Genomic DNA, 72,089 nt, shown 5'->3' on the forward strand with positions numbered 1-72,089 from the left:
CCTCAATCTCAGAGCCAGACTGCTTGGATGCAAAGCTTAGTTCTCAACTTAGTAGATGTGTGACCTTGCGAAAAATCACTGAGCATTTCTGTGCCTCTAATTTTTCATCTTTCAAAGTATATACTAATGGGATCAACTTCATAGTATTCATTCATATTCATATAATATTCATTCATAAAAGAATGAATGAGATGTGTGTCAACCACTCAGATATGTCTGGCTCATAATATGTAGCATTTTCATATTTCTTAAATAAATGGTGAGGGAATGGTGTAGCTGCTTAAAGCAGTTCTACAGGGCTGGGCAGTGAAGGTCGCTAGCCTATAATAAAGTAGAAAAAAATGCTTGTTTGGAGCCATAAGGCCTTACTTTCTAGCTCTGTAATTTTTGAGCAAATCACCTATTCTTTTAAAATACAGCTTTATTGAGGTATAATTTACATTTCATAATTTAATTGCACACTTACTATCTTCAAGTTCACTGATTTATTTCTTTTGCCAACATAAATCTATCATGAATTTTTTTCATTTCAGTTATTATACTTTTTAACCGCAAAGTTTCCATTTGATTCTTTTATATCATCTCTGCCTCCTTATTAAGACTCTCTATTTGCTAATTAATTTTTGTCATCCTTTCCTTTAATTTTTAAACATGGTTTCTTTCAGCTCATTGAACATATTTACAATAGCTTCTTTGAAAAATTTGTGAGATTCAACTTAGGAGACATTGGTTTCTACTGATGGTTTTTCCTGTTGTGAGTATGGGTCATACTTTCCTATTTCTTTCCATGTCTCATAACTTTTCCTTGAAAACTGGATATTTTAGATAATATATGGTAACAACTCTGGATTCTGATTAATCCCTCCTGAAGAATGTTGGTGTTGCTAATAGTTTGTTTCTTTGTTTTGTAACTTGTCTAAATAAATCTGTGAAATCTGATTACCCTTCAGCATGCAGCATCTGAATCTCTGTTTAAGAACAATAATCTTGATTTTATTTTTGAGCCTGGCTTCTAGAATATGCTTCTAGGATTTGTCTGTGTCACTTATTCATCATCCAGTGATTGGATAGAGGTTATGTTCAAACATCTCAAGCTGATGTTCTCTGCCGATAAATGTCTGTGTCCATTCAAAGTTCAAGCTACTTTCAAGTCTGCTCCAGCTTTTACTTTCTGGCAGGCTCTTTTGCATCTCCTCTGTGTATGTGTGTAGCCTTAGGGTCAGCTAAAAGTGTGTCACTACCTTGGGTCATCTCTGGACCCCATTTCCCATGCATGTAGTCTCATCCAGGGAGATGTTACTTCCAACCACGACCACAAGTTCAGGTTAGTAGAGCTATTGGCCTCCTGTTCACCTGCCTCTTAAATAGTTTTTACCACCAACAAAGCTACTGGGACGAACATCAGTCACCACTATAAGTCTAGTGAGCTCACTTCTACAGCAGCAGGTAACAGAGAGCCTTCATTGCCTTCCCTTCTCTGGAAGGACATCCACACAGACTGAGCTGGCAAAGAGTATGACAGCAGACTCAGGTGAGAATGCCACGGGCCCTCGCTGTTCTTACCTAAAGTTCAGCAACTTTTCAAGAATAAATGCTTCACAGATTTCTGTATGCTTGATTGATATCTAGAGCAGTAAAATAGTTGTTTTTATCGATTTTATCTGACTTCATATTTGCTTTTGGGGAAGAGGAGTTACCAATCTCCTTAGTTAGTCATTGTTGGAAGTCCGTCCCTGCAAGTAACTTCTTTTTTAACCTATTTATACAGCTATACATTGCAAGATAAAACCAACCAAACCCCTTGCCGTTGAGTCGATTCTACCCATAGCAACCCTCTAGGACAGAGTAGAACTGCCCATAGGGTTTCCAAGGAGCAGCTGGTGGATTTGAACTTCTGACCTTTTGGTTACCAGCTAAGCTCTTAACTGCTGAGCCACACAGGGCTCCCCACTGCACACTCCACATACCTCTTAAATCAATATCCATAAAATTGTTGTATATATTAAAAAAAGTATATGCAACTTGGTAAATTTATTATTATTCTATGATAATATTTCCTAATTTTTAATCGATCAGTCAGATGTTAGTGAAGAGTACATTGCATGTGATGGTGCATTTTATGGAATATTTAGCTTGAAAAATACCGGAGTTCAGGGAAAAAAAAGCTGGCAAATCTAGATTACTAAATTAATAGTGATAAGTGGTTTTTGTTTTTATATCTATATTTTTCGAATAAATAATTCTCAGCTATAGCTAATAAAATCAAATACATATTCTCTTTTATTATGGTTATGTATACCATAATTAGTATACTCTTATTCTATTTTATTATGGTTATGTATAAGGGATGAGAGGCTTAGCAAAACCACTTCATTCCTAATGGGGACTCTCTGAGAACTCTGCCAGTTATGATTTGGGTCCCACTTGAAGGACATAGGTTAGGGCTGAGAGTGTTCTCCATGAGTGCTATTGGAGGCAGATGAAGAAAAAAGAATGAACTGAACTCTTCTTTTTCCAAATATTTGCAAATGAAGCAATACTCAGGGGGCATTCACCAAAAGTTTCTACTGATTTATTTTTGTATTTTTTCATCTTTTTCTTGAACTCTGATTAGGTGTATTTTGGAATTTTACTCTATCTCCCATATCTGTTTAAAAATCTCATACATTTTCTATGATTTCACCTTTGCACAGGACTAACGATTATTCTTCAAAGCTATTTTACTTCACATATTTTTCTCTTCAACTATATTCCTGTTCTTTATTACATCCATTAAGTATTTACATTCAATGTTTACTTTTTCATTTCTAGAATTTCTACTTAGTTCTGTTTCATATTTGCATACACATTTTCTTAACCTGAAATAGGCTAAAGAAAAAAAAAAAAAACACAAGAAAAATCAGGAATTTTTAAAAACTAAATACTGAATAACAAAAGTATACCTGCAACTCACTTATCAACACAGTTAAGTTCCAAAGATAGGGTTGTTTTGTGAAAATCGGCATTATGAGAAAATGGAGGATGACCTCATCAGATCACAAAGTGGGGGATGACTACATCACCACAAAACTGCCAAACCACTGAGAATAATGGCCCAGCCACACTGACACATAACCCTAACCGTCACAGCCAGCGTTATTCTCACCTTGCGCTTTGGCATTCTTTACTGCCAAATGTACATTGTTAATGTGCAAAATAGTTGGATAGTAGAATGTTTACTCTTGTCATAAACGCAAAATGTTGAATAATAAGACAGCGGATAAGTGAGGAGCAGGTGTACACCACATCAAATTCTGTGAGATATACATAAAGCAGTGTTTTAAAAGAAATATATAATTTTATATGTTATGTTAGAAAAGTGTAAGGATTTGAAAGCAATGATGTAAGTTTCCACTTTAAGAACCTAGAAATAAAAGAGTAAATTAAAAGCCAAAGTTAGCAAAAGAAGGGAAATAATAAAGGGCAGAAATCAATGAAATAGAAAACAAGCAATAGAGAAAATCAACAAAGTTTCAAACTTTTTTTTTTGAAAACTGAATAAAATTAATAAATTCCTGGCAAGGCAAAAAGAAATAAAACACAAATTACCTATACCAGGAACGAAAGAGCAGACATCGCTATAGATCCTAGAAAAATTAAAAGAATAATAAGACTTACTTTTAGGAAGATGGAGTAGGCATATTTTTCCTATTCCTCCTGCAAAGTAGAACTAAAAGCCCTGAAAATTGTATGTAAAACGAATATAAGGAGACTTCAAAAGGAGATAAAAAATAGAGATTGGTTAGAGACCTAGAAGCCAGAAGAATAACACCACCGTGAGTTCTCTTGTTTCCCTTTTTCCTCATATATATCCCAGGGCTGATGATGGAGAAGCTGGAAATGCCAGTAAGCACAAAAAAAAAGCTCCAGAATAGCCTTCTTTCTCTAGCTAAAGGACCAGAAAAGAGCAGCCTAGAAACACCTGTATATATTTTTACAAGATAATTCCTCTACTGTGTCAATACAGCACACAGAAAAACAAAATACAAAAAAAAAAAAAAAAAAACTGGCTCCACCTACCACCCATGGCAACATGTGAGCCTACACTTTGGCACTGATGAAGAATATTGAATATCATGGACTGCCAGAAGAACGAACAAATCTGTCTGGGAAGAAGTACAGCCAGAATGTTCTTTAGAAGCGAGAATGGCAAGACTTCATCCTACATACTTTGGACATGCTCTCAGGAGGAACCAGTCATCCATGCTTGGTAAAGAAGAGGGTCTGTGAAAAAGAGGAAGACCTTCAACGAGATGAATTGACACAATGGCCGCAATGATGGGCTCAAGCACAGCAATGATTGTGAGGATGGTGCAGAACTAGGCAGTGTTTCATTCTGTGGTACCTAGGGTCTATATGAGTCAGAACTAACTCCACGGCCCCTAACAATATTGTAGAGTAAGGGCTTTCACCAAATGATGCCAAACACATCCCACTTTGCCATATCAGTGAAGGCCATGTGGTGAGCGGTAATTAAGTACTCCCCCCTCCCTGTTGGAGTAGTGCCAAAAAAATCAAACCAAGCCTGTTGCCTTCAAGTTGATTCTGACTCATAGCAACCATATAGGACAGAGAAGAACTGCTGCATAGGGTTTTCAAGGCTGTAATCCTTATGGGAGCATACTACCACATCTTTCTCCCACAGAGCAGCTGTTGGGTTTGGACTGTTGACCTTTCAGTTAGCAGCCAAACACTTAACCATGTACCATGAGGGCTCCTAGGAGTGGTCCCATAGGAAGCTAAATAAATGATCAGAAGGCTTAAATAAGATTCAAGGCCTCATAATAACCAAAATGTCCAAATTGCAATAGAAAATAACTTGCCTAATAAAAATCAGGAAGATTTCAGACTTCATGAAAAAAGACAATCAATATATGCTAGAGTGGCGGGTGGGGAGGGAAGTGAGTGTGTCTATAAAATGGCAATATAAAGGATCCTTTCAATGGTGGAAGTGTTCTGTATCTCGACTGCATCAATGTCAATATCATGGTTGTGGTGTTGTACTATAGCTTTTCAAGATGCTGCCTTTAGAGGAAAGTGAATAAAGTATGCATGGGATCTCTCTGTATTATTTCTTACAAGTGTAAAAGGCTCCAAGACGGTGGCTAGGAGAGAGCCTCCATAGGGTTTTCAATAGCTGATTTTTTTGGAAGCAGATTGGCAAGCCTTTTTTTCAAGGCACCTCTGGGCAGATTCAAACCTCCGATCTTTAGGTTAGCTGCCAAGCGCATGAAACATTTGCACCAGCCATGAGCTCCATGGAACATATAGAAAAATAGTAATAAGAATACTTCAGATCTACTCATTTATTAAAACTTCTCTTATTTTTTTATCATCAATAAATGAGGTTACAAACATAGAGAATGTCCCTTCTACAGAAGCTCATCTAGTGAAGATCCTCCTCAATAACCAACTCCTAGAGTAGGGCCTATGTCTTATGTAATTTTTTTCTCTCTGGTTATTCTACCTAGTACTGAGATTAGGGGTTTTATAATTGTCACGTATGTTAGTGGGATTGTCTCAGGATTCTTTTAATTCTGTCATTTTGCTTCATACGTTTGGAAGCTGTTATTAGGCACATATGCCTGATGAATTACCCTTTTACCATTATGAAATGTTCTTCTTTATCTCTGATAAAAGCCATTGTTCAAAGTCTATTTTTTTCAAATATTAATATAGCCAGTTTAGCCTCTTATGCCTGTCCTTTGCATTTACTTTCAACCTATCCATATCTTATCATTTAAATCTTTCTTTTATAGCCATCACATAGATAGATTTTCTTTTTAAATCTTACCTGACAATCTCTATTGTTTTTTTAAAACTTGGGGTGTTTAGGCCATTTACACTTAGTTTTTATAATTATTGCTACAGTTAGATTTAAATCTACTGTCTTACTATTTCACCAGCCCTGGTGGCTCAGTGGTTGAGAGCTCAGCTGCTAACCAAAAGGTTGACAGTTTGAATCCATCAGCTGCTCCTTAGAAACCCTATGGGGGAGCTCTGTCTTAGAATCTGCCTTGGAAGAAGTACAGCCAGAATGCGCCATAGAAGGGAGGATGGTAAGACTTTGTCTCACAGACTTTGGGCATGTTATCAGGTGAGATCAGTACCTGGAGAAGGATATCATGCTTGGTAAAGTCGAGGGTTAGCAAAAAAGGAAAGACTCTCAATGAGATGTATTGACACAGTGGCTGCAACAATGAGATCAAGCACAACCACCATTGTGAGGATGGCACTGGACCAGGCAGTGTTTCGTCCTATTGTACATGGGGTTGCTATGAGTCACAAACAACTCGATGGCACCTAACAACAACAACAACATTGACTTTTTAGTTAAATCTCCTTGCATTCTGTTTTTAATTGTGGTTTCATGGGTTATAATAAATTTAAATTTTCATAAACCATTGTAGAAACCTTGAGACTCTAGGGGTGAATTTATCTTATATCTCCCATTCTTTACATTATGGTTGTCATATGTATTACATATGTAATAAATTCTACTGTACAGAATACAACAGGAGTGTTATGGATTGAATTGTGTACCCCCAAAATGTGTGCCAACTTAACTAGCCCGTGTTTACCAGTAATGTGTGATTGTCCACCATTTTGTCATCTGATGTGGTTTTCCTGTGTGTTGTAAATCCTACCGCCATGATGTTAATGAGGCAGGATTAGCTGCAGTTATGTTGATGAGGCAGGACTCAATCTACAAGATTAGGTTGTGTTTTAAGTCAATCTCTTTTATTTTTTTTTAATAATTTTTATTGAGCTTTAAGTGAACGTTTACAAATCAAGTCAGTCTGTCACATATAAGCTTATATACACCTTACTCCATACTCCCACTTATTCTCCCCCTAATGAGCCAGCCCTTCCAGCCTCTCCTTTCGTGACAATTTTGCCAGTTTCTAACCCTCTCTACCCTCCTATCTTCCCTCCACACAGGAGATGCCAACACAGTCTCAAGTGTCCACCTGATACAAGTAGCTCACTCTTCATCAACATCTCTCTCTTACCCATTGTCCAGTCCTTTCCATGTCTGATGAGTTGTCTTCGGGAATGGTTCCTGTCCTGGGCCAACAGAAGTTTTGGGGACCATGACCGCCGGGATTCCTCTAGTCTCAGTCAGACCATTAAGTCTGGTCTTTTTGTGAGAATTTGGGGTCTGCATCCCACTGATCTCCTGCTCCCTCAGGGGTTCTCTGTTGTGCTCTCTGTCAGGACAGTCATCGGTTGTGGCCAGGCACCATCTAGTTCGTCTGGTCTCATGATGATGTAAGTCTCTGGTTCATGGGGCCCTTTCTGTCTCTTAGGCTCATAGTTGTCATGTGACCTTGGTGTTCTTCATTCTCCTTTGATCCAGGTCGGTTGAGACCAATTGATGCATCTTAGATGGCCGCTTGTTAGCATTTAAGACCCCAGATGTCACATTTCAAAGTGGGACGCAGAATGTTTTCATAATAGAATTATTTTGCCAATTGACTTAGAAGTCCCCTTAAGCCATAGTCCTCAAACCCCCGCCCTTGCTCCACTGACCTTTGAAGCATTCATTTTATCCCGGAAACTTCTTTGCTTTTGGTCCAGTCCAGCTGAGCTGACCTTCCCTGTATTGAGTATTGCCCTTCCCTTCACCTAAAGTAGTTCTTATCTACTACCTAATCAGTAAATAACCCTCTCCCACCCTCCCTCCCTCCCTACCTCGTAACCACAAAAGTATGTGTTCTTCTCAGTTTATACTATTTCTCAAGATCTTATAATAGTGGTCTTATACAATATTTATCCTTTTGCCTCTGATTAATTTCACTCAGCATAATGCCTTCCAGGTTCCTCCATGTTATGAAATGTTTCACTGTTCTTTATCGATGCGTAGTATTCCATTGTGTGAATATACCACAATTTATTTAACCATTCATCTGTTGATGGACACCTTGGTTGCTTCCAGCTTTTTGCTATTGTAAACAGACCTGCAATAAACATGGGTGTGCATATATCTGTTCGTGTGAAGGCTCTTATTTCTCTAGGGTATATTCCGAGGAGTGGGATTTCTGGGTTGTATGGTAGTTCTATTTCTAACTTTTTAAGAAAACGCCAGATAGATTTCCAAAGTGGTTGTACCATTTTACATTCCCACCAGCAGTGTATAAGAGTTCCAATCTCTCCGCAGCCTCTCCAACATTTATTATTTTGTGTTTTTTGGATTAATGCCAGCCTTGTTGGAGTGAGTTGGAATCTCATCGTAGTTTTAATTTGCATTTTTCTAATGGCTAATGATCGAGAGCATTTTCTCATGTATCTGTTAGCTGCCTGAATATCTTCTTTAGTGAAGTGCGTGTTCATATGCTTTGCCCACTTCTTGATTGGGTTGTTTGTCTTTTTGTGGTTGAGTTTTAACAGAATCATATAGATTTTAGAGATCAGGCGCTGGTCGGAGATGTCATAGCTGAAAATTCTTTCCCAGTCTGTAGGTGGTCTTTTTACTCTTTTGGTGAAGTCTTTAGATGAGCATAGGTGTTTGCTTTTTAGGAGCTCTCAGTTATCTGGTTTCTCTTCGTCATTTTTAGTAATGTTTTCTATTCTGTTTATGACTTGTATTAGGACTCCTAATATTGTCCCTATTTTTTCTTCCATGATCTTTATCGTTTTAGTCTTTATGTTTAGGTCTTTGATCCACTTGGAGTTAGTTTTTGTGCATGGTGTGAGGTATGGGTCCTGTTTCATTTTTTTGCAAATAGATATCCAGTTATGCCAGCACCATTTGTTAAAAAGACTATCTTTTCCCCAATTAACTGACACTGGGCCTTTGTCAAATATCAGCTGCTCATATGTAAAAAAAAAAAAAAAATGTAGATGGATTTATATCTGGGTTCTCAATTCTGTTCCACTGGTCTATGTGCCTGTTGTTGTACCAGTACCAGGCTGTTTTGACTACTGTGGCTGTATAATAGGTTCTAAAATCAGGTAGAGTGAGGCCTCCCACTTTCTTCTTCTTTTTCAGAAATGCTTTACTTATCCGAGGCTTCTTTCCCTTCCATATGAACTTGGTGATTTGTTTCTCCATCACATTAAAAAATGTCATTGGAATTTGGATCGGAAGTGCATTGTATTTATAGCTGGCTTTTGGTAAAAAAAAAAAAAAAAAAAAAAATTTTTTTTTTTTTTTGTAGAATAGACATTTTTACTATGTTAAGTCTTCCTATCCGTGAGCAAGGTATGTTTTTCCACTTATGTAGGTCCCTTTTAGTTTCTTGCACTAGTACTTTGTAGTTTTCTTTGTATAGGTCTTTTACATCTTTGGTAAGATTTATTCCTAAGTATTTTATCTTCTTGGGGGCTACTGTGAATGGTATTGATTTGGTTATTTTCTCTTCAATGTTCTTTTTGTTGATGTAGAGGAATCCAAGTGATTTTTGTATGTTTATCTTGTAACCTGAGACTCTGCCAAACTCTTCTATTAGTTTCAGTAGTTTTCTGGAGGATTCCTTAGGGTTTTCTGTGTATAAGATCATGTCATCTGCAAATAGAGATAATTTTACTTCCTGCTTGCCAATCCAGATGCCCTTTATTTCTTTGTCTAGCCTAATTGGTCTGGCTAGGACCTCTAGCAGTGTTGAATAAGAGCGGTGATAAAAGGCATCCTTGTCTGATTCCCGTTCTCAAGGGAAATGCTTTCAGACTCTCTCCATTTAGAGTGATGTTGGCTGTTGGCTTTGCATAGATGCCCTTTATTATGTTGAGGAATTTTCCTTCAATTCCTATTTTGGTGAGAGTTTTTATCATAAATGGGTGTTGGACTTTGTCAAATGCCTTTTCTGCATCAATTGATAAGATCATGTGGTTTTTGTCTTTTATTTATATGGTGGATTACATTAATGGTTTTTCTAATATTAAACCAGCCTTGCATACCTGGTATAAATCCCACGTGGTCGTGGTGGATTATTTTTTTGATATGTTGTTAAATTCTATTGGCTAGAATTTTGTTTGAGGATTTTTTCATCTATGTTCATGAGGGATATAGGTCTGTAATTTTCTTTTTTTGTGATGTCTTCACCTGGTTTTGGTATCAGGGAAATGGTGGCTTCATAGAATGAGTTAGGCAGTATTCTGTCATTTTCTATGCTTTGAAATACCTTTAGTAGTAGTGGTGTTAACTCTTCTCTGAAAGTTTGGTAGAACTCTGCAGTAAAGCTGTCTAGGCCCGGGCTTTTTTTTGTTGGGAGTTTTTTGATTACCGTTTCAATCTCTTTTTTTGTATGGGTCTATTTAATTGTTCTACTTCTGATTGTGTTAGTTTAGGTAGTTAGTGTTTTTCTAGGAATTCATCCATTTCTTCTAGGTTTGCAAATTTGATAGAATACAACTTTTTGTAATAATCTGATATGATTCTTTTAATTTCAGTTGGGTCTGTTGTGATGTGGCCCATCTCGTTTCTTATTTGGGTTATTTGTTTCTTTTCCTCTATTTCTTTAGTCAGTCTAGCCAATGGTTTATCAATTTTGTTAATTTTTTCAAAGAACCAGCTTTTGGCTTTGTTAATTCTTTCAATTGTTTTTCTGTTCTCCAATTCATTTAGTTCAGCTGTAATTTTTATTATTTGTTTTCTTCTGGTGCCTGATGGATTCTTTTGTTGCTCACTTTCTATTTGTTCAAGTTGTAGGGACAGTTCTCTGATTTTGGCTCTTTCTTCTTTTTGTATGTGTGCATTTATCGATATAAATTGGCCTCTGAGCACTGCTTTTGCTGTGTCCCAGAGGTTTTGACAGGAAGTATTTTCATTCTCGTTGCATTCTATGAATTTCCTTATTCCCTCCTTGATGTCTTCTATAACCCAGTCTTTTTTCAGGAGGGTATTGTTCAGTTTCCAAGTATTTGATTTCTTTTCCCTAATTTTTCTGTTATTGATTCCTACTTTTATGGCCTTGTGGTCTGAGAAGATGCTTTGTAATATTTCGATGTTTTGGATTCTGCGAAGGTTTGTTTTATGACCTAATATGTGGTCTATTCTAGAGAATGTTCCATGTGCACTAGAAAAAAAAATATACTTTGCAGCAGTTGGGTGGAGTGTTCTGTATAAGTCAATGAGGTCAAGTTGGTTGATTGCTGTAATTAGGTCTTCCGTGTCTCTATTGAGCTTCTTACTGGAAGTCCTGTCCTTCTCCGAAAGTGGTGTGTTGAAGTCTCCTGCTATAATTGTGGAGTGTCTATCTCACTTTTCAGTTCTGTTAAAGTTTGTTTTATGTAGCTTGCAGCCCTGTCATTGGGTGCATAAATATTAAATATGGTTATATCTTCCTGGTCAATTGTCCCTTTAATCATTATGTAGTGTCCTTCTTTATCCTTTGTGGTGGATTTAACTTTGAAGTCTATTTTGTCAGAAATTAATATTGCTACTCCTGCTTTTTTTTTGCTTATTGTTTGCTTGATATATTTTTTTCCATCCTTTGAGTTTTAGTTTGTTTGTGTCTCTAAGTCTAAGGTGTGTCTCTTGTAGGCAGCATATAGACACATCGTGTTCCTTTATCCAGTCTGAGACTCTCTGTCTCTTTATTGGTGCATTTAGTCCATTTACATTCAGCGTAATTATAGATAAGTATGTGTTTAGTGTTGTCATTTTGATGCCTTTTTATGAGTGTTGTTGACAATTTCATTTTTCCACTTACTTTTTTGTGCTGAGACATTTTTCTTTGTAAATTGTGTGTTCTTCATTTTCATAGTATTTGAATTTATGTTTGCTGAGTCGTTACATTTTTCTTGGTTTTTATTTTGAGTTATGGAGTTGTTATACCTCTTTGTGGTTACCTTAATATTTACCCCTATTTTTCTAAGTAAAAACCTAACTTGTATTGTCCTATATCGCCTTGTATCCTTCTCCATATGGCAGTTCTATGTCACCTGTATTTAGTCCCTCTTTTCGATTTTTGTGATCTTTTACATATTGACTTCAATGATTCCCTGTTTTGAGCATTTTTTTCTTTTTAAAATTAATCTTAATTTGTTTTTGTGATTTCCCTATTTGAGTTGATATCAGGATACTCTGTTCTGTGACCTTTTGTTGTGCTGGTATCTGATATTATTGGTTTTCTGACCAATTTCCTTTAGTATTTCTTGTATCTTTGGTTTGGTTTTTGCAAATTCTCTAAGCTTGTGTTTATCTGTAAATGCCTTAATTTCTCCTTCATACTTCAGAAAGAGTTTTGCTGGGTATATGATCCTTGGCTGGCAGTTTTTCTCCTTCAGTGCTCTGTATATGCCATCCCATTGCCTTCTTGACTGCATGGTTTCTGCTGAGTAGTCTGAACTTATTCTTATTGGTTCTCCTTTGTAGGAGACCTTTCTTTTATCCCTGGCTGCTTTTAAAATTTTCTGTTTATCTTTGGTTTTGGCAAGTTTGATGATAATATGTCTTGGTGATTTTCTTTTTGGATCAGTCTTAAATGGGGTTCGATGAGCATCTTGGATAGATATCCTTTCGTCTTTCATGACGTCAGGGAAGTTTTTTGCCAACAGATCTTCAGCTATTCTCTCTGTGTTTTCTGTTATCCCTCCCTGTTCTGGGACTCCACATGCAAGTTATTCTTCTTGATAGGGTCCCACATGATTCTTAGGGTTTCTTCTTTTTTTTTTAATTCTTTTATCTGATTTTTTTTTCAGCTATATTGTGTCAATTCCCTGGTCCTCCAGATCTCCCACTCTGCATTCCAACTGCTCGAGTCTGCTCCTCTGACTTGCTATTGCGTTATCTAATTCTGTAATTTTATTGTTAATCTTTTGGATTTCTGAATGCTGTCTCTCTATGGATTCTTGCAACTTATTAATTTTTCCACTATGTTCTTGAATAATCTTTTTGAGTTCTTCAACTGTTTTATCAGTGTGTTCCTTGGCTTTTTCTGTAGATTGCCTTATTTCATTTCTGAGGTCATCCCTGATGTCTTGAAGCATTCTGTAAATTAGTTTTTTTATATTCTGTACCTGGCAATTCCAGGATTGTATCTTCATTTGGGAAAGATTTTGATTCTTTAGTTTGGGGAGTTGTAGAAGCAATCATGGTCTGCTTCTTTATGTGGTTTGATATCAACTGCTGTCTCCGAGCCATCTGTAAGATATTGTAGTGATTTATTCTATATTTGCTCACTGAGTCTTATGTTGTTTTGTTTTCTTTCAATATACGTAGATGGGCTACCAGATTGCGCTGTCTTGATTGTTGTAGCCCTTGACTCACTTATGTCCTATTACCAGCTGGTTTGGGCTGTTACCAGCTATATAAGCCTGAATCCATTCTCTATTCTTGAGTAGAATCTGATTTTGGGTCATCAAGTGTGTGGTGCGGACTGTCACCTATCCACCTAGAGAAGTAGTGGTGATAGTTGTGTGCACCAGATTCTAGTAGCAGCAGGGGTTCACACTCCAGGGGGGGCAAGATGCTGACAGGCTTCCCCCAAGTGCCAGTGAGGTAGGTGTGTCTCTATTCCTAAAGCATCTTGGTGGGTGGGCTCTGCAGCTGTACCTTAGGCCCCCAATGCAAGTACCTCTACAAATTGGTAGGTGTCACCCTCCTTAGACCCCTAAGGCAGGAGGCTAGGTGGTCTGGGGGGAGCTTCAACCCTCAGTTCCCTGTTGTGGGTCAGTGAGGGCTCTGTTGAATATGCAGAGATATCAGACCTGGGAAACTTGTCTTTCCAGTAATCCGCTAAAACAATTACAGGCAGATCCCTATCAGAAATGCCTTTGCATTGTAATAGCCACCTTGTTCCCTGTAGGATTGAAAGTCCAAGACTGTGGATCACATATGCTTGGCTGGAGCTGGTTCTGTGTTTTTATTCCAATTAGGGAAGGATTTTCGGCCCCTGGGTTTCCCGTAGCTTCTTCTCTCAGGCCAGGAGAATGGGTTAGGAAAAGACCAAAGGAAAAAAAAAAAAAAGAAAGAAAGAAAAACCGAAGGGCAGTTCACTCTCTGGCTCAGGAAATTCCAATGTTAATGAAGCCGCCTGGGAAGGGGAGGAGAGGGTTCAGATAAACAGGAGAGAGTAGCACCCCGGAATATAGACAAAGTTACTGTTACTTATCTTGCTTGGGATGACTGTTTTATCTGAGATTCCGGAGGGGCACGTCGACTATGTGCGCTGGCTGGGTAGAGATTACCCCCGAGGGTCAGGCCCGCGTCCCGTGCTTGCGCAGTCTCAGAAGCCGTGGTTAGTTCCTCCGCTCCTAGTCCAAAGCCCAGTGCCAAGGTTCCCTGGCTGGGACGCTGCCTCCCGGTGACTTCTCGTCCTGTCAGCCCCGTCGCTGCACTGCCTGCGTGCACTGGCTGGGCTTCCCCTGAGGTTACTTCTGGGGGTTGGCGCTGCGTCCTGTGTTTGCGCCGTCTCAGGATGCCGTGCTCAGCTCCCCTGCGCCCAGTCCAAAGCCCGGCACCAAGGTTTCCTGACTGGGATGCTGGCTCCAGGCTCCGAAAACAGTCGCTGCTTCCCCGTGGTTGTTCGTTCTCAGTCTCTTGTCACTGAGGTCAACTCTTTAGGTCTGTGTTTGCTGGTCAGGGTTCATAGATTGTCGTGTATGTGATCGATTCACTTGTTTTTCCAAGTCTTTGTTGCAAGAGGGATCCGAGGTAGCCTCTACCTGGTCAACCGTCTTGGCCCCGCCTCTTAAATCAATCTCTTTTGAGATATAAAAGAAAGAAGCAACCAGAGAGACATGGGGACCTCATACTACCAAGAAACAAAACCAGGAGAAAAGCATGTCCTTTGGACTAGTGGTCCCTGCACTGAGAAGCTCCTTGACCAGGGAAGATTGATGACAAGGGCCTTTCCCCAGAATCGACAGAGAGAGAAAAAGCCTTCACCTATAGCTGGCACCCTGAATTTGGACTTCTAGCCTCCTAGACTATGAGAGAATAAATTTCTCTTTGTTAAAGTCATCGACTTGTGGTATTTCTGTTACAGCAGTACTAGATGACTAAGATAAAGAGGAGAACACTCTTTCATGTTTGACTAGATATTTGCCGTTTCTTTTTGATAATCCAAGCCTCTGGTATCATTTCCCTTCTGCCAGAAAAACTTCCTTTAGCCTATCTTATAATACACATCTTCTGTCAATAAAATATTTTAGTTTTATTTTTATGTTATGTCTTTATGAATGAAAAGATCTTTACCTCATTCTTGAAGGATCCTTTTGCTGGATATGAAATTCCGGGTGGACATTTTTGTTTGTTTGTTTTTCTCTTTCATTATACAAATGTTGGTCCATGGTCTTCTGGCCTCTACTGATGAGAAATCAGTAACTGTTGTCAAATCTTTGCTCGCCTAATTATAATGTGTTGACTTTTACTGCCTGTTTTAATTTTGTTTTGTTTTAATCTTTTTTTTTTTTTAATCAGTTTGACTATGATGTGTCTAGAGTAGTATCTGTATTATTTAAGATTTAGGTCCTTTAGGTTTATGAATTTAAAATTTCTAGTCTGCTAAGTAGTTTTCTTAGAATTGGAACCTAAATGATGCAGCTATTTCACCTGTGATTTCTACACTGCAGAGTGCCTTTTATTCCTCAGCATAGCAGCATTCTAACTGAAACTTTTCCTACATGCCTTCAATTCTGTTAAGTTCAAACATAAGCTAATGCAGCTTCACAACTATCCTGCTCATATGCAAACTTATGAGCCTATAAACGGATTCTTTACAAAGGCAATGCTGTAGTCGTTGTCACAGTATGGATTTTATTGTTATAGTTCTTTTACAAGCCCCCGAAATAATTTTAATAAAATGATTCTATCATTTCCTGTGGAAAGTATATCCCAGTGAATGGAATATTTCCACTCTAAGATGGTGTTAGGGATTGAACTGTTTCCCACAAATATGTGTTGTAAATTCTAACCCCTATACCTATGGTCAGAATCAACTTGATAGCAATGGGTTTGGTTTGGTTTATACCTGTGGTTTAGAGCCCTGCTTGCTCAGTGGTTAAGAGGTCAGCTGTTAACCAAAAGGTTGACTGTTCAAATCCACCAGCCACTCCTTGGAAACCCTACGGGGCAGCTCTACTCTGTCCTATTGGGTTGCTATGAGCTGGAATTGACTTGAAGGCAATGAGTTTGGTTTTTGGTATACCTGTGGTTAGGATCCCTGGTGTTGCACTGGTTAAGTGCCTGGTTGCTAACTGAAAGGTTGGTGTTTGAATCCACTAGCCACTCCTTGGATGAAAGGTGTGGCAGTCTGCTTCTGTAAAGATTACAATCTTGGAAACACTTTGGGGCAGTTCTACTGTCCTATAGGATCACTATAAGTCTGAATTGATTGGACAACCAGGAGGTATACCTGTGGTTATAAACCCATTTGGGAATGGATTTTCTTTAAAGGTTAATGAGACAGTATTTGTTCAGGGTGTGTCTTAAGTCAATCTCTTTTGAGATATAGTGCAGACTGAGGAAACAACCAAGAAAGCAAGCACAGATGGGGAAAGATAGATGCCATGCCACATGAGATCTCTGAAGAACCAAGAAACAGAAGCTGAAAAGAGCAAGGACCTTCCCCCAAAGCCCACAGGTGGAGAAACACTTCCTCTAGGTCGGGAGCCCTAAGTTTGGACTTTAAGCCTCCAGAATTGTGAGAAAATAAATTTCTGTTTGTTAAAGCCACCCCCTTGTGGTATTTCTGTTATAGTAGCACTAAATAACTAAGACAGATGGTCTCTGTTGTTAAGCATCAGAATAAAACAATGAAAATAAATCTAATTTTCATTTCATTAGAACATCTATGAGAGCTGGAGATCCTAAGCAGCTCTGATTTTTAGTCTGTGTAGTACAGGTCTAGTGAAGAGCAGCCTCTTGGAGCCTGGTGAAGCACAGATGAACACAGTGTTCTGACAACAGATCTAGATCAACACTGTAGGGCAAAATACAAAATGTATCAGTTGGGTGGGACAGGCATTGGTTGGCAGCCAGAGCTGTAGAACAGGAACATGGAGATAGACACCTTTAGAACAGTAACAAGAACATGGTAATGGAGAAGCCACATTAAGAGGCACGCATGAGACTCCTACTAAGCAGACTCAGAGCTATTCCAGAGGAGTTTCAAGTGGGCTAGAGCTCCTGTAAATCTACGGTTGGGAAGAGTTTAGTACAATTTTTTTTTTTTTTTCCTGGAACTGAGACTTATAAATCAGTAGTGAACAGGGGTTACATTTGTATTCCCAGTGGTGCCTAGCTCATTGCCTTGCTCATGGTGGGAAGTCAGTAGCTATGTGTTGACTAATACTGTATTTCTTGTTATGCAAATTGCAGGAGTGGATTATGATTCTGGCATTGTGGAGAAACTAGAAGGATGTGTTATAAACCACAGAGCCTCTAGTCTGGGGAAGATAATAACAACTGAACTAGAGAGTCTATTTGGAAACCACACTATTTAAATTATTTCATCTAAGGACCAGCTGGGTCAATACCAAATGAACTGGAGTTCTGGTTTTCATGAGCTGAATTCCAGCTTGAGAAAAAATGAGATTGTTTTGAAATAAACACGAAAAACTAAACAACTTGGTAGCTAAAATACATATAAAACATGCTGAAATGTTGAAATTACAAGAGGTTTTGTTGAGTGTTTGCTTTTTTTAATAAATTTTTGTTCACATAATAAACATTGATTTTACTTTGAATGATATGGATAAAGTAGTGAGTATTAATTTGGTGGTTAAGTTGTGTAGTCGAATACATCTCAAAATTCTGCTTTGAATTTTCCATACCAAAAAAAAACAGAAAACCAAACCCTTTGCCATCGAGTTAATTCTGACTCACAGTAACCCTACTGCACAGACTATAACTTCCCCATAGCATTTCCAAGAAGCAGCTGGTAGATTCGAACTGCTGACCTTTTGGTTACCACCCTAGCTCTATAACCACTGCGTGACCAGGGCTCCAAAATTTTCCATAGACATTAGTATTTCTCATAGACACTTTTAGTTGTGAAATATTTGTCTTATTAAAACCACAACTGTAAGATTTTCTGTGGGTAGGCAAAACCAATTGTATCGTAGGTATTATGAATCTCCAGCAGGTGATTTATTCTCTGTTCAAAACTTCCAAAATGTCCTTAATCACTGGGCATGAGTTCCAATATCTCAACAGTGAATTAAGTCTTCAGAATACAAAATGCCAAGATACAAGCTTCAGGACAAAAATTACAAAAATCAAATGGAAAAAGAGAGAAAAGGAAAAGATTTTAAAATTCCACTTTAAAGTCAAAACAATGATTGCATTTAATTGTATGTAACTATTAAGTCATTATCTCTTCCCTGAACTAATGCAATAGTCTTTTTTACTAGTCTCTCTGCTTCCAGTTTCCACTCATTCCTAACTTTCGTATGTTTTACCCATAGATTATCTTCCCACATATTACCTTTGTGAAGTTCAACTCTGATCATGTCATTCCGCAGCTCATAAAGCTTCAGACCCCTCCTCTGAACAATGAGATCCAAATGTGAGTCTGGCATTCAATCTTCAAACTAGCTTTCTAACTCTCCCTTCCATTTTATGGCCCATAGAGTCATTCCCTTTATGGTCCTATAGAGCAATCAAATGAATTACTCCTGTTTTGTTTGTACACCTGGATTTTCCTTGTTTGCGACACTGGAAGTCTCTGTATGTCCAAGTTCTACCCACCTTTACAAGCCTAGTTCACATACAACCTCATCTACAGTCTTCTTTGATCAACTTTTCCCCTTCCTGTATTCTTGTAGCACCTAATAGCACTTATTATTTTCCAGCATGAATTTTTGGGTTTTTTTTTTTTAATAGCACTTATTATTTTCCAGCATGAATTATAGTAATTTAATGTATCAGTTAATATTAGGCTTGGCTTACATAAGACTGAACTTAATTATCCTCTAATGTAAAAACTGTCAGGTTATATACAGTTTAGGTCTGGTATGTAGACTCCTTGTTCAAGAGGAGCTAGTTTTTGTTCTGTCTTTCAGTTTGTCCAGCCTAGCACTTCCATCCTGAAGGTCACCTCATTATCCAGTATGGGATGCTAGAGCTCTAGCCATTTGTGTTACAGAAAAGAGGAAGGAGGAAGGAAAAAAGGGCCCACCTCTCAGCTGTATCAACTCCCCTTAAGAGGCCTTTTCAGGAATCCTGAACAACACTTCTGCTTATGATTCATTAACCAAAATTTAATTACATTTTAATTGCAAGAGGTATGTAGCCAGTTAGTTGGATGCTAGTAAAGAGATTAAAAAAAAAAAAAAAATTTTTTTTTTTTTAAAAAGATACTGATTGGTAAATAGCAGTCTCTGTCATATTTACATTCATTTTTTTATCACCTCTAGAAGGCTATGAGTTCCTTAAGAGCAGAGTCTGTGTTATCTATATCAACGTATCTTGAACAATGAATAAGGAAGACCAAAGAAGAATTGATGCCTTTGAATTATGGTGTTGGGAAAGAACATTGAATATACCATGGATTGCCAGAAGAGCAAACAAATCTGTCTCAGAAGAAGTACAGCCAGAATGCTCCTTAGAAGAGAGGATGACGAGACTTCATCTTATGTACTTTGGACGTGCTTTCAGGAAGGACCAGTCCCTGGAGAAAGGCATCATGACTGGTAAAGTGGAAGGTCAGTGAAAAAGAGGAAGACTCTCAAAGAGATGGATTGACATAGTGGCTGCAACAACATGCTCAAACATAGCAACTAGTGTGAGGTTGACACAGGATCAGGCAGTGTTTCATTCTGTTGTACATTGGATCACTATGAGTTGGAACTGACTCAATGACACTTAACAACATAACATCTTGAATAGTTCGTAGCACTAGCACTGGGGCTTTACACATTGTTATTGTTGTTGTGTGCCATTGAGTCGATTCCAACTCATAGTGACCCTATACGATACAATAAAACTGACCTATAGGGTTTCCTCCCTGGTGGGGTAGTGGTTAAGTGCTATGGGTGCTAACCCAAGGGTCAGCAGTTCGAATCCCCCAGGTGCTCCTTGGAAACTCTATGGGGCAGTTCTCCTCTGTCCCGTAGGATCGCTATGAGTCGAAATCGACTTGATGGCACTGAGTTTGGGTTTTTTTTGGTATAGGGTTTCCAAGGCTGTAATCTTTACTGGAGCAGATCGCCAAGTCTTTTCTCCTGTGAAACAGCTGATGTTTTGGACCACTGAAGTTTTGGTTAGCAGCTGAGCGCTTTACCATTGCACCACCAGGACTCCTTTGGGCTTTAAATATTAGAACACTCAAAAATATTTATTGAAAAATTGAACTAATCAGTATTAGTTTACTTGAACTGTACATGCAGGCCACGTAGCTAAGGATTACCCATTTTTGGCTACTGCTCAGGCTTGTATGGGGTATCCTAAGTGGTGTCTGACAGTAACCTATTGTATTTTACACTGAATTTTCTGAAGTTTGGGGTTTTCATAGGCATCAAATTCCTAGCGTGACTAGTATCTCTTTTTTTTTTTTTTGGACCTCCCAAAGATCATAAGAGCAAAAAAAAATTTTTTATTTTTTTGACAAAGGAAATAGCTTGGGTGCATTTGTAGGAGAAGAAATTGTTTCTCCACACCTTTCTATTCTAAATTTGATAACTTTAACACCATTGGACTATTAGACCTCTATCTTCTCCCATAGACAATGCCGAGGTAGAGTTGATAAGATGCTACTTCATTTTTTTTTTTTTTTTATTAAATTGTTTAAAAACCTACCTTCACCCTTTGGTATAATGTTGAGTACAGGGTACTTGCAATGTTCCTCAAATCCTCTTCTATAATCTCCTCTGCTCCTTTTTTTTTTTCTTTTGCTTATTCCTTGTTCTGCTTCCTCATATGGTAAACAAGCATTATAAATCACTAATCATGGTGAAGAACATACGAGATTGGCATTGGAGATGGAGCTGAATTTTGAGAGGAGTTAATTCTCATGATCTCAATCTTTGCTTTTATGTTCCAGCTTGTGGAGATGCAGGGGATGTACAACTACATTCGGCAGAGGTACAATTCAGAAATGGACTAGGCGACTTTTGCTTTCTACTTCCTTTCATTCAATTTCACATTTAGATTAGGTCAATGGAAGGTTAAATTTTTGCCCTGATAGGCACGACCTAGGGCTGCCTATAGACTTGTAACCTACAGTCCTGCTTACAAGGATCCAAGTCCTTACTGGTCTTTCCTCTTCTAAAGTCATCCCTGAAAGAGAACACAATCTCTCTGGCCTTGCTCTGAACTTAACTGTGCCTTTCCCCTCTGAGCACAGCTAGCACAGACGTAGTCTTCTCTAACAAGGGGTCTTTGCCAGGTCTAGCAGAAACACCTAGAGAAATAGAAGCATCTTGGTTTATTTATTGTAACTCCTCCTTTCTCCAAAGTATCCAATCAGGTCTATGGCAAATAACAGATGTTGTTAATAACATAGTAAGAGCCACCATTTTACCCGTTTTCCCAGGAGTGCAATTGTGAAGATGGTAACAAGTGACAAATTGTTCATGTCTATTTTCAAGAAATGTTTTGACTGCTGAAGTTGTTCTATAGCAGTTCATTAAAGGACTCATAAAATATGTAAGTTTACATTTTGTAAAAAGATCATCAGGAATTCCTTGGCTGATAGTATTCCTTCTATTAAGCATCTGTTTCTTATTTTCTAAAGGCTTGCAGCAGTGGCTGTCCAATTGTATATTAAAAAATAGTTGATCTAAGCTGGATGAAAACATTGTAATTTCTTATTAAAGATTAGTTACCCACCAATGAAGCTTCCTTAGAAGGCAACTAGCTATGTGTATATAGCACATCTGGTTTCAAAATATTAAAAAAATGATAAACACTCACCGATACAATCCATCTGTTTTCTCCATCTGCATAATTGTCTTCTTTTTGAAACTGGGACATGCACTGAGCTTGACATTACACAAAGCTGAAGAATTTTGCTCCTCAATGTCTAGGCAGTAATGAATGATTGAGGTCAATTTCAGAGAAACATCATGTTTCTGTTATTATTGCATATGTAGGCATTCTAGAAAGCTGGTTAAAATACAATTCCAACATAATGTAGTCTGTCCTTGACTTGAATTTGTGGATGAAATAAAACTGAACAGAATATTAAAAAAAAAAAAGCATAATATTCTTGATCAAAGTATATCAAGAGCTCAATAAAAGCTATCTTACTTAACAGTCATCTTAAAAAACCCAAACCACACCCATTGGCAACCATATAGGACAGAGTAGAACTGCCCCATAGAGATCCCAAGGAGTGGCTGGTGGATTCGAACTTCCATCTTTTGGTTAGCAGCTGTAGCTCTTAACCACTGTGTGACCAGGGCTCAACACTCATCATAGCAGGAAGCATTTATCAGTGCTTCATTTGTGCCAGACATCATGTCAGTCACTTTATATGCATTATTCAGTTAGTTCTTATAACAATCCTTACTAATCCCATTTCAGAAAAGGAAATTGAGGCTCAGAGAGTGTGATTTGTCCAAGGCCACACAGCTAGCATATGGTGAAGCCAAGGTTCACATCTGGACAGTCTGACTTCAACACCCATTCTTATGCCCATACCATAAAAAAAAAAGTTCACACAAAATACCTTCTTAAAAAATTTTAGTCTTCTTATAGGTTTTTTATATATATATATATATATATATATATGTAATGGTTCTTTCCCGAAAGCTGTATCTCTCACATGTCAAGAACTCCTTCCCCAACCTGCACTTCATCCATGAATTCATTAAATGATAAGGTGAGCAATAACAATAATAATAACAACACTTATTAGTGCTTACCGTGTTTCAGATGTTGTCGTACGCCTTTTACAAATTAACTTATTTAATCCTTATAGCAACCCTCTGAAATAGATCCAATTATTACCCCCACTTTTCAAATGAGGAAAATGGAGCATATAAGGTTAAACAATTTGTCCAGATCACAAACTAGCAAGTCAAGATTCCAAGATTTAAACCCAGGAACCCTGGCTCCGAAGCCCACACTCAAAATCATTTGATACATACCACGCATATACCAGATGCTCTGCTAGATGGTGAATGTACCAGGATAAGAAAACATGGCCTGAGTCTTTGGAGGACTCCTATTTTAATGTGAGACAACAGAAATTTAAACTTATAACTAAAGTAACATGATCTGTACTACATTGGCAGCATGTACGAGGTGCAATGGGAACATAGAGCATGGCCAATATTGCTTAGTGACAGGGCAAAGGGCTTGAAGGAAGACTTCGAAGGTGTCATTTGAGCAAATTAAAGAATAAGGAGATGTTCTCAAGTATAATGGTGGTGGTAATAGGGTTGCGTGAAGAGGTTCAGGAAGTAGAGAAGGTGTTTCAAATGAACTATCATGAGCAAAGGTTTGAAACTGTGACTGAACAGACACATTGTATGAGTAATGGTGAATGCAGGAGATGGGGTATTCTGTTTCACAGTTTGTGGAAATCAGCAAATTTCTCTGATAATTCTTCCTTACCTATGATCTGTTTGCAATTTTGTTGGCTCATCTTCAAAATGATATTTTTACCTGTCAACTTATTATGACGCTTTTTGCCCTTTGGCATTTGATCCCATCTTAGCTGTCATCCCCTTCTTGACACCTGTGCGTGTCTTGTGCTTCAGCCATCTTTGACTACTACTGACACGTTCCATGACATGCACTTCCACCCCTCAGTACGTTTGCTCATGCTGCCTCCTCTGCCCATGATATCCATTCCCCATCTCTCTCTGACTATATCAAACCTATGCTTAAAGATTTATGAAAGAATGCCAGTCCTTAAGGATGGATAATTCTTGCTGCTTTGCTTCTTCACTGCTGTATCCTCAATGTCTAGGAGAGTAACTGAAACATAAGAGGCTTCAATAAATCTTTTCCTTCTTTGTGTTCCCACAGCACTCTGTAATGCGTGTCATGTTGCATGGCGTTGTAATCATATATATTGTTCTTTGTGAGCAGGATCAGTGTCATATTCATCCTTGCATCCCCAGGATAGGGCCTGAAACATAAAAAACATGTTTATAGAATTAAGGGGTATAACAAAACTCTCCCATAATTAGCCAGAACGAAACTAGTGGCATCTAACTTTGGAAATTTTTCTTCTTCACTGAATATTAGTTATAATAGTATTTGCTATGTAGAATTTAATACAAGGACTGTTAGTTTAAAATTTTATCAGTAGTATATGTGTATTTTTATTTGTTTCCCCACAAATACATTATAATTGTTTTATACCTACTGCAACCACTCGATTCTGGTGTGGGCTCTTGATCTCAGTGGCCTAAGAGAATGGAGCAAGCACTCATGGAAAAACAGAGAAGGTAAGAAGGACAGAAAGATGTGTGGAGAGAGAGAGAATGGATGTCAGTGAACTGACAGGATTCAGAACTTCAGAATCTAGGATAAGTTGTTAGGAGGGTTCATCTCCACCCCTACCATTCCTGGTGTGGCTCTATGGGATCATGTGGATTTATGTCACTTGCAACTGAAAAAGCTTGACCAATCCACTATCCATAGAGTTTTAGCCATTGAAAGCATTGAAAGATATTTGCTGCAAAAAATTGGTCCTGAAGATATGGGCCCCGTGTTCTCCATTGCCTCACTCAGCCTCTTACCTTCTTTGGTATGTGTGAACACTAAATCTCCTGTAACCACGTGACCATTTCAAGCCTTGAAGAATGTCTTATCACTGGATGCCATTTTGAAAATTAACGATGTTCACTAAAAGCTCAAAGCAGCACCTTATAGTTAATTTATGAACCTGCTACTCTTCTAAGACAGCAGACTACTCTTCAATTTGAAATAGAGGTACTGCCTTGGGTCATCATGTACTATTGTGCCTAAAATGATGTTTCATATTTATCATTACTTAAAAAAGTCTCTTATTATTGCATTGCTTATTGATTCTTTTATAATTTATTTCACTGTGTCATTAAGGGAGCCTTGGTGATGCAGTGGTTAAGAGCTCAGCTGCTAACTAAAAGGTCAACAGTTTGAATCCACCAGCTGCTCCTTGGAAACTTATGGGGCAGTTCTACTCTATCCTATGGGGTCACTATGAGTATCAACCGACTCTATGGCAATGGGTTTTTGTTTGTACTATTAACAAGGAATAATAATTCAACTCATCACTTGGGACTTGTACTTTTTTTTTTTTTTTCCTTTCTAGAGTGTAGTGAAAGAATTTTCACTTATTTTAGTTGTTTTAAGCACCAAGTGTGTTCTGTCTGGTGAGGTCCCATATATAGTCACTTTTTATGTTAGTGAAAGAAGGTATTTGCAATGAAGAAGTCGTCGGTCTTGCAAAATTCTGTCATTTGATCTCCGGCATTGTTTCTATCACCAGGGCCATATTTTCCAACTACTGATCGTTCTTTGTTTCCAACTTTTGAGTTCCAATCACCAGTAATTATCAATGCATCTTGATTGCATTTTTGATCAATTTCAGACTGAAGCAGCTGATAAAAATCTTCTATTTCTTCATCTTCGGCCCTAGTGGTTGGTGCATAAATTTGAATAATAGTCGTATTAACGGGTCTTTCTTGTAAGCATACGGATATTATCCTATCACTGACAGCGTTGTACTTCAGGATAGATCTTGAAATATTCTTTTTGACGATGAATGCAACACCATTCCTCTTCGAGTTGTCATTCCCAGCATAGTAGACTATATGATAGTCTGATTCAAAATGGCCCATGTCAGTACATTTCAGCTAACTAGTGCCTAGGATATTGATGTTTATGCATTCCATTTCATTTTTGACGATTTCCAATTTTCCTAGATTCATATTTTGTACATTCCGGTTTCCGATTATTAATAGATGCTTTTTTTTGCAGCCGTTTCTTCTCATTTTGAGTCTCGCCATTGAACACTAGTGACCGAAGACCAGACAAGTTGCGGAAGGACATCATACATGAAGAAACCAAGAGGTCATTGAAAAGACAGGAAAGAAAGAAAAGACCAAGATGGATGTCAGAGGAGACTCAGAAACTTACTCTCGAACGTCAAGCAGCTAAAGCAAAAGGAAGTAAAAGAATTGAACGGAAGATTTCAAAGGGCATCTCGAGAAGAAAAGGTATTATAATGACATGTGCAAAGAGCTGGAGATGGAAAACCAAAAGGGAAGAACACGCTCTGCCTTTCTCCAGCTGAAAGAACTGAAGAAAAAATTCAAGCCTCGAGTTGCAATAGGGAAGGATTCTATGGGGAAAATATTAAACGACGCAGGAAGGAACAAAAGAAGATGGAAGGAATACGCAAATTCATTATACCAAAAAGAATTAGTCAATGTTCAACCATTTCAAGAGGCGGCATATGATCAAGAACTGATGGTACTGAAGGAAGAAGTCCAAGCTGCTCTGAAGGCATTGGCAAAAAAACAAGGCTCCAGGAATTGATGGAATATCAATTAAGATGTTTCAACAAACAGATGCAGCACTGGAGGTACTCACTCACCTATGCCAAGAAATACGGAAGACAGCTTCCTGGCCAACTGACAGGAAAAGATCTGTATTTATGCCTATTCCCAAGAAAAGTTATCCAACCAAATGTGGAAATTATAGAACAACACCATTAATATCACATGCAAGCAAAATTTTGCTGAAGATCATTCAAAAATGGCTACAGCAGTATATCAACAGAGAACTGCCAGAAATTCAGGCCAGTTTCAAGAGAGGACGTGGAACCAGGGATAACATTGCTGATGTCAGATGGATTCTGGCTGAAAGCAGAGAATACCAGAAGGATGTTTACCTGTGTTTTATTGACTATGCTAAGAGATTCGATTGTGTGGATCAGAACAAATTATGGATAACAGTACAAAGAATGGGAATTCCAGAACAGTTAATTGTGCTCATGAGGAATCTTTACATAGATCAAGAGGCAGTTGTTCGGACAGAACAAGGGGATACTGATTAGTTTAAAGTCAGGAAAGGTGTGCATCAGGGATGTATTCTTTCACCATACCTCTTTAATCTGTATGCTGAGCAAATTATCCGAGAAGCTGGACTATATGAAGTAGAACAGGGCATCAGCATTGGAGGAAAACTCATTAACAACCTGTGTTATGCAGATGACACAACCTTGCTTGCTGAAAGTGAAGGGAACTTGAAGCACTTACTAATGAAGATCAAAGACCATAGCCTTCAGTATGGATTTCACCTCAACATAAAGAAAATAAAAATCCTCACAAGTGGACCAATGAGCAACATCATGATAAATGGAGAAAAGATTGAAGTTGTCAAGGATTTCATTTTACTTGGATCTACAATCAACAGCCATGGAAGCAGCAGTCAAGAAATCAAGACACATTGCATTGGGTAAATCTGCTGCAAAGGACCTCTATAAAGTGTTGAAAAGCAATGTTACGCTGAAGATTAAGGTGCGCCTGACCCAAGGCATGGTATTTTCTATTTCATCATATGCATGTGAAAGCTGGACAATGAATAAGGAAGACCGAAGAAGAGTTGATGCCTTTGAATTGTGGTGTTGGTGAAGAATATTGAATATACCATGGACTGCCAAAAGAACAAACAAATCTGACTTAGAAGGAGTACAACCAGAATGCTCCTTAGAAGCAAGGATGGCGAGGTTGTGTCTTACATACTTTAGACATGTTTTCAGGAGGGATCAGTCTCTGGAGAAGGACATCATGCTTGGCAGAGTGCAGAGTCAGCAGAAAAGAGGAAGACCCTCAGCGAGGTGGATTGACACAGTGGCTGCAGCAATGAGCTCAAGCATAACTACGATTATAAAGATGGCTCAGAACTGGGCAGTGTTTCGTTCTGTTGTGCGTAGGATCGCTATGAGTCAGAACCGACTTGATGGCACCTAAGGACAGCAACAACAAGAAGTGCCAAGCATGCTTGTTAAGTGAGAGAAGACTCATTCTTCAAAGAGGGAAACAGGTGAGAGAGTAAATCACTCCAGGACCTTGATGAGTGTGGTGGCTCAGGCTGAAGGCCAGAACACAGGCGTCCTGGCTACCAGCTCATAAAAAACCCAGTGCCGTCGATTTGATTCCGACTCATAGCGACCCTATAGGACAGAGTAGAACTGCCCCATAGCTCTCATTAATGTCTACGTTACCTTCTACTTTTATAAAAACGCTGCCATATGCTTGCTTTGAGCTTTGTGCTGTTTTAAAGATCAAACTGACTTCAGGAACTTGAAAGATTGGATAAAATGCTTAGTGGGTGGTGAGTTTAAAATAATGGTGGTAGAATAATGCAGAAAAAGATAGTGAGAATGGTAACACAACTTGAAGAATGTAACCAATGTTATTGAATTGTACGTGTAGAAAATGTTAAAATGGCCTATCTTTGGCTGTACATACTTTCACCAAAAAAAAATAAAAAAAAAATTAAAAATAAAAACTCCCATGTAAATACACAAAGTTGCTCAGTTTGTTTCAAAGCATATCTCCTCAAGAAAGCAAATGAAGTAACTGTCATGTTAATAAAAAGTCACCTTTTACTTTTTTAATAGAAATAGATAGGAGAATCTCTAGTACATTGTTAGTAGGCCCTATGCACTGTAACTGTCAGAGAAAAACTAGTCAGAAAGATCTTTTATGCTTTACTGGCACTCCAGCAGTTAGTATGGGGGTGGTTTTTCAGGATAATAATACCTTAAAATTTTTCTCAACCAAAGAAAAAAGTGGAAATATTCTTTGGTGTTTTAATAAATCCAGTGGTTAAATTTCTCTCTGTTTGTCATGCCATTTACTTGGTGAAAAGGGGAGAACGGAACGATGATCTATAAGATTTTAATATTCCAGAATTCAGGCTTTAATATTTACAGATTACTTTGGAAGGAGTTGACAGTTTTTCTCTCCCTCTTTTTTTTTTTTTTCTTCAATGGAAAAAAAAATTTCTTTAGATATTGATTGAAAACTGATTTGATTACTAAAATATTTCCATTTCCAAAATCCCAATAAAGCTCTGTTATACCTAGAAAAAAAGAATCAAGAAGACCATTCTTATTATTTCTACATCCTCATTATTCTCTTCTGTTCCCACAGGGAACAACACTATGGTGAGCAGTATCTGAAACAGTTTTCAGTCTTTTGATTTCAAATATCAACTCAACCATATTTTGTTATGATGCAGTGACATTATCAAGATGTATATGCCTGAGCCATGAAATACTACTTTTCTCAATGCTTGGTAACAAAATGTTTTTAACAGAGAAAAAACACATTATAGACTTCCCTTTTTGCATGTTTGCTTGTGAAGTATTTTTCAAATATTTCTTTATAGTCACCTTTCCAGATATTGAAGGATCTTGGAGCCAGTGAAAATAGAAATGCTTTAGACTATATATTAGAAATGTTTATTTTCTCCAAGCACAAAAGAGAAATAACAGCAATCTTTTTTTGTTGCTGGTGTGCCTTTGCTGTTGCTGCTCTTATTACAATATTGTGCTGTTCTGGACTTTTTACATCAATCATTTGCAAAATTTGTGGCTCAAGATGCTATATGAATATTATAGAAATAAATATAGCACAATGACCTTGGTCATTCCATAATAGATGCAGGAAGCAGGTTGTCCTAAAAGTGTCTAAATGAGTTTCATATATAGAAGAGTTGTATTATTTCTGTCAGAGATACAAACATGGCAGACCACCTGGAACCTAGCTAGCAATCCTGCCGACGCAAGGATGGGATTTTCTTATTTACAGCATACCACCAAAACCAGTTGTCACCGAGCTAATTCCAACTCATGGTGGCCCTATATGAGTCAGAGTAGAATTGTGCTCCATAGGGTTTTCAATGGCTGATTTCTTGGAAGTGGATCACCAGGTCTTTCTTCCAAGGCATATCTAGGTGGACTTGAACTACCAACCTTCAGGTAGCAGCCAAATGCTTAACCATTTGTACCACTCAGGGACCCTATACTTATAGTTTAGCAAATGCTTAGTAAATAATTTTCTTATGAAAGATTGAGCAAGTGAATAAATGAACCAATAAATCATAGATATACCATGAAAACACAAACTCCCAGGAGTTTTATTTAGAAAATCTTAGAACTTAGAGTAAGGCTGGTCCCTTCTCCCAAAAAAGTGTAGGGCTTCCTTCATGTGATGCAAACACATAGTTAGAATTAACTGAGATGGGATACAACATACCAAAGGTGATTCCCATTTTCTTTACACAAAAATGATGAAACAGAAATGGATGACCACTTGGTTTGTGTTGTTTGGATGTCTCCTCCTTAATAGAACCAGAAAGCATCCTGATAACTCTTTCACATGCATTGGTTTATGAGCATATATAACCCAAGTAGGGTAGCTGAGCAACTGTATTTACGTAAGTTGGAAGAAAAGAAGCTCCACAGAAAAATACAATTAGAACATCACTGTGGGGTTTTTCACTGATGTTTTAGCTACAGATTAAACATTACAAGAGAAAGGCTGAGATCAGATCCAGGATAAAATGAGTCATGTTTTAATGCCTAAACAGAACCTTCAGATTATGGAAACACAAATGCATTTATGTCAAGATATGTGGGCTGGGGTAGACTATACTCGATGATCACAGTCTTGATAAGTCTTTTTTACAAACCAATTTTGTTTTTCCTTTCACTACAGCAACTGTTATTGTTGTAAGATGATCTTTGAAAAGTAGCATTTTCCTTGTCTTTATAACCTCACATTAAAAAAACACCCATATTTCTACTTTAGTTATCACAGAGGAAGGCTGACTCCCAACGTTAGAGAGAACAAAGTCAGTCTTCTGAACGCATGGGTGGTAACTTGAACTTGACCTAACAAAGTCAAACTTACAAGTAGCCTAACTTTCAGAGATAGAATGCACACACCAGAGAGCAGAAATGTTGTTTTCTTTCTGTGACTTTGAGGTTGGAATACATTTTTACAAAGATCTCTGAAAGGAAGAATCAAAGATAGTCACAAAAGCCAATCTCTACTACAGCTTTCCTATTTTTCAAGCCATTGCACAAGAGTTAAACAAAATGTTTGAATGGAACATTTAATAACAAAAGACATTTATGATGTTTACTTAATGTTTTGGACCATTAAGCATCAATGACATGAGTTATTGTATGTAATATCGGACCAAAAATCTTTTGACCAGGCTACGTTTTACTACTCTTGGAGCTGCCAGCATCCCAATTTGAAAACAAAAATCTGTGGTCAAATCCTAGTTTTCTCAGAGGATTTTGGATTTGAAAATATCTCATGTTGCCAGAAAGTACCTTTTGAAGTTTACATTAAGATGGATATTTATTTATTTTTTCTCTATAACAATGACAGTGGTTGAGATAAACTGTTTAATTCTAAATAGAAAACACATCTGCTGTTTCTGCATTGTTTGTGGTTGCTGGAGGGGTGACAATTTAAACCAAGTAGCACACATGACATTTTAAGTGAGATGTTGTGTGAGGGCTTGCAGCTGCTGATACTGTCCTCTTCTGCTCAGTTGGGCTCAGCAGGGCTGCCCGAGCCAAAGCCCCCATTAGGGAGTCCAATGTGGACGGCATGGTCTAGGGATGTCTCTGGTTTCCTTCACCCTCCAAGAAGGAAACTAGGCAAACCCACAGAACCCACTGCTGTCAACTGGATTCCGACTCATAGCGACCCTATAGGACAGAGTAGAACTGCCTCATAGCGTTCCCAAGGAGCGCCTGGTGGATTCGAACCGCCAACCGTTTGGTTAGCAGCCGTAGCACTTAACCACTACACCACCAGGGTTTTCAGAAACTAGGCAAAGTAGGACTTAAAAGCCGGCGTTTTTCTTAGTTATGCCTCCACCAGCACCACCGCCAGTTTCCACTAAGTCAGCTCTGACTCATGGTGATCTCGTGGGTATCAGAGTAAAACTGCACTCCATGGGGTTTTCAGTGGCTGATTTTTCAGAAGTAGATTGCTAGGCCTTTCTTCCGAGGCACCTCTGTGTAGCCTTGAACAGCCAAACTTTTGGATAGCAACCAAGTACACTAGGTGTTTAGACAAATGCATAATACCACGTGTCCACAATTACAGTATCATATGAATAGTTTCACTGCCCATGAAATGCCCTGTGCCATAGTGAGCACGAGAGTTTCCCACCACTTAAAGATTTCTAATGAAAGTGGACGTACTGGTGTCGTTAGGTGCCCTCGAGTCGGTTCCTACTCCTAGCGATCCTACATACACCAGAAGGAAACGCTGCTCCATCCTGTGCCATCCTCATGACCGTTGTTGTTGCCACTGTGTCAATCCATCTCCATTGAGGGTCTCCCTTTTTTTCACTGACCCTCTACTTTACCATGCATGATGTCTTTCTCCAAGGACTGGAGAAGGTGATATTAATAAATATAATTGGTTGATAGTTTATAGTGAAATGGGTTAACATTTAGAAGATCTGCGTAACTCAGTAAACCAGTATTTTCCAAATGATCAATGCAAGGTGTTACAAAATCATGAATGGGTAAAAGATTAATTCAAAGTACAAGGTATAACAACTGATTTTAATGTACTGAAAGTTCACTGGCATGGTTTCAGATTCTGCCTTACAAATGACCTTTAAGAAATTATCACTTGTCAAAGTTTGATCTAATATCAAAGAATTGAGGAGCCATGGTGGTACAGTGGTTAAGTGCTTGGCTGCTAATCAAAAGATTGGCAGTTGGAACCCACCAGCCATTCCATGGCAGAAAGATGTGGCAGTCTGCTTCCATAAAGATTTACAGCCCTGGAAACCCTGTGGGGCAGTTCCACTCTGTCCTGTAGGGCTGCTGCAAGTCGGAATCAACTGGATGGCAGTGGGTCTGGGATCAGACAATTACATCTACAATTACCCTGAAAGGTCTATGAAAACACCTTTTTTTTTTCTTTTGTATATTTCAACCTAAGCAACATATTGAAGGGGTTTGAATGCAGAAGCAGACTTGAGAATACGACTATTTTCTATTAAGCTGGATATCAAAGGAATTTACAAAATGTTAAACAATGTCATCATTATTTTTTTGGTTTTAGAAATATAGCTATTATTTATAAATCTGTGTTATTTATGTTAACACGTAATGGATTTATTGGTTGCTCTTTTTTTTTTCTTTTTAAACCAAATGATAAATATTTTTTAAATTTCTCAGTTTTAATTTTTACTATGGCAAATATTGAGAGGTTTAAAATATAAAGAAAAATTCTTGGAGTTCCTCAATAATTTTTAAGAGTGTAAAGGGTCATTGAGATCCAAACGTTAGAGAACCACTAGCCTAGTAGAAAGACCTTAAGACCAAAACAGGCTGGTACAGCATTTGAGAAATGGGGTGTGGAGGCAAGGAGGAGGGTGGTGGGAGGAGCAGCCAGAGCAAGACCAGGGCTCACAGACCTTATTGGACCGCATGGAGGGTTTGGATTTCATTCCAAGGGCAACAGGAGTTTTGGAAGGTTTTAAGTTGGGGAATCATCCAATTTGCTTTCCATGTGTAGTGTATGCCCTCCTGGAAATTTTATTTAAAAAAAAAAATTTTTTTTTGGAAGTGTGCATAGCCAAAGATACACCATTTCAACAATTTTTACATGTACAATTCAGTGGCAATGATTATGTTCTTCAAGTTGTGCTATTATTGTCCCTACCCTTTTCCAAATTCTTCTATCACATTATTTTTTATTATCTTAAACTCACTGTCTTTTGTACATAAGGTCGCTACGGGTTGGAACCGACTCCACGGCACCTAACAACAACGGTCTGCTAAGCTTCCTATCCAGCCTTTCAAGTTGTTGCCAATTTGATTTCACATAGATAACTCTTTAAGAGAGCACAATGCTGAAAGCAGACATACTTTACTAATTAAGATAAACTACTTTTTGATTCAAAGGCTTCAGGGAATAATTTTGCTTAAGGTTTAAAGTTTAAAGGTTATCTCAAAGCAATAGTTTCAGGGGTTCATCCAGCCTCAATGGCTCCAGAAAGCCTGGATTACATTGAGATTTTTAAATCCTGTTTCACATTTTCCCCCTTTTGATCAGGATTCTTCTATAGAATCTTTGATCAAAACACTGAAACTTACATTTTAGTCTTTTATTTGGTTTATAATATTTATCTACACAAGATTTAAAAATGTTTATGTGATCAAATGTATTCATCTTTTTCTCTATGACTTCTGGGATTTTTGTCCTCTATTTTTCCTGTTATTATAAAATAATTCATTTTTTCTTCTAGAACGGACATTTTAATTTAAATCTATGATCTATCTAGAATTTATTTTTGTATGAAAGGCAATGTTGGGATGCAGAGTCATTTTTCCAGATCCACAGATGACAGGGAACATTTTAAATGACACCATGGATATGCAATTAGCAAAATTTGGATTGTGGGAAATTGTACAGGACTAATCATCTAATTTCTTCAATAAAAAAACTGCAAGAAGAATGAGAGAAAGCTAGAGGAGGACTTATAGATTAAAAAGCTCTTATAAGAAATATTAACTAATTGCACTATGTAGATCTTTTTGAATAATGATTTAAAACATTCCTTGTAACTTTTGTAAGACAATTGGAATGTGATTAATGATTGGATAGTTGATAATATTAAGAAATTATTATTTTATTATTAAATGTAATTATTATTATTGTGGTTAGATCTTTTAAAAAATATGCTAATCATTTAGAGATACATACTAAAGTTTTTATAGACTGAATGGAAAAAACAAGTAAATGAAACAAAAAGTAGCATCATGCTTAATGGTGAAAACCTAGAAGAAAACTTCTATTAAATCAGGAAAAAAGAGGTCCAATATTGTCATCATTATTTAATATTGTTTTAGAAGTGCTTGATAATTCACTTAGTCAAGCGAATTGAATAAGGAATATACCATATTTTTACACAAATAATGTGCATCTTTTACATTTGTTTGCCAATCATGTACTCCTCCCTCACAAGGTGTTTTCTTAAGTGTGCTATGTTAATTTTTTATACAGCAGCATGTAAAAAAAATTGGCATAGTGGTGCTTATGAAAATACCTTGAGGGCGGAGGGTGCGACTGGCAAACAAACTTAGAAGACGTGTTTTTTGAGTAAAAATATGGTAATAATTACAACAGAGGAAACATTATCATAAATTACAGAAATATTTGTAGAATGTTGTTATGCACTGAATTGTGTCCTCCAAAAAAGAAATATGGCAGTTCTAACCTTTGTACTTGTAAATATGATTCTATTTGGAAATAAGGATTCTCTTTTTTTATGTTAATGAGGCCAAACACATGTGGTCAACATGAATGGGAAATGACTCTATGTTAACCAGTTGGGTTTTTTTTTTGATAGAACTGTACAACACAAAGCATGATCCCTGAGTAAACTATGAACTTTAATAATAATAATGTATCAATATTGGTACATCAGTTATAACAAATGTACCACACTAATGCAAGATGTTAATAACAGGGGAAATTGCTTTGGGGAGGAGTATATAGGAACTCTCTACTTTCTGCTCATTTTTTCTGTAAACCCAGAACTTAGTAAGCAGAAAAAATAAGATATGTTAGGAAAAAAGGCCACAAAACGGCATGCCTATTTTTATCATATATTTTCTTGTCTGTGCCAATGTGTGTGTGTATGTGCATGCATGTGTACGCCTGTACCTTGAAGACTAGTTGCCAAAACCACAATTACAGCTATTTATGGGTATAGCATTATAGGTTATAGGCACTTTAATTTTTTACTTTTTGCTTTGATAAACACAATGAACACATACTACTATTTAGAATTTTTGCCATGTAGGAAATTTGTAAAGCAGGTTACCTTATGATTTGATCTACCTTGCAGATACTTGATACTGTATGAGGAATAGCTTACCTTTTCAGTCCCTGCTTTCTGTGTTGAAATAGTAAAACATCTACATTTGTGTTACTGTAGGCCTTGGTCACATTTATGATGTGAGAACTGTATACTACTCTAAACAAAGCATAAAGATGCTGAGGGGACTGACTTTAATTAAACACGAAGCTCAAGGGGTCGATAGTTGGGCCTAACTGCCGGCTGTGGTGCTGATGGCTGTTTGGCAAAAGCCCTTCTAACAGGCTGGGGTCGATGGCATGTTTACTGCATAGACTCCTGACAAATGAGATTGGACAGGCCCTAGATCCTTAGGCCTCAACTGACAAGCAAGAGCAGGGACAAAGTAAATGGTGCGGGAACTTAGGGCCAATGTCTCTATCCCTGTAAGAAAACTAGAATAGGGGTCATACACAGAGTGGCAGCTGGTTTAAGCTGCTAAAAGGATGACTCGTTTCACTATCAGTTCAGAATTTTCTATTTCAGGATGTACATTCACAAATATTAGAAACTAGCTCAGACATAGCGGGAAGAAAGGCTCTGATTATCATTGAAAATTTAAACTTTTATAGCAGGATAAAATGCTATTTTGGTTCTAGGATCTAGTCTAATTTTTTTGTTGTGTGTCATCAGGTCAATTTTTGACTCATAGGGAACCCAAGTGAAAGAGTAGAATTGTCTCATGGGGTTTTCTTGGCTGTAATCTTTACAGGAACAGTTTCCCAGGTCTTTCTCCCATGGAGCTGCTGGGTAGGTTCAAACCACCAACTTTTCGGCTAGCAGCCGAATGCTTAACTGTTATATCACCAGAACTTCTCTAGTCTAATTAAACGCCCCCCAAAAAACCCACTGCCTTCGAGTCGATTCCGACTCATAGTGACCCTATGGGACAGAGTAGAACTGCCCCGTAGAGTTTCCAAGGAGCGCCTGGTAGATTTGAACTGCTGACCTTCTGGTAAGCAGCCGTAGCACTTAACTGCTACACCACCAGGGTTTCCAGTCTAATTAAAGGTTTCTTTTTCCAGGAGTGATAAAAGTGCAGTGATTGGAGACTAAAGCACAAAATGAAGATTGAAAGTTAGTTAAAACCTGAGTCCCTATCCATGGGGACCGTTGGTGGTTCAGTGGTAGAATTCTTGACATCCGTATAGTAGATCCAGGTTCAACTCCTGGCCAATTCACCGTATGTACAGCCACCACTTGTCTGTCAGTGGAGGCTTGTGAGTTGCTATGATGTAAAACAGATTTCATCAGAGATTCCTAGGAACCCATTGTGCATGGGGTCCTCATGAGTTGGGGCCAACTCAATGGCAGCTACCAATGACATCTAGATTATGGATAGGTATAGAACAGGTGTGTTCTTTTCTCTCTTCTTACTGGTTTAAGCCTATCTATATTCTTAATCACTCACCCCAGGTCCCTAGAGCAGTGGTTTACAACATTTGGTCCTTGGTCCAGCAGAATCGGCAAATCCCGGGAGCTTGTTAGAAATGCAGATTCTCCAGCCCCATCCCAGACTTACTGAATCAGAGTTTCTGGAGGTGCAGCCCAGCAAGCTGTTTTGACAAGCCCTTTGGGTGATTCTGATGCACACTCAAGTTTGAGAACCACTGGTCCAGAAAATGCAGCTTTCAAAACCTTCTAGGTGAAAATAAAAACTAATAAATTACAAAAACCTAGAATAAGGACATAATGCATAACCAAAAATTTAATTTGTTTTTTAAAAACATTTTTATTTGTTTTAAATTTTAAATGTTACCTTTTAGAATTTTTGCCATGTAAGAAATTTGTGAAATAGGTTACCTTGTGATTGGATCTACCTTACAGATACTTGATATTGTAAATTAAATATGGGCATACGTTGTTTTATTGCCCATTGCTTTATTGTGCTTTGCAGATATTGCAATTTTTACAAATTAAAAGTTTGTAGCAACCCTGCATGGAGCAATTCTACAGGCACCATTTTTCCAACAGCATGTGCTCGCTTTGTGTCTCTGTGTCACATTTTGGTAATTGTCATAATATTTCAAAGTTTTTCACTATTATTATATCTATTATGGTGGTCTGTAATCAGTGATTTACAATGTTACTATTGTAATTGTTTTGGGGCACCATGAACTGAGTCCATACAAAATGGCGAATGTAGTCAATAAATATTGTGTGTTTTCTTACTGCTCCACTGACCAGCCGTTCCCTCTTCTCTGTCCCTCTCCTCAGGCTTCCCTATTCCCTGAGACACAACAATACTGAAATTAGGCCAATTACTAACCGTACAATGGCCTCTAAGTGTTAAAATCAAAGGAAGAATCCCATGTCTCTCACTTTAAATCAAAAGCTAGAAACAATTAAGCATAGTGAGGAAGGCATGTCAAAAGCAGAAACTTGGCCTCTTGCACCAAACAGTTGGCTAAGTTGTGAATGTAAAGGAAAAGTTTTTGAAGGAAATTAAAAGTGTTATTTCAGTGAACACACAAATGATAAGAAAGTGAAACAGCCTTTTCGCTGATATGGAGAAAATTTTAGTGGTCAGGATAGAAGATCAAACCAGCCACAACGTTTCCTTAAGCCAAAGACTAATCCAGAGCAAAACCCTAACTCTCTTCAATTCTAAGAAGGCTGAGAGAGATGAGGAAGTTGCAGAAGAAAAATCTGAAGCTAGCAGAGGTTTGTTCATGAAGTGTAAGGAAAGAAGCCGTCTCCATGACATAAAAGTGAAAGGTGAAGCAGCCCTGATGTAGAAGCTGCAGCAAGTTGTCCAGAAGATCTAGCTAACATAATTGATAAAGGTGGCTTTACTAAACAACAAATTTTCAGTGTAGATGAAGCAGCCTTATGTTGGAAGAAGATGTCATCTAGGACTTTCATAGCTAGAGAGAAGTCAATGCCTGGCTTCAAAGCTTCAAAGGACAGGCTGACTTTCTTGTTGCAGGCTAACGCAGCTGGTAACTTTAGGATGAAAGTTCATTTACCATTCTGAAAATCGTAGGGACCTTAAAAATTATGCTAAATCTACTCTGCTTGTGCTCTATAAACGGAACAACAAAGCCTGGATGACAGCACGTCTGTTTATGACATGGTTTATCGAATTTTTTAAGTCTGCTGTCGAGATCTACTTCTTAGAAAAAAAAAGATTCCTTTCAAAATATTACTACTCATTGACAATGCACCTGGTCTCCCAAGAGCTCTGATGGAGATGTACAAGGGGATTAATATTGTTCTCTTGCCTGCTAAAACATCCATTCTGCTGCCCATGGATCAAGGAGTAATTTTGACTTTCAAGTCTTATTATTTAAGAAATACATTTCATAAGGCTATAAGCTGCCATAGATAGTGACTCCTCTGATGGAACTGGGAAAACTGAATTGAAAACCTTCTGGAAAGGATTCACCATTCTAGATGCCATTAAGAACATTCATGACTCAGGGGAGGAGGTCAAAATATCAACATTAACAGGAGCTTGGAAGAAGTTGATGCCAATCCTCATGAATGACTCTGAGGGGTTCAAGATTTCAGAAGTAACTGCAGGTGTGGTAGAAATAGCAAGAGAACTAGAATTAGAAGTGGAGCCTAAAGATTTGAATGCATGGCTGCAATCTCATGATAAAACTTGAACGAATGAGGAATTGCTTCTTATGGATGAGCAAAGAAAGTGGTTTCTTGAGATGGAATCTACTCCTGGTGAGAATGCTGTGAACATTGCTGAAATGACAACAAAGGATTTAGAATATTACATAAACTTAGTTGATAAAGCAGTGGCAGGATTTGAGAGGATTTACTCTAATTTTGAAAGAAGATCTACTATGTGTAAGATTGTATCAAACAGCACTGCATGCTACAGAGAAATCTTTCATGATATGAAGAGTAAATTGAAGCAGCAAACTTCACTGTTGTCTTATTTTAAGAAATTGCCACAGCCACTCCAGCCTTCAGCAACCACCACCCTAATCAGTCAGCAGCCATCAACATTGAGGCAAGGCCCTCCACCAGCAAAAAGATTATGACCCGCTGACTGCTCAGATGGTGGTTAGCATTTTTTAGCAATAAAGTATTTTTCAATTGAGGTATGTACATTTCGTTTTTAGATATAATGCTATCACATACTTAATACACTACAGTATAGTGTAAACACAACTTTTATATGCAGTGGAAAATCAGAAAATTTGTGAAACTCGCTTTAATGCAATATTCACATTATTTTGGTGGTCTGGAACTGAACCCGTAATATTTCTGAAGTACGCCTGTAGACTACTTTTTTCAGTTCCTGCTTTCTGTGCTGAAATTATGAAATATTTTTGGGGTGTATTTTATTTCTGAGTTTGTAATTTTTCATATTAGATATTATAATTAATAAAATCAAATTTAATATTTATGTACATTTATGTATATACACAGCATATAATAAACATTCTTCAAAACTATATATGGGTATATATGTAACATCCGGTTTGTCATACTGTGGTGGCTTGAGTGTGACTGTGATGCTGGAAGCTATGCCACTAATATTTGAAATACCAGCAGGGTGATCCATGGTTGACAGGTTTCAGTGGAGACAGACCAATAAGAAGGACCTGGAGGTCTACATAAAAAAAAAAAAAAATTGCCCTGTGAAACCCTTATGAATAGTGGTGGAACATTGTCTGATACAGTGCCTATCAGGTTGAAAGAAACCCAAAATACGACTGGGGAAGAGCTGCCTCTTCAATTAGAGTCTACCTTACTGATGTGAAGGAGTAAAGCTTTTGCGTCCTTCATTTGCTGCTGTGGCAAGACTCAAAATGAGAAGAAACAGCTGCAAACATCCATTAATAATCAGAATGTGGAATGTACAAAGTATTAAACTAGGAAAATTGGCAGTTGTCAAAAATGAAATGGAATACATAAAGATCAATACCCTAGGCATTAGTGAGCTGAAGTAGGCTGCTTTGGCCATTTTGAATCAGATAATCACACGGCCTACTATGCTGGAAATGACAAATTGAAGAAGAATGACCTCACATTCATCTTCAAAAAGGACATTCCAAGATCTATCCTGAAGCACAATGCTGTCAGTGATAGGATAATATACATACATATGCCTACAAGGAAGACCAGTTAATATGAATATTATTCAAATTTACCCACTGTCTTAGTCGTCTAGTGCTGCTATAACAGAAATACCACAAGTGGATGGCTTTAACAAACAGAAGTTTATTCTCTCACAGTCTAGTAGGCTAGAAGTCCAAATTTAGGGAGTCAGCTCCAAAGGACAGCTTTCTCTCTCTGTCAGCTCTGGAGGAAGGTCTTTGTTTTCAATCTTCCTCTGGACTATGAGCGTCTCCATGTAGGAACCCCAGGTCCAAAGGATGTGCTCTGCTCCCAGTGCTACTTTCTTGGTGATGTGAGGCCCCAGCTCTCTGCTAGCTTCCCTTTCCTTTTATCTCTTGTAAGATAAAAGATGGTGCAGGCCAAGCCCCAGGTAAACTTCCTTTACATTGGATCAGGGATGTGACCTGAGTGAGGGTTTTGTATCCCACTCTAATCCTCTTTAACATAATCTAATCTAATCTTGCCTCAGAAACTCTGGTGGCATAGTGGTTAAGTGCTATGTCTGCTAACCAAAGGGTCTGCGGTTCGAATCTGCCAGGTGCTCCTTGGAAACTCTATGGGGCAATTCTACTCTGTCCCGTAGGGTCACTATGAGTCGGAATCAACTCAGAGGCACTGGGTTTGGTTTTTGGTTTTAAATCTTGCCTCATTAACTACAGGCAGAGATAAAGATTTACAACACATAGGAAAATTACATCAATCACAAAATGGAGGACAACCACACAATACTAGGAAACATGGCCTAACCAATTTGACACATATGTGGAGGACAAAATTCAATCCATAATATGCACCAACCACTAATGGCACAGATGAGGAAATTGAAGATTTGTACCACTTCTGCAATCTGAATTTGATCGAATATACAATCAAGATGGATTGATAATTACTGGTGACTGGAATGAGAAAGTTGGAAACAAAGAAAAAGGATTGTTAGTTGGAAAATATAGCCTTGGTGACAGAAACCACACTGCAGATAGCAAGATAGAATTTTGCAAGACCAAGGACTTATCCATTGCAAATATCTTTTTTCAACAACATAAATGGTGACTATACATGTGAACCTCACTGAATAGAAAACACAGGAATCAAATCAACTACATCTATGGAAAGAAACAATGGAGAAGCTCGATGTCATCAGTCAGAACAAGAGATGGATTGCAGGATACCATCAACTGCTCACATTCAAGTTTAATTTCTACCACCTTATTGATTATGCGAAGACATTTGTGTGGATCATAACAAGTTATAGATAAAATTGTGAAGAATGGGAATTCCAGAATACTTAATTCAGCTTATGAGGAACCTGTACTTACACCAAGAGGCAGTTATTCCAACGGAACAAGGGGATGCTGCGTGGTTTAAAATCAAGAAAGTTGTGTGTCAGGGTTGTATCCTTTCCCCAAAATTATTCAATCTGTATGCTGAGCAAATAATCTGAGAAGCTGGACCATATGAAGAAAAACGCAGCATCAGGATTGGAGGAAGACTCATTAAAAACCTGCATTATGCAGATGACACAAACTTTGCTTGCTGAAAGTGAAGAGAACTTGAAGCATTACTGATGAAGACCAAAAACCTTCAGTATGAATTACACCTCAACATAAAAAAAAAAAAAATCCTCACAACTGGACCAATAAGCAACATCATGACAAACGGAGAAAAGATTGAAGTTGTAAAGGATTTCATTTTACTTGGATCCACAGTCAATACCCATGGAAGCAGCAGTCAAGAAATCAAATGACTCTTTGCTTTGGGTAAATCTGCCGCGAAAGATCTCTTTAAAGTGTTAAAAAGCAAAGATGTCACTTTAAGGACTAAGGTGCGCCTGACAAAAGCCATGGTGTTTTCAATTACCTCATGTGCATGTGAAAGCAGAACAATGAAAAAGGAAGACCAAAGAAAATGGATGGCTTTGATTTATGGTGTTGGTGAAGAATATTGAATGTACCATGGACTGCCAGAAGAATGAACAAATCTTTCATGGAAGAAGTACAGACAGAATACTCCTTATAAGGGAGGATGGCGACACTTCATCTCACATATTTTGGTCATGTTATCAAGAGGACCAGTGCCTGGAGAAGGATATTTTGCTGGGTAAAGTAGGGTCAGTGAAAAAAGAAAGGCTCTAGATGAGCTGGATTGACACAATGGCTGCAACAGTGGGCTTAAGCATAACAACAATTGTGAAGATGGCACAGGACCTGACGGTGTTTCTTTCTGTTGTACCCAGGGTCGCTATGAGTCAGAACTGATTTGACGGCACCTAACAACAGCAACAAGTTTAATCTGAAGCTGAAGAAAATTAAAACAAATCTGCAAGAACCAAAATATGACCTTGAATATATCCCACCTGAATTTGGAGACCATTTCAAGAATAGATTTCCATCATTGAACACATATGACCGAAGACCAGATACTTTGTAGAATGACATCAAAGACATCATACATGGAGAAAGCAAAAGGCCATTAAAAACATAGGAAAGAAAGAAAAGACCAAAATGGATGTCAGAAGGGACTCTGAAACCTGCTCTTGAAAATAGAGTAGCTAAAGCAAATGGAAGAAATGATGAAGTAAAAGAGCTGAACAGAAGATTTCAAAGGGCAGCTCAAGAAGACAAAGTAAAATATTATAAGGAAATGTGCAAAGACCTGGAGATGGAAAACCAAAAGGGAAGAACACGCTTGGCATTTCTCAAGCTGAAAGAAATGAAGAAAAAATTCAAGCCTTGAGTTACAATTTTGAAGGATTCTATGGGTAAAATACTGAATGGCACAGGAAGTATCCAAAGATGGGAGGAATACAGAGTCGCTGTACCAAAAATAATTGGTCAACATTCAACCTTTTCACGATGGTACTGAAGGAAGAAGGCCAAGCTGCACTGAAGGTATTGCCGAAAACCAAGGTTCCTGGAAATGACGGAATATCAATTGAGATGTTTCAAAAAAAGAATACAATGCTGGAGGTACTCACTCATCAATGCCCAGAAACTTGGAAGACAGCTACCTGGGCAAGCGACTGGGAGAGATCCATATCTGTGCCCATTGCAAAGAAAAGTGATCCAACAGAATATGAAAATTATCAAACAATATCATAAATATAGTATGAGTTGGATTTGACTCGACAGCACTGGGTTTGGTTTTGTTTTTGTTTTTATCATAAATATCACACGCAAGTAAAATTTTGCTGTTGATAAGCTAAAAACAGTTGCAGCAGTACATTGACAGGGAACTGCAGAAATTCAAGCCAAGTTCAGAAAAGGATGTGTGTGGAACAAGCTATATCATTGCTGATGTTAGGTGGATCTTGGCTGAAAGCAGAGAATACCAGAAAGATGTTTATTTGTAGTTTATCAACTATGCAAAAGCATTCAACTGTGTGGATAATTACAAATTATGGATAAAATGGGAGTTTCAGAACACTTAATTGTTCTCATGCGGAACCTGTACACAGACCAAGAGGCAGTCCTTTGAACAGAATGAGAAGATACCGCATGGTTTAAAATCAGGAAAGGTGTGTGTCAGGGTTGTAGCCTTTCACCATACATATTCAATCTGTATGCTGAGCACATTGTCTGAGAAACTGGACTATCTGAAAAAGAATGTGTCATCAGGACTGCTGGAAGTCTCATTAACAATCTGCGTTATGCAGATGACATAACCTTGCTTGCTGAAAGTGCAGAGGACTTGAAGCACTCACTGATGATTAAAGATTACAGCCTTCAGCATGGATTACGCCTCAACATAAAGAAAATAAAAATCCTCACAACTGGACCAATAAGCAACACCATGATAAACCAAGAAAAGACTGAAGTTGTCAAGGATTTCATTTTACTTGGATCCACAATCAACACCCATGGAAGCAGCAGTCAAGAAATCAAAAGACACATTGTATTGGGTAAATCTGATGCAAAAGACCTCTTTTTAAAGTATTTCAAAGCAAAGATGTCACTTTGAGGTTTAAGGTGCACCTGACCCAAGCCATGGTGTTTTCATTCGCCTCATGTGCATGTGAAATCTGGACAATGAATAAGGAAGACCAAAGAAGAATTGATGCCTTTGTGTTGTGGTGTTAGTGAATAATGTTGAATATACTATGGACTGCCAAAAGAACGAACAAATATGTCTTGGAAGAAATACAGCCAGAATGCTTAGAAGCAAAGGAGGCTTCATCTCACATACTTTGGACACTTTATCAGGACGGACCAGTTCCTTGAGAAGGACGTCATGTTTGGTAAAGTAGAAGGTCAGAGAAAAGAAAACTCTGAACAAGATAGATTGACACAGTGGTTGCAGCCATGGGCTCAAGCATAACAACAGTTGTGAAGATGGCGCAGGACTGGGAAGTTCTATTGTACATAGGATCTCTTGATGGTGCCTAACAACAACAATGGTGCTACGGTGTGAAATGGCCCTAATGAACAGAGTCAGGACACTGGGTTTTCGTGCTCATTCTCCCAAAGACCAGCTGAACTGTCTTAGGCAAAGGAGCCTTACTCTCCTTGGCCTCCATTTCCTCACCAGTAAAGTAAGTTTATTGATTAAGGCACTGAATACTCTGATTCTAAAATACCATACTTAACTTTTTTGTGTGTGTGTATATGATAATTAGTAGAACTACATAATTTTTATCTTCATTTTCCTTTACAGTTGCAACTGTCTGCACCCTCTCTCTCTCCCTTCTACATATGTTCTTTTACCTGCCATGGCACCAAGATTATCCAAGGCACCAGACTAGGTTTTTGAGTCATTTTGCAACATTTTTTTCTTTGTTGCCAACACCTCCAATACGTCATTGTTATAGGCTGCTAATCCTGTCTCTAAAACTCCATTCCTCACCTCACACCAGGATCACTGGAGTTACCTCCTCCTCAGGACCACCTGCAACTGTCTCCCTTGAAGCTATCCAAAGGCAACAGATGTACTTCTTAAATAGGAGGCATGGTCATTACCTCATTTCCTGCTCAGCCACTGGGGCAGTTACCAGTCTTTTCAACTCAAATGGGTTTACTGGTACCACTGAAGGCTCAAGGCGCCCCCATTGTGCAGCAGAGGGCAGCACAAGTAGAACTGAAGGGAACTGGGTGGTGCAAAGGTTAAAACACTTTGGTGCTAATGGGAAGATGGAAGTTCAAGTTCACCTACTGGCATTTCATAAAAAAGACTGGGGAATCTACTTCTGAAAAGTCAGCCATTGAAAACCCTATGGAGGACAGTTCTGCTCTGACACTTATCAGATCACCAGGAGTCGGAGTCGACAGGATGGCAACTGTTTCTTTTTTGTTGTTTTCCGACTTAAATAATGGCTTGTTGTTGTGTGCCATCGAGTCAATTCGGACTCATAGCAACCCTATAGGACAGAGTAGAACTGCCCCACAGGGTTTCCAAGGAGCAGCCAGTGGATTCGAACTGCTGACCTTTTTGTTGGCAGCTGAACTCTTAACCACTGTGCCAAAATAATGACTAGCTCCTCCCTTTCAAGCTAGTCTCTGCTCTGCATCCTTCATTCTGTCTCCTCTCTAGCCATCCCCAGTGAGTTTGGAGGTACTTTTCCACCTACAACCTGATTTTCTTGTTCTGGCTTCTGTGCCTTTGTTCATCCTTGTTTCTTACCTACTTGGAATTTGAAATACAAAAAACTTCCTTTAGAAAGCTTTTAGTTGGTTTCATTCATCTCTGGTCCTAGACGTGAAGAACACTTGAGCCCTTAGAGTGTTCTTCTATGCTGTGTTCTCATGGAAATGCCCGGGCTCTGCTGCTGCACTGTTCTTAGGGTAAGGGACCTTGCAGGCTAATGACCCCCTGCCTGAGCTCCAGGAGTTACAGGTCCCTACCTGCCCCTCACCACTGTCCCTGCTACTGTAACCATTTCTCCTATGCTCCCTCCTCTGCCAGCCCAGTGAGTTTTCTAATCGGTTTAGGGAAGGGGTTCTGCTTTGTGTTCTGCCCTAGGGGCAGCTACCTAGCCAGTTCTCTGCTTAAGTGACAGAAAAGGAAAGGGGGAAATAAGGTAGAAAAAGATCAAAATGTCACTTATCCCCAAGTATATGAGACAGTTTTGCAGGAAAATATATCTGCGTCATACCTCCCCTGAGGTATTTGAGGTTGAGACACAATGAACCGTTCATTTTATTCTACTTCAGATAGATACTTTCTGGCTCCCATAAATTCTATATGGCATTGTGGGAAACTTACCCATTTGTACTTGGCCTGAGTCCCTACATTCTAAAAAGATAAGAAGCATCTCCCAGCATGAGCTGAGCAAATCACGTGAAACTTAATTTTCTCTGTTGTTGTTGTCGTTAGGTGCTGTGGAGTCGATTTCAACTCACAGTGACCCCATGTGACAGAGTAGGACTGCCCCATAGGATTGGCTGTAATATTTACAGGAGCAGATTGATGGGTCTTTTCCAGCAGAACCAATAGGTAGGTCCCAACGGTCACCTTTCAGTTAGCAGCCAAGTGCTTAACAGTTGCACCACCAGTGCGTCCTTAATTTGCCATAAAAAAAAAAAAAAAACAGTTGCCGTCTAGTCAATTCCAACTCATAGTGACCATATAGGGCAGCGTAGAACTGCCTCGTAGAGTTTCCAAGGGGTGCTTGATGGATTTGAACTGCCAACCTTTTGGTTAGAAACCATAGCTCTTAACCACTACGCCACCAGGGTTTCCTAATTTGCCATAAAAAAAAAAAAAATTGCCATACTCTTCCTAAATTACTGACGTGTACTTTAAGAAAATAGAGTGGAGATTTAACAGATTGGGAGATCTGCAGACTGAACTTTTCCCTTGAAATGACTCCTGGTATTGTGTGATTGTCCATCATTTTGTCATCTGATGTGATTTTCCTATGTGTCGTAAATCCTACTTTATGATGTGAATGAGGCGGGATTAGAGGCAGTTATGTTAATGAGGCAGAACTCAGTCTACAAGTCTACAACTTGTCTTGGAGCAACGGATTCTGACTCATGGTGGTCCCATGTGTGTCAGAGTAGAACTATGCTTCATAGATTTTCTAATGGCTGATTTTTTGGAAGTAAATTGCAAAATCTGTCTTCCAAGGCACCTCTGGATGGATTCAAACCTCCAACCTCTCAGTTAGTACCCAAGAGCTTAACCGTTTATGCCATCCTGGGATGGAATAAGTGGTAATTGTACCTAAAGAGCCATATAGCCTGAGAGCAGGTACTGATGTGAGAGAAAATATTACAGAAAAAGAAATGCTTATCCAGAGAGTGAACAGGACTTTGTAGACTTTTGTCATATGCAGAAGACCCACCAGGGTAGTGAAGTAGAAAAGTATATACTTTTATTTTTTTAACATAATTTCTAATATTGAAAAAATTTTTTCAAAGTATTTTTTGAAAAATATTTGTGCTTCTGTACTTTTCATAAAACCAACAGCACATCACTTCTTCATGGTAATCACACCTGTGGAAAAGCTTTGTCAACACGTAGATGGTTGACAGATTCACAGACCCATCCCTTCTTCACTGGATTTAAAGAGATTTATTGCTGTGGATTTTTAAACATAGATTGGATTCTTTGTCTCCATCTGAATTTTTATTTTGAACTAAGTCAAATCTTCTTACAGGCTATTCAAATATACTTTGGTAAAGAGAGGCTTTGCTCTTTAGCAATCTTCACAAATTAGACATCAGGCATTCTGATTTCTTTTGTTTTTGTTCTTATTTTTTCTTTTTCATCCTTGGTGTAGAAAAGATGATAGTGTTAAATCATAAAATTTCAAAGCTGAAAGAAACAATCCAATCTAAAGCATTTTTTTTTCAAAAACGGAAACTGAGTCCCCAATTAAGTAATTAATTGAAAGTTAATTATCTTGTAAATGACAAACTTGAGATTAGAAAGCAGATTATCTGAGTTCTAGTCTTTTTGAAAAATTACCCTAAGATGAATGTCCTCTTGTTCACCACATTACCAGGGCATAATATTGAGCATGTTTGGAGATAAAAGATGCACCATAAATATTTGCAGAATGAATTAATGAATGTCCAAACCTGCCAGACAAAGCTGCCAAGTGATGTTAGAAATGATCTAGAAAATCACCCTTAAAGGAAAATATAGATAACCCTAGGAATGCATTATGGTCCCAGGTCTATTTCTGGTCAAAGATATTTGCAAGGTGATGAAGTACTGGAAGTTGGCTCTATACAAACTCCCCAAAACATGTAACAAAGGAATTCTAGACCCCAAAGTTTCTCAGGTTCTTATAAGTATATCAACTGACCATGAAACAGAACTTGAGACTGATGCAAATTCCTTAAGTTTAGATTCAATCTTTGTCTTTGAAAAAGCCTCAAGAAGAGGCCAAATGATTGGCCTTTGAAGACCAGTTTGTTGTCTGGTACCAATCGTCATGACAGATGGACCAGTGTAAGATTTCTGCTCCAGAAATGTCAAATCTTTTCAGGAGGCAGAGGTTATAGGACATTAATTAATGAGAGCCAAAAGTCCTTCTCATGCCTATATGCTCACATAAATAATGAGTGATAACAACCCAATTGCAATATTAAGCCTTTTAAAAGCCCTTCCTCTTCCAAGTCAAAGGCTACTCTGTCATCTCTGGAGGAAGCTCCTTGTCATCAATCTTCTCCTGGTCTAGGAACTTCTCAGCACAGGAACCTTGGGTCCAAAGAACATGCTCTGCTTTCAGAGTTGCTTTCTTGGTGGTATGATGTACCCTGGAGTTAGTGTCAGTTGAGAGCCAGTATCCAGTAATCCCTGAGAAGTCTGATTATTTCCTTTTCCCCAGTGAACAGTCACTCTCATAAAAGGCTGTAGATCCCTTTGGGGAAGGCTGGAAGAAAGGTTAACAGTATAAGTTTTTGGCAGTGTATTGGAGTCCTTCCGCTAGGGGACCTGGCCTCCTCTTCATTCAAAAGGTTGTGGGTCTTTAAGCTCACTTAAGTCTGGGAATTGATTGAGGGGCAGTGTTTTAGTTATCTAGTGCTGCTATAACAGAGATATCACAAGTGGGTAGCTTTAACATAGAGAAATTCATTCTCTCACAGTCTAGGAGGCTAGAAGTTCAAATTCAGCCAGCTCCAAGGGAAAGCTTTCTTTCTCTGTTGCATCTTGGAGAAGGTCCTTGTCATCAGTCTTACCAGGTGAGGAGCTTCTCAGTGCAGGGACCCCAGGTCCAGAGGATGTGCTTTTCTCCTGGCTCTTGTTTCTTGATTGTATGAGATCCCTCTGTGTCTCTGCTCACTTCTTTATTTTATATCTCAAAAGAGATTGACTTAAGACAAAATCTAAACTTGTAGACTGAGTTCTGCCTCATTAACATAACTGCCTCTAATCCCGCCTCATTCACATCATAAAGTAGGATTTATGACACATAGGAAAATCACATCAGATGACAAAATGATGGACAATCACACAATACCAGGAGTCATGACCTAGCCAAGTTGATATACAATTTTGAGGGACACAATTCAATTCATAACAGGCTGTGACTCTGTATTCTGGCAATTTGAGGTAGACTGCTGTTCACTTGACCTAGAATTCATCCGTTTGTACAGATCAGGTAAATATTTAGATTTCCTATCCTAGGGACACCATGACTAAGTAACCAACACCATAAATCCATACGGGTCAGACTATTCTGATTACTGCTTTGACTCTGCTGTCTATTGCAGTAACCACACCTACCTTGTCTTTGTTGATTGAATGCTGCCAGTTGGCTCCTACCATCAGGGAGTCCAATCAACCCCATTGTAGTTAGGCATCTTAAATCAGAAAAGTTCCCACTGTCAAATCTGATTTACATAAAATAGCAATCTTCAAGGATGCTGGGGCTCCCTTCACAAATTTGTCCCCGTAGGCATGTCCTCTGGGCACTCCTTGTGTGGGTCTATGGGTCTAGCCTGATAAATCCACTCTAGCATGCCAATTTCCCTAAGCCTGTGGATACTTTCTTCTATAGTATATCAAGGCAGGTCTGGTACTTCAACTTGATTTAGTGTAGGCCACCACATAACTCATGCTTCAGCAACCCAACTAAATAAGCTACTAGATCCTTTTATTACTTCTTGAGCTGAAACATTGAATGAAGAATCTGTGGTCAGTGGGCCCATATCAATAAACTCAGACTGATCCATCTTTATGTTCCTTGCACCATTAACCCACACCCTTATTAGGCTTTCCCACACATATTCCCCAGGTTTCTGTTTGTACATATTCGAAAAGTCAGGCAGTGCTTTTGGAATGTAGTGTACCTTCTCCTGGGTCACACTTAGTACTTCACCTTTTGGGGGTTGCTGGTATTGAAGTGTAGTTATAGGTCTAGAAGCCAAAATCAGTGTTGGGGCTGTGTTTTAAGAATATTCAGCATTGTCTTGTAAGGCATCTGCCTCAGGTGATGCCCCAGGCAATGACTCAGTCAAAAGCTCTTTAGACACAGCTGGGTTAATCTCATTAGATGGTGGTGAATGTGCTAATGGTTTTACTGGGGAGGGTGGCTTAGCAGGCAAACATGGAGTAATGTCTTCAGATGGGAGTGAGAGGGCTGGCTCTGTTGGCAACAGTGATTCAAAGGAATTTAGGGGATCGGAGTCTCCAGCTTCCTGATTATCTGTGCATATGCCTCCATCTCAAGCTCGAGGATCCCATTTCTTCCTAACTGATGCCCTCGCTTTAACTTCAGGCACCTCTCAAGGTTGGCCATCAAGTTGGCATTGTAAGTCAGTTGCTCTTGCAATAAGACGCCGGGTTTGGTTTTCAGCAATATCAGTTCCATTACTACAAGAAATAAGGCTTTCTTTCAAGGCACAGGTAGAAACTTTGATGTCGTTTATGTGGTGCTTGAGCTTTGACTCTGAAACCCTGAGTTCATCCCTTTCTCTTACATTTGTGTAGTGAGAGTAGAACCCACCAACCAGCTTCCTTATACTTCTCATTATGAGAGAACTGTAGAATTGTATCACACATGTGATCACCCAGAGCTTCACCTCTCACCAATACCTGATCTATTAGTGGCAATATTTTTCGTATTTGTATTGCCACTTCACAACTTGGATTAACAGTGCCCTCTTTACTACTGGAAGCAGAGTCATCAATATCTTTAAGACTAACCAGACTTAAGAACCAATTTAGAAAACTCATCCTTAAATTTTTTTTTTTCTCTAGAACCATTCTCAGTACCAAATGTCTTAGGCTGGGTTCTGTAGAGAAGCAAAACCTGTAAAGCATATAAATATCTATATAAAGAGATTTATATCAAGGAAATGGCTCACTTGGTTGTACAGGCTAGAATGTCACAAATCTGTAGGTCAGACTGGTGGCTTCTCCTGAATTATGTAGCTGCAGGGGCTGGTGAGCCCAAGATCAGCAGATCAGACAGCAGGCCTCTTGCTCATAGACTGCAAAGACCAATGAATCCCAAGATCGGCAGGCAAGACCACAGGTAAGCTGCTAGCTCAAGTCCCAAGAATCTGATGTCAGACAAGCAGGAGCCAGCTGCAAGATCCAGAATGAGCAAAAGCCCATGAGCCTTTTCAGAGTGTCCACTTATATTTGATGAAGGCTGCATGCCCAAGGAAACTCCTTTTCAACTGATTGGCTACTCACAGCAAATCATATCATGGAGGTGATAGCATTATATCGAATCTTGTTATGGAAGTGTTCATATCATCATACGACTGCCAAACTACCTTATAACTGCCAAACCACTGAGAATCATGGCCCGGCTAAGATGATACACAACCTTAACAATCAGAGCTACAGTTTTGTTCAAATATTCATTCAGATCCATCTGAATATCATTTTCAGGAGGAAAACCATCTTCCTCAGTGGAAACCAAAGGGCAATGGTGGAAGGAAATAATACACCCGTCAGTGGCTCCTGCACCATGATAGCAGAGGGTAATGAACCTCTCCCTATCTATTGTCTGGGCACACAAGGAAGAAGAAATTCTCATGACAAACATGGTTTTCTAAGTGTAAAAGAGAAATGATGGTAGATGTTACAGCAGACAAAGCTGCACTAGGGAGCCTAAGCCTAAGTGATCCGTCCTACATTCCCATTCTGTGTGCTAGCATGAGAAGTGCTCAGCATTTCTAAAGCAATAGAAGAAACTTGAAGAAAACCTGTCTCATTTGTTTCAAAACTCACATGGCTATCTGTCTTTGTCATCTAGTGCTGCTATAGCAGAAATACTACAAGTGGATGGCTTTAACAAAGAGAAATTTATTCTCTTACAGCCTAGTAGGCTAGAAGTCTGAATTCAGGGTGCCAGCTCCAGAGGAGGACTTTCTCTCTCTTTCTCTGGTCTCTTTCTCAATCTGTGTCATTAACATAACTGCTGTTAATCCCAGCTCATCAACATCATAGAGATATGATTTACAACACATAAGATGACAAAATGGTGGACAATCACACAATACTGGGAATCGTGGCCTAACCAAATTGATACACATATTTTATTTTGGGGGAGACACAATTCAATCCATGACAGTATCTGTCTTAGTTACTTAGGGCTATAGAACAGAATACCACAAAGTAGGTGGCTTCAAAGAACAAAAATTCATTTTCTCACAGTTACGGATGCTAGGAGTTTGAAGCCTCTCTCTCTCTCTTCCACTGTCCCTCTGTAGGTGAAGAACTGCCTTCCTTGTCTCTTTCAGCTTCTGGTAGCCCCAGGCATTTCTTGGCATTCCTTGGGCAGTAGAGGAATCCTCACATGGTATCTTCCCCTTTGTGTCACTCTGTTTCCACATCTTACTCCTCTTTTATAAAACACTACTCAGAAGGGATTGGGATTGGAACTCACCCTACACCAGTATAATTTAACATAATATCTTCAAAAAAACTCCCTATTTCCCAAAACACGTTCACATCCATACAGGGGTTAGGATTTCACCATATTTCTTTGGGTAACACAATTCAATCCATAAGAATATCACACAGTAACCTATCAGTAACTCTGACCTGGCATTTGTACAGTTCAATTTAACGAGGATAATGACTTTTGCCTATAGTAAAGGGGTTACAGTCCAAATTATAAATCAGCACAGAGAACATCAAAGGCTGCACAAAATGAACACAGCAGAGAATTGTAAAAGAGAAAGATGAATTTGGGTTGACATAGTGAGGAAAGATTTCTTGGAAGATCCAAACTTGGAAGAATATAGCAAGGAAGCATTGGGTAAGGTGAGCATTACAGGTGAGGAAAAAAAGATGCATAAACAAGGCAAGATCATAGAATATACACGGTGTTATGGATTGAATCACGCCCTCCAAAATATATGTTGTAAATCCTAACCCCTATACTTGCGGATGTAATCCTATTTGGGAATAGGCTTTTATTTGTTATGTTAATGAGGTCATATCAGTGTAGACTGTATTTTAAGCCAATCATTTTTGAGATATAAAAGAACAGATTAGGCACAGAAGCAAGCAAGCACAACTAGGGGAAAGATACATGTTGTGTGTAGGTCACTAAGGAATTGAGGGAAGCTCAGTCTACAGAAACTGAAAGAAATCTTTCCCCAGAGATGACAGAGAGAGAGCTTTCCCCTTGAGCTGATGCCAAATTTGGGCTTCTAGCCTCCTAAGCTGTGAGAAAATAAATCTTTGCTCTTTAAAACCACCCAGTCGTGGTATTTCTGTTACAGCACTAAGTAGGGCAAATGGCATATGTCCTTCTTCCTTAGCATCTAGGGATTTACTCTCATTAACTTCATCTTTATTATTCATCTTTGGTCTTTTATTACTCAAACATCTTTATACATTGTTTAGATTTTATACTGTTAGGTGGAAGGGACTTTATTGTCTTTTCACTTTTGGTTTTTCCCATAGCACATGATTTTATGCATTGCACACATACTGAGGGGTCCAGTAAAAAGTGTTTGTTTGCTGAAGTCCCATGTACCCTTTCAAATTATTAGGCTCTGTAATTAAGTCCTTCTTGATCACAGTATTATAAAGCACTGATAATTCTCAGCCATGCCTCTGTAGCACAGAGCTCGGCTCCTGGGCAAGAAGTCTACTCATGCTCCTTTAATTGCCACTGCCCTTGGTTTTAGTTTAGGTTACCTAACCCCTCTGCCCTCCCACTTCGCCTTTGCTCGGATGCAAATGATGATAATAATAACACCTAACTCATATACTTACTGTTTTTTTGAGAATAAAATAAAGTTGATAGTCTATATAATACCAAAAACCAAACCCAGTGCCATTGAGTCAATTCCGACTCATAGCGACGCTATAGGACAGGGTAGAACTACCCTATAGAGTTTCCAAGGAGCACCTGGCAGATACGAACTGCCGACCCTTTGGTTAGCAGCCATAGCACTTAAGCACTACGCCACCAGGGTTAGTCTATATAATAGTCTATCAATAAAAGTGAATTTCTTTTCCTCACCCCATATCTAGGCTACAATCTAGAATCTTACAAGAATTGGCCAGAGCCAGGAAGACAGATAACAAGGCAGTGGAAATAGTACCAAGATTGGGTCTGACTCACTGCTGGGTATAGGAGGTAAAGACACAAACTTTATGCAGACTTAGAGTTCAAGCAAAAATTGTCAAACACTTGATACTTGGAGAAGACAGAAACTCAGTGCAGACCTGCCCAGGAAATACCAGTTCATTTACACAGTAACTCCTCATCCTCAACTTAAAAATTTTGAGAGCAGCTGTGCATTTTCTCTTTGTTTCCAAAACTCCATCCAGCTGCCTCTTGACCCATTGTGCAGTTTGGCAGTGTGCTTCACATTCTGCTCGTACCCTTTGTACAGACACAGCCTGCTGCGGAGGCCTCAGGCCCACCCCGCCCCACCCCACTGCCTATTGGCTTTGCCCAGCTCCCTTTCAGAAGTTCTTCCATTTGGGCATTCTTCTGACCCTCCAAGAGACTCGTCACCTCTATTTCTCTTGTTTGAATTGAAGCTATTACGCTTAACTATCTTTTTTCTTTCCCTTTTTTTTTTTTTGTGTGTGTGTGTGTCCTAAATTATAAGTGTGATGCTCTTCTGTTATTTAAACACATCTGTGCTTTTCCATATTTTAGTAAATGGGATGAGTATTTTCACTCAATAGAGTGAGTCTGAGAAATACCTACATTTTAAAAATTGGTAACGGTTTGGGGGAAAGTCCTTCTTTCATATTTTATGCCAGAATTCTTTGTGTTTTCATCAATTTCCTCATTGTCATGAAAAAAAAAAAAAAACTATTCATTTGGGGCTGCTCCGATGTGATTATTATTGATATTCCCATTCAGTTATAAACAGAATTATGAAACAGAATAATCGCTGATGCCTGCTATGTAGAATAAGAGAATAGAGGATATCCTGAGTCTTAATTCTTAAGAGTTCGTTTGCAAATCAGTGTAATACTCGAAGGCTTTTTCTAAAGGAACTAAAAAAAAAAAAAGGAGCCATACACGAGAAAATGTGTTGTTTACCCGCTTGGAATCTGATGGATTCATTCTATTTAGAGACAGTGGAGTAGCATAGTGGGTCCAGTTATCAATGTTGAACAAAATTAATTTATGGCTCTATCTGTATTACCTGCACAGAAGTATATATATGTCATGTGTGTGTATGTGTTTGTGAGCGCATGTGTGGGATTGTATATACTCAAATATGACATTATTGCACTATGTGTGCCAAGAGTTAGGAAAAGGGTATGGATTTTCTAGTGTGTCCCACCTTTCCTCTTCCTGTTTCTTCCTGACTTTTTTTAAACAAAGGCAAGGTGCCTAGAGCTACAGCAGCCATCCTGAGATCATGAAGAAAAGGGCTTTAAATTGCAGACACATAGTTGATTATGGAAGCAAAATATCCAGGCTTTTGCAACAATAAAAAACAAAACAATAAGCTTCCAGACCTTATATGAGAAAAATGAATCCCTGTTTATTTGGTTAATTTGGGTTCTCTGGAGATTACTGTTGTATGAGGGCACTGGTGGCTCAAGGGTGGAATTCCTGCCTTCCATGTGGAAGATCAAGGTTTGATTTCCAGCCAAAGCACCTCCTGTGCAGCCACCACCCATCTGTCAATGGAGGCTTGTGGGTTATTATGATGCTGAACAGGTTTTAGAGGAGCTTCCAGGCTAAGATGGACGAAGAAGTCCTAGTGATCTACTTCGGAAAATCAACAGATTAAAGCCCTGTGAGTCACAATGATCAGATCTGCAACCGGTCATGGAGATGGTGCAGGACTACATAGCATTTAGTTCCATTGTGCATGAGATTGCCATGAGTCAGGGGCTGACTCTAGAGCTGCTAGCAACAGCAACATCCACAGCAACATTGTTGTAGAGTGGAACCACAACTGACATACTCATCTCCCACCACTGTCCTTTCCACAAAAATTTGTACTCCAACGAATCTGACCTGATTATATTTTGCCAAATATATTGGGTTTCCTCCTGGCCTTCATGACTCTGTCCATTCTTTGCTCTCCCAGTTTATCCACCATCTCCCTCTCCACTACCTTAGTCTACTGTCATCTGGTAAAATCCATCTCAGATATTGCCTCATCCAGTAAGCTTTCCTTGAGACACCTCAACTCAAAAGTAATTACGCCCCATCCTCTGGAGTTTCTCTTTATTTTGAAGATATTTTCATTGTTGAATTTCTCACATAGCTTTAATTTATCTGTTAGTATACCTGGCACATAAATATATGATCAAGTGTTGTTGAATTACATGAATGCTTTAACTATGTACAACGTTGGAGAATATAGAGGCAAGGCCACCAATGAGCTAACAGAGAAGGGCAGATGTATAAACACTAACCAGATTCTAAGGCACAATAAAGTCATAAGTGTCATAAAGCATAAATGAATGCTATATGAATTCAGCAAGTAAGAGCAATCTGTTCCAACTGAAGCAGGTTCTAGTTCTTCAGGAATCTATAGAATAGTGAGAAATAAAAGGAAGAAAATCAGCAGATAACAGAATTCAGACAACTGGCTGGCTGGAAAAAGACTGAGGAAGTACACTTGTTCTTGGGAAGCAAGTATCCTAATTTGTAAATGAGGAAATCATATGAAAGGGTTACTAATGGACCCTCCAGCCTTTTACCTTCTGTGAACCTGATGTTCCATCTAATTGGATCAATTAATATGATCAAATTCACAATAAACTCACAGTAATTCTTCTCAAAATCTTGCAACTGGAAGGAAAGAAAAAGAATGAAGAAATAAAGAGGGAAACTGAAAAGAATTTTTAAAACGTCACTAGTCAAAATGAGAGATGCACCTGAGATGAAGCTTGATGAAGGCAGTAGTTTGAGACGTAGTTTTCTTCTGTGGTTGTCCAGAATTACAATTTTCTTTTCTCTTCAACAGCCATTCAGGGAGCTGATTCTACAGAATGATCACCTGTAATCTCTTGAGTGGAGCTGGAGTTCAAGCCTGTCCCCATATATTCCAGATGGTGTGGAAATAGTGTGAGGGTAGGGTTGTGTGATGAGGCTCATACACGATGATAATGATGGTTACAATTATGACAATGAGTAAAGGTGATGATAATAGTGATGGTTATGAGAAAAAAGCCTTTTAGAACTTTACATTCAAACTCCAACATTGTTTACTTCCATTCTAAACCAATGATATCCCAGTTGACTAGGATCAAAACTAAATTTTACCATTCCACCATTGAAAACCAGAAATTTAACTGACATCCATAGATCTCTCCACTTGTACCTGTTCCAAAATTTCTACCTCTTTCAGATAATGTCCTCTGGGGAAGCCACTAGAGTTTGCTTCTAAGGTTGTATTGAAAGACCTGAGGAGCCTGGTGATCACAAATCCTTCACATCTTAATGTTGTCGTTAGGTGCTGTTGAGTTAGTTCCGACTCATAGTGACCCCATGTACAGCAGAACAAAACGCTGCCTGGTCCTGCGCCATCTTCACAATCATTGTTATGCTTGAGTCCATTGTTGCAGCCACTGTGTCAATCTATCTTGTTGAAGGTCTTCCTCTTTTTCGCTGACCTTCTGCTTTACCAAGCATGCTGTCCTTCTCTAGGACCTATCCCTCTTGATAACACGTCCAAAGTATGTGAGACGTAGTCTCGCCATCCTTGTTTCTAAGGAGCATTCTTGTACTTTTTCCAAGACAGATTTGTTTGTTCTTTTGGCAGTCCATGATATATTCAACATTCTTCACCAATACCACAATTCAAAGATGTCTTAATAGGACTCCTGATATTCCACTGCTAGATGCATTTTTTTTTTTTTTTAATAAATACTTGTAGCATTTACTTGGCACCTTGGTAAGCAGTAGCTAAGTGCTCAGCTACTAACCAAAAGGTCGGCAGTTTGAATCCACCAGAAGTTCCTTGGAAATCCTATGGGGCAGTTCTACTCTGTCCTATAGAGTCGCTCTGAGTTGGAATCAACTCGACGGCAATTGAGGTAACCAGGAAACACATATTAGACCTTGCTTCTTGTAGGCTAGACCTTTTGCAAGAGGAATAAAAGGATGTCATCTGTTTCCCCCCTAAGTACCTAGGTAGAAGCTCTTTCTTCTGCCTGGAAGTGCGTGTTCCCTCTCCTCTGTCTAGTAAGTGTCTACATCATTTAAGTTCTGGTTCAAGGAACACCTTTACGGAGAACTCTCCATCCCCAGTCTTCCTCCAAGCAGAGTTTAATCATGCTTTTATTCAATAACTGTGCCTTGCATGAGTTTCTATTTTTGCACTGACTACACTGTGCTGTTTTTATTTATTTACACGTCAGTCTTTTTCACAATATGATAGACTTCTTGAGGGCTGGCTCTATCTCTGATTCGTCTTCAAAATTTTAGCATCTGAAAATGTATCTTTTTCAAATAAATACTTATATAATGAAAAAATAATATTTTTTTTCAGTACACTAACCTTCTGAGTAAAAGGACAAGAGAAATGCCATTTACCTTGTAATGTTTTAAAGATTCCAAATATCATGTGCTAGACTATTTGTTGTATAGAATTTTAAGAATAAAGAACCAAAGTATAATTTGTAAATATAAAATACCACAAATCATTTTTGAAAGGTAATTAATTGTATTGGGAGTTTAGCTCATCTATTTACAGCTCAGGTACTTGAAAATGAGCCCATTCTTTTGAGTGTATATTGTAGAAATTAAGTGGCCCGTTCATCTTTTATCATTTCTCCTCTCTTTTTCATTAAAAAATTCTTATATTTAGAACTTAGGTATTATTCTCTTTTAGCCTGAGTCTTCAAATACCACCCATAAATTGTTTAGGCAGCACATCAGGAGAGTGAACCCTTTTGCATGAAAAACATCAAAATGTAGGACTCAAACCCCATAAAGCTTATATAGAACAACACTCTGCAACTCTATCATGAGTTTTCTTTTTTCAGTTGGATATTATTCATTGTTTCAATTATTATTGTTGAAATAGCCCCAAAAGATTGCAATGTGATTAGGACCAAAAGAACTAAGGTTTTAGCAAATATATTGGCTTCTTATAGAATAAACTGCTATCCCACAGCCAACTTTTTCTTGTAAACCGTGTTATGAAATAGAATACAAGCTCCCCAAAAGAGACATGAGACTTCACTATCTTTTGGGATTAAATTATAGCATCTTTCAAATAATTTTTGGTATGTGTGCTACTTTATCTTCATTATGAAGAAAAAAACATTTGGGTATGAGTTTTGGAGAAAATTATGGCCTCATCAAGACACAAATAAATTACATATGGCCCATTAAAAACTGTCGGTTCCATTTAGATAACATTTATTTATTATTAGTCATTCTAAAGGTTTATATTTATTTTCCAAATTATTTCTTTGCACTTTACTTACCCTCATTTTAACTTCTTTTTCTGTGGTGAACTGTCTAGTTTCATTTTTCTTACATTACTTTTCTACTGAAAGTTAAATTTTAAAATGTTGTCATTTGACATTTGCCTCCTAGGTCATTATCAAGTGCTAGGCAGTAAGATTCTCTTAGAATTGTCAGTAGAATCTCCACCATTTATTTGCATACATTATGGTAATAGATGAATGTTAAGGGAAATAAATTTATCTTATCGACCCATACTTATTATGTGACACTGTGTCCTATGTCACTGCAAATCAAATCAAGAATAAACAAGGGACAATGTCATCCACTAGACTAATATTTCAAAAACATGTTAAATTTTACAAGTACTAAACCCAGTACTTCTTGTTTTATCTCACGTAATTTAGCTGTAGAGATGAGTTTATTTGATGCATTAAATTTCTATTTTTGTCTCAATAAGCTACAGAGATATAAAAGCTATTTCTTGGTCAAAAGCTGTTGAAAGTAATATGTATTTCCAAATTTAAGAGCACGGATTAAGGTAAGAAGCACAGGGTTTGGAAACAGGCAGACATTGATTCCAATATTGGGCCTGCAGCTTACCCGCTATGTGAACCACAGATTCATCTATTAAGTGGGGTAATAATGAATGTCCTGGAAGATTGTTGGAAGGATTAAATGAGATAATATATGTACATAAAATTGAGAGCTTGTAGTGGTTCAGTAGGAAATCCTATGGGGCAATTTTACTCTGCCCTATGGGGTCGCCGTGAGTTGGAATTGACTCCATGGCGGTGGCGGGGGGGGTGGTTCAGTAAATGATAGTTGGACTAATTGTAACTGTAAGAGTAGTGTGGGAATGATGATCATTTAGACAAATATGAATTGATTTTTACTTTTCATCCACAATTCTACTGTTTTAGGTAAACAATAAATCTAATCCAATCTACTATGCTTCCAAATAACATCGGTAGCAAAAATAATGGTGATGAAGTTCTGCTGGTGTGATGGTTAATCTTATGCATCAACTTGGCTAGGCTGTGGTGCCCAGTGTTTTGGTCAAACACTAATCTAGATGTTGGTGAAGGTACTTACATGTGACTAATTTAAATCAATTGGCTTTAGGTAAAATAGATTACCCCCCGCAATCTGAGATGGCCTTATCCAATCCGTTGAAGACCTGAAGGCCATAAAAGCAAAAACTGAAGTTTCCTGAGGGAGAAAGCTTGTGCCTCAAGGCTATAACATAGACAAGACTGCTGGACTTCCCAACCTGCCATCTGACCTATGTCTTTTGGACACAAGATTGCTGGACTTTCCAGCCTGTTGCCTGACCTATGGATTTTGGACTTTCCAGCCCCCAAAATTGCTTGTGCTAGTTCCTTAAAATAAATCTCTGTCTATTTACATATATCCCACTGGTTCTGTTTCTCTGAAGAACACAGACTAATACAGGGTGGAGTACTATGATGATGGTATGGGGATATGATGTTGTGGTGTGAAGACAGTGTGTTGTGATGAGGGTGAAAAGTGATGATGATGTGGGAGATGATGCTGTGGTGAAATGGTCATGTGTTGAGATAATGACTTAGTGGCTTTAGGGTATAGTGTGATGTTAGTTTAGTGTGATAATGGTGTAATATGATGGTGTGGTGTGATGATATTTTAGGGTAACGACAGTGTGATGTGATGATGACGTAATGATGGTTTAGTGTGATGATGGTATGTTGTGATGATGGTGTGTTGTGATGATAGTGAAGTGTTGTGCCAGTGTAGTTATGTTCCTCTGGTATAACCCTGACTACCATAGATTTTGGTACAGGAGTAATTCTAGAAGACTAGAATCTTGATGATGAGTTTTCTGAATTTGTTCTAGTCTTTCTGGCAATAGTTCTCTAATATAATCTTAGGCTGGGTTCTCTAGAGAAGCAAAACCAGTAAAGCATATAAATATATAGAGAGATTTATATCAAGGAAATGGCTCACGTGGTTGTAGAGCCTGAAACGTCCCAAGTCTGTGGATCAGGATAGAGGCTTCTCCTGATTCACTTAGCTGCAGGGGCTGACAAAGCCAAGATTGGCAGGTCAGAGAGTAGGGCTCTTGTTCACAGGCTATGAAGATCAATGAATCTCAAGACTGGCAGGCAAGACCACAGGTAAGCTGCTAACTCAAGTCCCAAGAGCCAGAGGTCAGACAAACAGAAAAAGCTGCAGGATTGAGAGCAGGCAAAAGCCAGAACGTCTGCTTATATTTGGATGCAGGCCACATGCCCAGGCAAACTCTCTTTCAACTGATTGGCTACTCACAGAAGATTCCATCATGAGGGTGATCACATATCAAATCTCCCCAGGGAAGCGATCACAACATTATATGACTGCCAAAACACTGAGAGTCTTGGCCCAGCAAAGTTGACACACAATCTTAACCATCACAGGTATGAAGACACTAATAACTCCGTTTCCAGTGGTAGTGGGGCACTCATAGTCCATAGGATAAAGTGGCAATGTTGTCATTGTTAGGTGCTGTTGAGTCTGTTCTGACTCATAGAAACCCTATCTATGTACAACAGAATGAAACACTGCCCAGTCCTGCGCCATCCTCACAATGGCTTTTATGCTTGAGCCCGTTGTTGCAGCCACTGTGTAAATCCACCTTGTTGAAAGTCTTCCTCTTTTTCATTGACCCTTTACTTTACTAAGCATGCTGTCCTTCTCCAGGACTTATCCCTCCTGATAACATGTCCAAAGTATGTGAGACGTAGTCTCGCCATCCTCATCTCTAAGGAGCATTCTGGTTGTACTTCTTCCAAGACATATTTATTTGTTCTTTTGGCAGTCCATGGTATATTCAGTATTCTTCACCAAAACTGCAATTCAAAGGTGATAGACACATGCAAAATATTATGATTGGATACTCCTTATTAAATACGTAGAGAAAGCAAGATTCTGAGTGACTATGTGTTTGATATGTTAGAACATTTTAATCAAACTAAGGAGCCCATGGGTAGTGCAAACAGTTATCATGCTTGACTCTCACTAGAAGTTTGGAAGTTTGAATCTACCCAGTGGCAACTGAGAAGAAAGACCTGGCAATCTACTTATGAAAGCTCAGCCTTTGAAAATGCTATAGAGCGCAGTTCAACTCTTACACACATGGGGTAATGATGAGTTGTAGTCAACTCGAAGGGAATTTTTTTTTTTTTTTTGGCTTTAAGAAATATAATAGGATTGGCTGTTTGCTCCTAACTGCACTGCAGAGAGTAGAGAAAGAAAAGGATGTGCTCAGGAATTCAAATTCCCAGTTCAAGCTTTGCATAAATGACCTGAAAGCTTCTACATTTTCTGTGAAATAAATTCTTATCTCCTGTAGTTGCAGGACCAAGGTTTCTGAAAACCAAATCCAGAGTCTCATCCTGCTAGTGGCTGAATTACAAAATAAATTGAATTCCCAAATTTTCAAGGTGTTTGCTGTTAAAACAAGGGCTTTGATTGGGAAAAATACAGGGTCCTACAAATTTGGAATGAGGACATATGAGCAGATCCTGATGAAGCTGGGGACATTGAACCCCTAAATTCTGCTGAGACTTCTTTGCCAATAGAAGTAACCCTTCTACCCCTATTTGAAGAGATTATCTCTGGTTTGCCTGACGAAACTATTACAGCTTCCCCAAAGATTTGCCTTGTAAGATACTGTTGATTCTCCTCAAGACCTACCCCTGCCCACCCCCCTTTGCTTCTAGATTTATAACTAGACTCACATCCCAAGAAGCCAAAAAGGGTAAGATTCTAAGTGTGACCCATGCAGAGGTGCACTATACTCCAAAAGAACTGTACAATTTTTCCAATTTTATACATACAGAAGTCTGAGGAATATGTGTAGAACTTTATCTTTAGGGTATGGAATACTGGTGGAAGGAACATAAAGCTGGATCAAGCCAAATTTAATGATATGGCTCTACTAATCAGAGATTATGGACTCAATGTTTTAACTTAAAGGTTAGGAAGGTCTCTAATAGTTTACTTGGTTGGTTGGGTGAAACAGGGACCTAAAGGCGGCCTACACTCAGTGAATGCCTAAACTACCTTGCTAAACTGTAGAAGAAGGTATCCAATGGTTTTTGGAGATTGAAAGATAGAGTAGATTTATCATGCTCACCCACTCCAGAAAGTTTCAGAGGACCAACCTTTCTCCAGAAATGCGAGAAATAAATTAGTGAAAGAAGCTTCAGAATCCTTGAAGAGTTCTGTAGTTACTCCTCACTGTAGGTGAGAAATTGTAGTAAAAACTACTACCATCATAGCTGTAGAAACTGCTTAATGCAGTGAAGACAATGGGACTCTAGGGTGGCAGGGAAAAAGTGATGGCACTTATTCGCCAAATACAAGGTGGGTATGGTTTACCATAATGGACTGTAAGATCAAAATGGACTGTGGAGTCAAAGCAGTAATCAGAATATTCTGACTGGCAGAGACCTGTGACATTGGCTAGTTGAAAATGGTGTCCCTAGAAAAGAAATAGGTCACCAGTCTAATGAATTGTTATTTGATCTGAAGAGTCCTGGGACTAGTGAACAGAAAGAAGTCTAACATAAATCAACAAAACAGAGAATCATGACCTCTCAACAAATTTTGAGACTTGATCCAGTTTACTGACCTAGAACCCTTTGAATAAAGGGAAGGCCAGGTCCCATTGAGGAAAGAACCTGATACAATCCCAACGATTTACACTTTAATCTTTCTCCCAGCCTTCACCAAAGGGATCTATAGCGATTTACCGAGGTGACTCTACATTGAGGAAGGTGAAATCATCAGAATTTGGAGAGAATACTGGACTTTGATTCTGAACTAATACTAATTCATAGACCCAAAACATTGTTGTTCACAAATAGAGTAAGAGTTTAGAGTCACATAATCAAAATAGTTTTAGCTCAGGTCCATATCACAGTGTATTCCTAAACCTATCCTGTAATTTTCCTCAGTTCCAGAATGAATAATTGGAATAGACATACTCAGCAATTAAAGAGTTCCCACACTGGTATTGTGAACTGTGGAATGATCGAGAAAGTGGTAGAAAAGGCCAGGTGGAAGCCATTAGAACTGCTCTACCTACAAAATTGGTAATCCAAAGTCAAAACTGCATTTGTGGAAGGATTGCAGAGACTAGTGCCATCATCAAATAATTGAAAAATGTAAGGGTGGTGAGTCCCACCACAGTCCCATTCAACTCGTCTATTTGGCCTACGCAGAAAACAGATGGTACTTGGAGAATGACAGTGGGTTATCATTAATTTCATCAGCTGGTGACTGAAACAGCACCTGCTGTTCTAGTTGAGATTTCATTACTTGAGCAAATTAACACATCCCTGGGTACCTGGTATGAAGTTATTGACCTGGCGAATGCTTTATCTCAATATCTGTTTGTAAAGACTCTTAATACTATCAAGTCATGTGATCCACATCAAGACAAAAATATAAAAACCTAATTCTGGCAGGACTGTTAATGTCTCAAACTCTTCAGGAATGAAGATTTGAGACTCCACTAGGCAAAAAGCCCTGACTAGTGAAGGTGCTTGCTGAGGGCAAAGGCAATGTGGAAACAGCAATGAAGAAAGTAGTTGTAAATACCAGCTATGACCGGATGACCAGTTACAGAAATGAAGACTGTAATAGTTATGAGCATTCCTTTTTTATTTTGTTATGAATATGTTTGGATATATATGAATACAATATTTTTGTTTTCTTTCCTTTACTGTCCTCTTATTATCTAAGCTATATTATCAGTAGTTAACTTTATATCACAGTGTTTAAGTTACAAGACATTAAGGAGAAAAGGAAATCACCCAAGGACTTTTCATTCTCTTCTGGTGAAATAGCATGGTTGTTTTGTTTTGTTTTGTTTCTGTGTGTAGGATAATTGTATCATGTTAGGCTGAAGTATGGCCTTGTTATTGCATTTACTTGGAGATTAATTATGGCTTCAGAAGATGTGAATGGATGTCAAGTTCACAAGGGGAGGACCATGATTTTATGTGTCAACTTGGCTAGGCTATGTTGTTGTTGTTGTTAGCTATTATGACACCTGGCCCTCCTTTTTTATTCAAAAGTTTCTGGATGTGTTGTTAACTCATGGTGACTCCATTCACAACAGAAATGCTGCCCAGTCCTACACCGTCCTCATGATTGGTTGTGGATTGGACCATTGTGGTCTAGAGGGTTTTCAATGGCTGATTTTTAGATCACTGAGCCTTTCTTCCTAGTCCATCTTAGTCTGGAAGCTCCTCTGAAACCTCTTCAGTACCTTAGCAACATGCATGTCTCCACGGATCAATGGGTGGTGGCTGCACATGAGACATTTTGGCCAGGAATCAAACCCAGGCATTCCACAAGGTGAGTATTCTACCACTGAATTACCACTGTCTCCTAAAAAAAAAATCCAGTTATTCAATCAAACACTAATGTAGGTGTTGTGGTCAAGGTATTTTGTAGTTGTGATTAAAGTTCATAATTAGTTGACTTTAAAGTAGGGAGATTACCCTACTTAAAATGGGTGGGAGTACATAAGTCAGTTGAAAGGCTTTAAGATGAGAACTGAGGCTTTTCTGATGAAGAAAAAAATCTCATCTGTGGACTGTAGCTTCAGCTTCTGCCTGAGAGTTCCAGCTTGCCCTTCCTGGTGGTCTGCTCTACGGATTTTGGACTTGCCTTGCCAGTCCCCACAATCACGTAAGCCAGCTCCTTGCAATAAACCTATTTATGTATATCTTCCACTGGTTCTGCTTCTCTGGTTGAACGCTGACTGATACAACTCTTAACCAAAAACAAAAAAACTTCCTTTATTTACTTTTTAGTTTATTTTGTGTCAATACTAATTTGTGTGCTTGATTTCTTCCTTTTTTAGAGAGGAAATTCCTTGAAATCAAAGTCTGAAAGTTTTTCAATTCCTTGAAGCAATAAGGACAATGTGGTCTGCCAAATGTGTGTTCAGTGAATGATAGGTATTTTTTGAAATTTGTTTTGCTACAGTTGTTTTTGTTGAGTGACATTGATTAGATTCTGACTCACAGTATCTATTGTGGCAGCTCTCTGGCAGTTTCCAGAGGAAACTCTGCCTTTGAGGATGAAAATCCTGTGCTACCAAAATTAAAACTGCGGTTTTCTATTTTCTGGCAGAAAAGGCCAGCTCAGAGCAAGACTCTGAAAAGGATCTCTCTGTCAGATGACAGGGACCATGAAGAAACTACCCTGAAGTCTCCAGTATTGCCATGCCCGGAGTTATGACACAAATACAGTCCTAGAAATGCTCCCTACCCCACTACCTTGGGTGGGGTTTGGGAATGTCATTATTCTGCATTCCATGCTACCGAGGGCTGTGTTGCAGTCCAATTCCAGAGCACGAACACTGCCACAGTGCAACTGTTTACTCCAGCTGAAAATGTCACATCAACATGACCTTTGAGAGATGATATTTGTTTGTGGGACTCCTCAGAGCAAGGCCTTCTCTGTGACTGGGACATTATGAGCTGTTAGTAAATATGAAACTAATAAATTTAGTATTCTTAATTCCCATATAAAAAGAAGGAAAATGGAACACCGAACAAAAAAAGAAACGAAGGAAGAAAGAGAAGGAAAAGATGAAAAGAAACAAAAAGAAAAGAGAAATACGACGCTGACAAAATTAACATCTATTTAGTGCTTAATGTGTGTCAGACAAATGCTTGCATATTAACTCACTTAGTTCTCATAATATCCCTGAAGTAGTTATTACTATTATCTCTTCATTTTATAAATCAGGAAACTGGACGCAGAGATGTGAAGTAGCTTGCAAAGTTCAAATGATTTCTTAGTGGTAGAGTGGGGATTTGAACCCAGTCACTTCAGAACCTGTACTTTTAAACACCATATTCTACTACCTCTCAAAAAAATCAATACCAGCAAAATGAAGTGGAAAGGGGTAAAGAACTAGAAGAATTTATTCAATAAATATTTATTGAGCTGAAAAATAATATTTATTGAGCTGTTGAGTTAGACACAGCTCTTGTAATCAAATAACTCACCATGTAGTGGAAGAGGGAAAAAGAGAGAGAAACTGAAAATGTGTGAATGCGATAGAGTAGGTTATGAACTACAGGACTTGTCAGATGCTAGTACAAGACCTTAGGTGCACAGGGAAGAAGGCAGCTACTTTTGTCTGGGGTGGAGGTAGTGGTGTCAAGGGAGTTTTCTCAGAAGAAGCAATGCCTGGGCTGGCTCAGAGACCCAATTCCAGCAGCAATAGGGAGTGTGAGTTGGAAGAAGATGAAGCTCCAGCAGGGAACAGTTAAGGCCCTATTGTAATGTAGCACATGAGAACTGACAAGAGTCAAAACAAGATCACTGGCAGTTGGACTAGAAAGGATGGGATGAACTGAGATTAAGTTAAGAGGAAAAATTGTCAAGAGCTGTTTATCAGCCAGTTGCTATGAAGGAGAAGGGGTATTGTGAAATGACTCCCAGTTTTCAGACTTGGGAAACCTGGTGGTACCACCAATTGATTAGGAATTAGCACACCAGAAGAAGAAAAATGTAGGGCACTTAAAGAAGGGAAGATGGATTAAAGGGAGTAAATTCTTTTTTGTTGAGTTTGAAATCTCCATGAGACTTTTTTGTTAAGATGTCTAGGGAGCTTTATGACAGAGTATACATTCTGAACAACATTAGTATATCCAAAAAAAAAAAAAAAAAAAAAACCCATTGCCATTGAGTCGGTTCCAACTCATAGCCACCCTATAGGACGGTCTTTTGCAGGAGATTTGCCCAATGCAATGTATCTTCTGATTTCTTGACTTCTGTTTCCATGAGTGTTGGTTGTGGATCCAAGTAAAATGGAATCTTTAATAACTTCCATCTTTTCTCCATTTATCATGATGTTGCTTATTGTTCCAGTTGTGAGGATTTTTGTTTTCTTTGTGTTGATGTGTAATCCATACTGCCAAAAAAACAAACAAATTTGTCTTGGAAGAAGTACAACCAGAATGCTCCTTAGAAGGAAAGATGGCGAGACTACATCTCACTTACTTTGGAGATATTATCAGGAGGTATCAGTCCCTGGAGAAGGAAATCATGCTTGGTAAATTAGAGGGTCAATGAAAAAAGAGGAAGACCCTGAACGAGATGGATTGAAACAGTGATTGCAACAATAGGCTCGAGAATAACAAGGATTGCGAGGATGGCAAAGGACTGGGCAGTGCTTCATTCTGTTGTACATAGAGTCACTATGATTTGGTACTGACCTGATGGCACCTAACAACAACAAGGAGAGTAAAACTGCCCCATAGCGTTTCCAAGGAGCTGTGGATTTGAACTGCTGATCTTTTGGTTAGTAGCTGAGCACTTAATCACTATGTACCAGAGCTCTGTTCTTATATCAGTGGCAGTTAAATCCTCCAGAGTAGAATTATTGAGGGAATGTGCTTAATGGCAGACGAATAGTAGTGGATGGAACCCTAGAAAACACCAGCAATGAGAGGTGCACAAAGGTGAAAGAACCTGAAAAGTGGTCACGCCAAGGGAAAAGAGTTTTAATAAAAAGTGATCAGTCACGTCAAATGCCATAGAGTGGCCACATGCATATATAATAAAAAGCATATACAGGGAATTTGGGGATTAAGAGATTATTGGGACCTAGAACTGGGGTGGCATCTCCATGCAAACAGAATAGAGCTGTGCTCCATAGGGTTTTCAAGGCTGTGACCTTTAGGAAACAGGTCATCAGATCAAACAGATCAACAGATGATCCTTCTGAGGCATCAACGGGCTGGTTCAAACTGCCAAACTTTCAGGTAGTAGCGCAGTGTTGAAACAGCTGTGCTGCCTTAGAGCCTGGTTGGAGGGTGCTCGAAGAGAACAACTTTTCCCTAAGAGAGGAGAAGAAAAAAGAAGGATAAGAAGCATGGAGATGAATTTTTGTCAGTGTTTAAAATGGAGGCAAAAGACTAATGCCAATTTGTGAATTAGGAGGTTAGAGTCCATGCTGAAATGACATTGGAATGAATGAGTGGTAAATATTTGAAACATCCACTGAGGAAAATGGGAAAGGAAGTGAATTCAGGACAATTGAAGTTTAAAAGACAAAGAAGTACCAGCTGGGATTGAGAAGGATCTATTTGCAGAGGCACAAAACTGCAATTTGTCTGGCTGCCCTCAGCAGTCCCTCCTCACTGCACCAGGACTGTAGGAAGCTGAGATTAGCACTCTATTAGGCACTGGAGGTATAAAAATACACGACCTCTATCCTTAAGGTGCTTACAGCCCAATGGAGAAGTCACATAAGAGCACTGTACTGGCAAAGCAATGTAATAGAGCTTATAATAGAAGTATGCACAGGATGCTAAGGCATCATAAAGAAGGAAAGGCCAAACCCAGAATGGTTTTAGAGAAAAAGAAAGAAGATTCCTGATGAAGCCATGCCTGAGAGGTAAAGATAGGTAGGAGTCAGGCAGAGTACCTGGATGAGGCCAAAGGTGCACATGATGAGAAATGAAACTGAGGAGATAAGGAGGGCCACATCATAATCCTTTCTATAGGCCATACTAAGAAATTTTAATTTAATCCATTAATTCTTTTTTTTTTTGGCAAATTACTCCTGATAGCAAAAGCCAGCAAGTGTTTATCATCCAAGGGTATAGCAGCAAAGCCTGATATGGTTGCTACTCGTGCTTAAAATTCCTTGAAGTTTCATGTTTAAAAACAAATGCAAATTTTGTAACCAACTCTATAATATAGGCATGTTTACTTGAATATACTTTGAGTTATTTACCTTCAAATAGATTAGTTTTTAAGAAGATGGATCATGGTCCTCGTGGAGCTTCCTGACTGTGAATTATGGCTGTAAGTGAAGAAGTCAATGAACTATATTTAAGGATGAGTGTTACATAATGAGATTTGTCTTTTAGAAAATAATCTGGAAGCAATGTGTTCATAATTTGTGAAATCAAGGCTAGAGACAGGACAAGAAGTTGAAGACTGTTGCAATAATCCAGACAAGAGATGATGCATTCCTCAGTTATCATTATGAGTAGAAAGAAAGGTAGGAGTCAAAAATTATTAAGAAAATAAGTGTTTCAGTGATTTATGGCTGTGGGGAATGAGTGAGAAGGAGTCTCTGGTTTAAATGCTCTTCCCTATGATAGTAATTAAGGAAGAGAGTGAGGGCTGAGGGCTGAGAAGAAATGATGAGTTCTGTTACGGGCATTAAGTTTGAGGTTCCTGTGTGACTCGTGTGGCTGAGGACCAGCATGCAGTCAGATATATATATATGGGAATGACCAGTGTGAATTGAAGTCATGTGAGTGGATAAGCTTACCCCAGGAGGGTGCCATAGAGTTTACAATGTAGTTGGAGAAACAAACTGTCCATGCATGATATCACCTGGAAATGACAAATAAAACCACTCACAAGTATATCTGATAA

The sequence above is a fragment of the Loxodonta africana genome, chromosome 1 (genome assembly GCF_030014295.1).
Source record: "Loxodonta africana isolate mLoxAfr1 chromosome 1, mLoxAfr1.hap2, whole genome shotgun sequence".
Lineage (NCBI taxonomy): Eukaryota > Metazoa > Chordata > Mammalia > Proboscidea > Elephantidae > Loxodonta > Loxodonta africana.